A 72,089-nucleotide genomic window follows, 5' to 3' on the forward strand; every position below is an offset into this window, starting at 1 on the left:
CACTTCTCCTTCCATCACCATATATTTGATCCCCCTTATCCTCATCTCCCACCGCCCACCCCCTTTACCCTCTGGTAACCACTAAACTATTGTCTGTGTCTATGAGTTTTTGTTTCTCATTTGTTTGTCTTGTTCTTTTGTTGTTTTTGGTTTACATACCACATATTAGTGAAATCATATGGTTCTCTGCTTTTTCTGTCTGATGTATTTCGCTTAGGATTATAATATCAAGATCCATCCATGTTGTCACAAATGGTCCTATTTCATCTTTTCTTACCACCGAATAGTATTCCGTTGTGTATGTATACCACAACTTCTTTATCCATTCATCTATCGAAGGACATTTTGGTTGTTTCCATGTCTTGGCCACTGTAAATAAATCTGCAATGAGCATTGGAGCACATGTGTCTTTATGGATAAATGTTTTCAGATTTTTTGGGTAGATACCCAGGAGAGGGATTGCTGGGTCATATGGTAATTCTATTCGTAATTTTTTGAGGAACCTCCACACTGCCTTCCATAGCGGCTGCACCAATCTGCATTCCTACCAACAGTGTATGAGGGTTCTTTTTTCTCCACAGCTTCTCCAACACTTGTTACTATTTGTCTTGTTGATGATAGCCATTCTGACTGAGGTGAGGTGATAGCTCATTGTGGTTTTTATTTGCATTTCTCTGATGATTAGTGATGTTGAGCAATTTTTCATATGTCTTTGCATTTGTATGTCCTCTTTGGAGAAATGTCTCTTCAGGTCCTCTGCCCATTTTTCAATTGGGTTGTTTGTTTTTTTGTTGTTGAATGTCCTTCTTTTCTGTTGCCCATGAGTTCAGTGTAAGCCTGTTTATTTTATTGTAAAATTAAATTAAATTCTTTCTTTTTTTCAAGAGATGATCAGTTCCAAATGTGGCTTCTCATTTAAAGAATTCATTTTTACTATCGCCAAAAACAAAATCCTTTATTTCACTCAAGTGAATCAGTTCCTCCAGTTGGCAGAGAATAATCTGAAACTGATTAACTAAAAGATCTGAGTTGTTATCAAATTGCCTTAGGCAATGTGTTAAGTAAGAAGATGGGGTGACAAAATCACTTTACTGACCAGTCATTTCAGGAAAGGGGAAGAGTACAGAGTACAGAGATCCTATGGGAAAGCATAGGATCTGGGATGAAAAGCACAATTTTTTCTATTTATTAATCATGTGTCCTGAAGAAAGTAACTCAATGTCTTAGGCCCTCAGTTTTGAAATGGAGGTAGCAACCTCTATACCACTTCAAAAGTTGGTTCTTGGAGCAAATGGAATAGTGGATATGAAAATGTGTTGTAGGGCAGACGGGTGGCTCAGTTGGTTAGAGCATAAGCTCTGGGCAACAGGGTTGCTGTTGGCTCATTCCCACATGAGCCAGCGAGCTGCGCCCTCCACAACTAGAATGAAGACAACGAGCTGCCTCTGAGCTGCCACTGAGCTCCTAGGTGGCCGGATGGCTCAGTTGGTTGGAGCATGTGCTCTCAACAGCAAGGTTGCTGGTTCAACTCCCTCAAAGGATGGTGGGCTGCACCCCCTGCAACTAAGATTGAACAACGGCAACTGGACTTGGAGCTGAGCTGCGCCCTCCACAACTAAGACTGAAAGGACAACAACTTGACTTGGAGCTGACGGATCTTGGGAAACTCACACTGTTCCTCAGTAAAGGCCTGGATATACACATTGGTCCCCAATAAAGTCCTGTTCCTCTTCCCCAATAAAAAAAGAAAGAAAGAAAATGTGTTGTAAATGCCAAAGGACTATACAGCTGCAGACTACTGCAATTATTCACCAGCAGGTGAGTGGCTCTGGGGACAAAAGAAGTCCCTGTATTTTGTATTCAGCCCTCAGACCACGTAATGCTGCTGAGGGACCCCCTCTTCCATCCTAGTAGACCTCATAAAGGGCTCCACATGGCCACTGACTTTAGGCCTAGATGATTTCACAGCATTTCCTCTTTTCCCCACAATGTCTGCCCCAGTAATTCTCCTGGACTGTGATAATCAGATCAAACTCCTTCTCGCGAAGTTATACTTGAACCTAGAAGGCTGTGTGTTTCAGTTAAAAACAGACTTGGAAGCGAATAAAAAGTTGCCTTAAACAATTTTACTATGATTCCAGCAGAGGGAGACAGGGCTGCACCCACTGTCCCACAAGAACTGCAGTTTAATTTGAAGGTTTACGACACTAAGAGCTTTTCTTTTTCCCTCCTTTCCTTTCTAAACAGATGATTATCGTCATCATTTTAATGTCTCTTGGTGAAGAAAATACATCGCTAAAGACCATTATGAATTCAACTGCACTTCCAAAACACTTTCAAACTGCGTTTGCATTTTATTGATCACTGGAGCCACAAGGGCATTTGGAAACAACAGCAAAAGACACATTACGAATTCAGTCTCCAGATGCTTCACACTTGTGGTGGGCACCTGACCAGCATGCACCCTGGTTTCCTCCTTCCTGAATCAGACTCCTGGTTTTGTTCAAGCGCCTGTCCTAGTCCCAGTCCAGAGAGGCTCCTGGTTAGTCTAAGCCAATCCAAGCACGTTTTTCCCTGGTGAACTTTGCTAGTCCAGGGTGGACTTACAACTCTCCTTAGCCCAGCCAGACGGAAGGGAAGGGCTTATCCCCCATGCTCTGAGAAGAGGTTTCCCCACTCTCTCTCTCACAGTGAATATGAATGAGGAAGCTTGCCGCTATTGGCAACCATATAGCAACCTTGAGTAAGGTGGCCAGAGGAAAAAGGACACAAAGGAATGGAGAGAAGGAAAGAACGTAGCTTTTTGATGAAACCACTAAATCGAACAACCCTGTAGCCTCGACTTCTTGGTTTGTGAGGTAATACATTTTTGTTTAAGTCAGTTTGAGCCAAGCCTCTACTTTTTTTTACAGATGCAATACTAATAGGGATTGATGGACTCCCCAAGGCCACCCAGTGGTCTTCAGTTCGTTGTTCAGACATCATGGTTGAGAACCACTACTTTTGATTACTTTTCACTTTAAACTATCAATTGGTTTTTCATGGGTCACTTATTGAGGATACTCTTGTCTATTATTTCTGTGCTATTATTCCGTTTTACTGACACAGCACTTTACAAATATTTATTCCTAGTGCTAGATGCAGCTGTAATTTAGAGGGATTATCTTAAAGTGATTGCAATACAGCAAGTCAAAACATGTCCACAACACTGCAAAAAAAAGTAAACAAAGAAAAGTCCAAAGTCACCAAAATGTCCATGACTTTGCTGAAAATACCTTATACTTCATAAGTGCTCCTCTCATGTCTAGACTAATGGAAGGAAAATTCAAGTTATCTAAAATAGCAAACCATGGTGGTTTTAAAAATTAGAAATCTTTGGTGCTGCCTTCCTTTATTCTCTTTTTCTAGGGTGGGGGAATATATATGTGTTTTTCCTTACTGATTCATCATTGCTAGTTCATGCTCATAACCTCTAATTAAATTTAAACTAAAAACCACATTTGAAAAACCAATTGTGGCTCTTGGGAGAAAGAGCTTGCAGAGCAGGAACAGGTGTTGCCTCACAGGAAGGAGACCAAGGTGCTCAACTTCCCAAGGATTTGGGCCAAATATGAAAGTTTATTCAGAAAATCACCAGGTAATTGGTCTAAGCATTCATGAAACATTAATTATTTGACCATAATTATGAAATATAAAGAATTAAAAATGAATTTAATTTTTCAACCTAGAGTATACAAGATCTTGCGTTGGGTGCTGGTGTGATAAAAGAATGAATAAGATGAAGTGATGACATTTATATTGTCCTTGGAAAAAGAAGACTAATAAAGTACATATGAAACAAGGAGTCAACTGTGTTAGACAACAGGTAATTAAATGCTGAACAACAGGTAATTATGTGGAACAGAATAAGCACTATCAGTACAAGGAGAAAGACTGCTCAAGGTGAGTTATTGTGGTCAGGAGTGGTTATTTTATGGAGGAGATGAGCTAAACAGAATGGTTTGGATTTGGGTAAACTTTCAAAGTGAGAAAATTAGGGCAATTATGGTATTGTGCTTAAAAATTAAATCACGCTCATTAAAAATAATTTTTATTTTAAACATTGTTAAATTTTTCATTAAATGTATTAATCTGAAATTGTTACCTATATTTTGGAATATTTCAAAATTAAACAAAGAAATTTAAATGTATTTATATATTTTTTCCTTAGGAAATAAAATCATTGGGCATTTAATAGTTTTATTTATTCATTCACTAAATATTTATTGAGTACCTACTGTGAGCTAGCTAAGGTTCTAAGTGGTGAGCAAAATAGTTATGCCTCACTGATGATTAAGATCTTAGTTGGGGAAATCAATAATAAACAAATAGAAATGCTTTTTTTTAAAAAAGAACAGACACAAAATCTACTTAAGTAGGGTGGTCAGGGAGAGCTTCTCTGAAAAGGCAATGTTCAGTTGAGACTTTAAAAATGAGAGAAGCCAGACTTGCAAAGTGGGGGCCAGAGCTTCATGCACGCTCCCAGGCTGAGTTTGGAGTACCCAGGGGTATCAGGCAGGGCCTTCCAAAAACAGAACCAGTAGGATACAGATCTATCTATCTATCTATCTATCTATCTATCTATCTATCTATCTATCTATCAATCTATCATCTATCAAGCCATCTCCTACTTTATTTCAAGGAATTGGCTTTATTTCAAGGAATCATGTATCCCATGATTGTGGGAGCTGGCAAGCCCCAAATCTGTAGGGAAGGCTGCTAGGACAGAACTCTCAGATAGGAGCTCATGCTGTAATCTTAAGGCAAAATGTTTTCTCCTTCTAGGAAACCTCAGTTTTGCCCTTAGGCCTTTCAACTGATTGGATGAGGTCTACCCACGTGATCAAGGGCATCTCTTTTACATAAAGAGAGCTGGCTATAGAAGTGAACCCCATCTACAAAATACCTTCCCAGCAAGATCTAGATTAGTGTTTGATTAAATAAATGGGTAATATGGCCTTGCCATGATGACACATAAAACTGACCATCACAGCACGAAACCATAACATCTACGTAACACAGTGTCTGGAGTATAGTGAGATGAGGGAAAGAAACTAGATAAACTAGGGAAGCTAGGCAGGGGTCTCAAGGCCAGGATAGAGTATAGCTTTTATTCAAACTCATTGGGAAACTCTAGAAGTGTACTAGCAGGATTGGAGGGTTCATTCACCTTATAATAAAAAAATCTGTATTTTATTCTGTTTGTTGTTGTTTTTTTTAAACATTCAGTAGGATCCAAAATTTAAAAGTAAATTACTCTGGCTGCTGTCTGGAGAATAACATAGGGAATGTATCAGTCAGGTTCTAGTTGAGAGGAAGAAACCACATCAACAATATGAACAGTGAATATTTAACATGAGGAGTTTTTAACTAGGTACAAGGTGGTTAACTATTTAAAAGGATAAAAGGCTCTAAGGTGTGTACACCGGTAGCAGCTGCAGAGAGCAGTTTCTGGGCTGAGGGAAAGGTAAGCAAGGAAGGATCGTAGAAACTTAGAGGAGGCCCTGCGAGGTCTAAGATTCAGACTCTGATGAGAAGACGTAGCTGCTGCAGGCACAAGCTGCCTGCCATTGAAGGGAAGAATAAACTTGCTGCCAGCTGCTCCCTGAAACCATGAGAACCTCAGCTGCTTTGGGGAACACTACAGGGAGCAGCTGCACACCACACCCCTTGCTGCCACCTTAAAAAACAAACAGACAAAAAAACAAGAAGAAATTCTCTTTCCCCTCCTCTATTCTTCTAGACTCTGTGCAGCACTCTCTTTTGGTAGAGCCTAGATTATATTGACTAGCAAAGGAAACATGGGGTTTGCAGAGCCCACCTCTAGCATCACAAGGAGGGCAAAGCAAGGTGAGCTTGAAGCTGAGAGGCAATAAATTGATAATTGACAGGAAGACATAAGGGGCTAGTTAGGAAGCTATTGCAATGGTCCAGGGAAGACTGGTGAGGCCTGGATGAGGGTGTTGGCAGTGTAGTTAGAGAAACGGACTCATTCAAGTTATCTATTGGACATAGCTGCTCAAAAAATGTTAGTTTGCCTCCTTAATCATTCATAAGAAGAGAATATTGACAATAAGAAAATTCCTCAATATGATTCAGGTTCTTGTCCTTACAAAAATAATTCCAAACATGAAGACTTAGTGGCAGTATTTATTAATTCACTTATTGTGTAGTGAAAGAAATGAAAAAGACGTAATAAACGGAGAACTATTCCACGTTCATGAATGGGATGACTCAATGTTTTTAAGATGTCTGTTCTTCCCAAATTGATCTATAAATTCAATGCAATCTCAATCAAAATCCAAGCATGTTACTTTATGGGTACTGACAAACTGATTCTAAAGTTTATATGGAAAGGCAAAAGACCCACAATAGTCAACACAATATTGAAGAAGAATAAAGTTGGAGGACTGACACTACCTGACTCTAAGACTTACTATAAAGCCACAGTAATCAAGACAGTGTAGTATTGTTGAAAGAGTAGACAATAAATCAATGGAACAGAATAGAGAGCTGAGAGATATAGACCCACATAAATATAATGGACAGATTTTTTTTTTTTTTACAAAGGGACAAAGGCCATTCAATGAAGTAAGGATAGTCTTTTCAACAAATGATACCAGGACAATAGGACATCCACATGCAAAAAACAACAACAACCCCACCATGTAGACACAGACATCTATTCATGTAGCAAACATTTATGGATGTCTACTACTTGATAAGTACAGCCAACTATTGTTCTTTAAAAGGGCTTCTTACACTTTGTTAAATGAGCATCATTCTCAACTGTAACAATCTAGGAAGGCCTTGATTGCATCACTGACTCTTTCAACTGAATGGGAACAGAATATGCCATCCCCAAATAAGCCACTTTGGCATATTGATTATTTTGAATTAATGTTGCCATATTGATTATTTTGAGTAACAGCCAGGGCAAGAAGGACACTCTGACCCTCCTTTCCCCCCTGAAAGCAAGAAATGAATCTCCCATGTGAAAGGTACCCTCCCTGTACCATGAGGGTAGAAGGCATCTGCATCCCCAGAGAGAGAATTTAGGACTGAGAAGGCTGTATAAACAAACCTTGTTACTTCTTCATAATTTACTACTCTAAGCCCAAATCTCTTGGTCGTGTTAATTTTTTACAAATTTATTTATTTATTTATTTATTTATTTATTTATTTATTTATTTATTTATGTATGTATGTCTAAAAGGTATAAAAGCTTCCTGCTTTGGTCACTTCTTTGAGTCTCATCTTTTTATGGGGCTCCTGTACACATGAAATTAATTTTTTTCTCCTGTTAATGTGTCCTGTGTGAATTTAATTATTAAATCAGCCAAAGAACCTAGAAGAGAAGAAAGAAAACAAATTCCCTCTTTATACACAGGGGTCTATCAGGCCGATTGCCCAACTGCGGATCAGGTGACTCCTGACTGCCTGGTTTAAGATTCCATTTCTGGGAGAACTAAAACGAATTAAGTCTTGGTTTGGTGAAGTGGGGCTTTGCATGAGTGACTCCATATGGAGCCTGTTGTCCTGTTTTTAACAATAGGTAACAAACAGTCTTCAGGGCTATTGTTAATCATTACTGGTATTTTTCAAACATGTAAAGTCTGATGAAGTTCATAATAGGGATAATATAACTGATAAGAGAATTTAGTTCTTTCTGTGTAAAGACAAAAAAGAAAAAGCCTCTTCCCCCTGGCCCTCCCAACATCAGTCATACAGAAAACGTGCCCAGGTATGGAGCCCTGCGATTCCATGGATTCAGCCACAGGAAGGAGTGGGGGTGGGGAGCTGTCCAAATCCAGTCCTCGGCTAAAGCAAATAATAATGGCAGGAAGCTTAAAATAGATGCAGGGAGGAGTACATTCACATGCATATGGAGCAGTTCAGCACCTCTAACATTCCTCAGTTTAGAAATTGCTTTGGTCCACTTTTACTTACTTCTATTCATTGGACCAGAAAATCAGATCTTTACTAACCTATTCACCACATCTGATGATGAACTAATTTAGACCGCCAAAATACCTTGTTTCCCCGAAAATAAGACCTAGCCGGACTATGAGCTCTAATGCATCTTTTGGAGCAAAAATTAATATAAGACCCAGTCTTATTTTAATATAATATAAGACCGGATCTTCAATATAATATAATATAATATAATATAATATAATATAATATAATATAATATAATATAATATAATTAATATAATATAATACCAGGTCTTATATTAATTTTTGTTCCAAAAGACACATTAGAACTGATGGTCCAGGTAGGTCTTATTTTCAGGGAAACACGGTAATTGACAAGGACGCAGGATTTCAGCCTCAGTTCAGAAAATCCCTGGCATCTGACGTAGGAGGATTTATAGGTTTAGTGGAAATTGCTTTCTCCAGCTCTCCAGATTACATACTGTGGGTTGTTTGTTTGTTTGTTTGTTTTTTGCATGAGTAAACATCCTTCTAATAATGAACAGACCAGTGATGTCTTAAGAGAGAAAAAGAACAGCCTTTTCCTTTTTGCTGTTTCTTGAGAGAACTGTTTGGATTTGGAAACTCATGTTGGCTGTCCAGAATATGAGAGTTGGCATCTTCCTTTTGTGGTGGGGATGGGTTTGGGCCACTGAAAGCAGAGTGCACTGGAGAGGAAGAGAAATCCACGAGATGTCTAAGAAAGGCAGGTGAGTGGACATTGAGGTGTAGAGGATTTAGGGAAGAAGGTGTGCAAAGCAAGCTTACGGTGGGTTGTTCTAGAATCATTTCCAGCTTATGTTTATGTGGATGCCTTTTTCCTCCTTTTCCCTTTGTTCTCCTGCTTCTTCCCTTTTAGGAAGTTAGAATTATGTTCTTTTTAAATGATGCTAGATCAGACACAGTGCTATTATTGCATATTCTTAAATCTTTTACGAATTGTCCTAGGTGAAGAATAGATTTTTGAAAAAAGAATACAGTATATGCATGTTTTATAAAAAAATTGAAGGCAATTATTTGATGTCTACATCCCAGGTTGAAATAAATCTGCAAATTCGCAAATAACCAGTGGGACCTCTAATTAGTGAGAATGATTCTTTAGTTCTAATTATTTCTGCTATATTTGTGGGTCCTTAATTAAAAATATTTTAAAAGAAAACAAAGCAGCTTTCTTTGAGCTACATGCTAGAATTACGATTAGATTGTCCCCTACTAGTAAATTGGGAGGATGCAGGGAAGGACCTGCCAGCAGACCAACTGCTTGTCTGTTGCCAACACCATACGTGCTGCTCTGACCGTAGCAGTGGGTGAGCAAGGAGCGTAGACAGAGCCAGACTGGCGCTTCGGCAATCGGACTCACTCAGGCGGCTGTGATGACAACACTGGAAATGTAAGTGAACACCTGCACACTTGCTTACCCAATATTCATCAATAAAATAGGACACTTGGAGAGAACCTAATCCATCATTCTTTCTTTACTGATGAGGAAATGGAGGCAGTAAGGGCATTCTTGACTTGCCATTCTTTATAAGCCTTAGGTCCAAATTGAGCTCCAGCTTTCTTTATTTCTGGATGTAAATATGGATAGAGGTTGGAAATATCAATGACTATGAAAGGAAATCCAGCTTTCTGGAGTTTGGGGCTAGTGGAAGTCCTGGGTGCCCCACTCCGGGGTCTAAGAGAGCCCTCCACACATGGGCCAGCGATGGTTCACAGCGCTTGTTTGGGGAGCCTGTAGCAACATCACAAAACTAGGGGCTGAAACATCTAGTGGTTGTGGTGAGTCCCAGACACAGAGAGAGGAGGCTGTGCACAGACCACATGCCCTGTTTCTGTCACAGTCAGAAGTTGCTTGGGAAAAGTGGAATTTGTGGAGCAGTGTAGCCATAGAGATTATTTAAACCAACTGTGCTCATGAGGATTAAAAACAACAGCAACAACCTCTATTGGTTGTCATCAAAACTTTCTCAGTCTCTCTCCTAAGCCAGAGTTAGAGAGGCCACCTATTGGTAAATACCAATGATGGAGAAAAGGCCCGAAAGTGAAACAGATTTTCTGTAAAAAATGACTTAAAGGAACTTTCACTTTTTATATAATCATTATTTACATTTTTTAAAAATTGGGAGTTTCAAAAACATGTAAAAAAAATCACGCATAATCCCCAAACTTAGAAATTATCTTAACATTTTTTGTATATCTTCTTCTAGTCTTTTTTCCCCTAAGCATATGTTGAATATTAATTAGCTTGGGATTATCCTGTGCATATAGTTTCATAAACTTATTGTATTTAATATGGTTTTTTAACACATTTACTTAATTAAAGTCTATATAATTATTATTCGAATGGCTGCATATAATGTATAATATGCATAATAATGAGCAGTGTATTTAAGCATTTCCTTTATTTTATGGACATTTAGTTTCTTCCTTTCTTGTTAAAAATATTCAGTATGAATATCTTTGTACAGGAGAATATTTGTCTACATACACACTTATTTAACTAGGATAAACTCTGGGAGGTGTACACAAATGGCACAAGAATGCTTAAAGCTCTCGGTATATTTGGCAGATTGCTTTCCAGAACGGTGGACTCAACTTATGCCCCCACTAGACAGGTTAAGTTTTATTTTTAGGTAGCCTAAACTTTTCAAGGGCTCATTTAATTTTATCCAGACTCTGAATTCATCAGCTGCTGATAATTTGTATCCAAGCTCCTTTTCATGGTTAATACTAATAAAATGGGAAGCAAGGTGAACACAGGGACATAACCGGGAGGAGGCGAGTGAGGTGCCTACAGTGTAAAATTTAAGGTTCTTGCAGAACCTGAGAGTGCGTATGTACTTAAATTTTGCACCTCTCTTGCCTCATTCTAGTCTCTGCTCTGGCAAATAATTTGTTTTTCCCGAGATCTCCATGGGAGGAACACTGAGGTGGGACCCCCTGCACAAATCATACTGGGTACAGATCATAATGCCAGGGCATTGGGCAGTGTTTCTAGAATGAATCAATACTTCAGGTCTCTCTCTCCCTCCTCCCTGAAAGAATAGAGACATAACCTGTCTATACAAAAAGCTCCTGGACAAATGCCAGTTCATCCTTTAGGAGAGCACACTGATCCTACCAGAAGCTGGAAGTACCATTATCATACCTGCTTTACCATGCTAAAGAATTCAAATTTATTCTGAAGATAGAGAAGATCTAAATAGTTTCAGCTCATTTCCATTGTGGAGAGATCACACTGGTGGCAGTATGGTGGAAGGGTGGGAAAGGTGCTAGAGGGGAGACAGAGAAAGTAATCCAGAGTCTATGCCTTAGACCAGAGCAGAGATGGTAGAAGCGTGAACTAGGACATTAGTGGGGTGAACAGGAATGAAGGAGTTAGAATTATAGAATGAGATGGCATGACAGTCCAATAGGTTTTGGGGTTGTATGACTGGGGAGAGGGAGGTGTCAGGGAAAAAAGAGCAGAAGGAAGAGCAGGTTTGGGGAAAAGATGATGGCTGAGTATGAGCTTGAAAGCTACCAAGAGAGAGTTGTCCAGTTAGCTGGAAGGCCTATAGGTCTGTAGCTCTGCAGGGAAATCAGGCCTGGAGATACAAAGGGAGTCCTCATAGATGGAGGTGGGTGAGGTGACCAAAAGACAGCATGTAGCATGGAATAAGAGCAAGATCAAGGACAGAACCTTGGGGAAGAACAACATTTAAAGAGAAGCTAAGGGAAGAGGACTCAGTGAAGGAAGCTGGAAATGAGAGACCAGAGAAATACGTGTACACCTGGAACAGTGAGGTATCAAAGATGCTAAGAGAGCCATTTATTTGACAGTTATCAAATTTTTCTTATAAGGCCAGCTCGACGGTGGGCAATGGGTCTTTCATAAATGATGAAATCAGATATGCCTTTGCCCTCAAGTGGCTTACAGACTGGAGAGGCATTCCAGTGAGGTGTCAAAGGTTTCCAGATGGAGGGAGTGATCCACAGGGTCAGACCACACAAAGGTAAAAATCATTTAGGTAGCGGGATGAGAAGTGAGCCCTACATACACCAGCTAAGAGCCATTGAAGACCTCAGAGTGAAGAGACAAGTGGCAGTGGATTGAAAAGAGGAGAGGAGAAAATCGAGTGAATGTAGATAACTCATGCAAGAAATTTGGCTGCGATTGAAAGACCGGATGAAGGTGAGGGAGAGACAGGCAAGAACTTTTAGGCTAGAAGAGACTTCAGTGGGTTCAAGTGATGAAGCGCAGAAGCCAGGCAACAGGCAAGAATGATGCACGAGATATTGCTTTCAAATCTCTTTCCTGACAAAGTGAAAGACATTGGATTGTGATCGCCCTAAACACCTTGGAATTTGTTTTTCTCTTAAGTTAGTAGTGTTCTCCCCTCATCTTGTCCCTTCATTTTCCACATAGTTTGCTTGAACTTTGAATCTCCACTTTGTGCTTCTTGTTCTTGTCTAAGTATGACCTACCACTCATCCTTACAGTTTCCTGAGTCTCTGCCTGTGCTGTTCCCTATGCTTATAACACTCTTCTCTTGCCTCTTTCTCTGGTTCATTTCTTTTCCTCCTCTAATACATAGAAGATATGTCACCTTCTCTGAGGAGCCTTCGTTGGCCCTCTTCCACCCTTTGCATCTCAAGTCTTAATTAGGTAACTTTTTCTCAGCTGCCACAGCACACACTCACACACAGCCCGTGCTGGTGGGTCTGTGTGGAAACTGACACTGTATTTGTGGGGCTCTGTGAGCCGACTGACCCTTTCTACCTTGCCATCTGCTGACAGGACTAGAGCTATAAAGTACCTCTAGCATCTCAGGGATGCTGCCTTCTGGAGCAGACTTGAAAAGTCTCAAAGCTGCCCCATGGCCCAATCCCTTATTTCACAGGAGAAAAAACATACTTGAAGAGAAGAGAAATGTGCCATGGTCTCTCATCATCGGTCAGAAAAGCTGGGGCTTAAGGCAGCCTGCCAGGTGTCCTGGCCACACTAGGTCACTGCCTCAAAGAACAGTACAGAAGAGCAGAGTGTACAAATGTCACAGCAGCAGTAATGTCTCCACATTAGTCATGCTGGAGAAACTCGAGAAGAGCCCCATGTTCAACCTTAGGTAAGCAGCAGAGCAAATTCAGCTGGTGTGGCCCAAGCCTCTTGTCGGACCTCCCAGCTTCCACACTGGCCTCCTTGCTGTTCCTCCACCATACCAGCAAGTCCCATCTCACAGGCTTTGTCCTCGCTGTGCCTCTGCCTGCAGTACTCGTTTCCCATCAGCCGGTCATTCTCTCACTTTCTTCAGGCCTCTGCTTGATTGCCAGTCTCTCAGAGAAGTGTTCCCTGGCCACCTATATAAAATAAATGCCTTGGGACCCATTCCCCAACCCCTTACCCGCTTATCACATAGTCCTGAATTTATGTTCCCATAAGGTAAGATGGAGCCCTGGGTATGTGTCTGTGAGGATTTCCTTTGGAGTTTTGGCGTGGGCATAAACAGTTACAGGCAACCCCAAGAATCTGTTATCAAAGCTCCCTTGGCAGAGGGGATGGTGGGGGAAAGACGGGCTCCAGACCGCAAGAAGGCCTGGCTTTGGGACGTGGCACTGCTGCCTTTCACCATGTCACTGGACATCTTCAAGTCTGTTTCTTCTGTAGAGAGGAGTCAATCATGTCTGTCAGCTCAGGGTTATTGTAAGGATTGTGTGAGCCGATGTATGTGCTAAGTGCTTTGACTATTGTAAACCATTCAGTTGCCGGGCCTGCCTCACTTACGCCATCACAGGACAGGCACAGATAGGAAATGGCCGTGCAGACTCTCATCCACCAGGACCCCCTAGGGCTTGCCTCTTCTTTGGGGACAGTTATACTAGGCACACCAGCCGGTGACCCCCCTGGTCTGCCAAGCGGGATGCCCCACACGGATGGCTTGCTCTGTCGGGACTCACGCTGGTTTAATGCTTTTGATATGAACACAGTAAGGTTCCTCAGCTGTCTTTGTAATTCTAGAACATGGTCAGAACATGAAAGTTCTAGAACATGGTCAGAAATCAATCTGGAGCTGAGCTTCAGCAGTTTCCATGATACTCTTTTCTTCTTTGTATCAAGAAAGCATTGTCCCATCTCCAGTTTTCTAGCCTTTCCCCTATATCCAGGGTTTCTCTGCTGCAGGATCCTGAAATTTCTTGATCTGTAATTCATCTTGGTCTGTAGACTTTAGTTCCATTAAAACAACAACAACAACAACAAAACCTTAGAACCGCGGTTCTTGATGTTTGCTGAGAAGGTCTGAAAGCTGGGTGGGCTCCCACCATTGGTCTAGGGTGTGGCCTGGGAGTTTGTAAGCTCCTCAGCTGATCTCAATGTAAAATCAAGGCTGAGAAATACTGAGTGAGATTATCTCGTGCTATCATTTTTACTACGCTGGGCAGCGACTAATTCTTTTCACCCCTTGCTTCCCAATTTGAAGACCGTTCTCTCCGATGGAGAATATAAAAATAAAATTGGATTCTGCAAGCAGAATCTCAGCCTTATTATACTTGTTTGTTAGCATTGCCCCATCTTCTCCAGGCAGTGTATTTCCTTCTACTGACTCTCCTGGCTCAGAACACAACTTTGAAGAATTCTGCTTGTCTTTAGCACTTTTCTGGAGTCTTGCCTCATTTAGGTTGGCCTCCTTGGCACATTTCTTATGGGTCCATTAAACTTTTGGAATACACTTTTGGGTTTGTCCTTCTCCTTCCATATTTTGTACACACCTCTGTAAAATCTGAGCTCTGCATAATTCTAGAAGCTGGGGCTACAGAAATGCAGAAGATGGAGTCCCTCCTTCAAGGAGCTCACAGTGAAGTGAGTGAGATGGTCAGAAAGCCCTGGCCACACAGACTGGTGCACGTTCTAATGATGGCGAGTGACAAACAAGAGTGTTGACTTTATTGGGAAGTAGGGAAGCACTGGAATTCTTCCAGGAGAACGTAATTATCAATCTGGGAGTGCAAAGCATTGTCTGGGTAAGAAAGGATATGAAGAATGGTGGACAGGACCTTCCAGACAGATGGGAAAGCAGAGAAAAGGCACAGAAGTGTAACTAGCAACTGTAAGTGGGAGGCAGAGTGGGGGCTGAGGCGGCAGGGAAGGTAGGAGCCTTAGTATGTGCCTTTATTTGCCCAGCTTCTATGGGTTTTACTTTGAGGGTGAAGGGTTTTAAGAGGGGAAGTGGCATGATTGTGCTTTTTATTCCATCATGTTGGTGTGATGGTTGGATGATTAGAGTGAGACCAGAGGTGAAGAAGCCTGCTCCCTCCCATGTGAGAAATAATGCTGCATAAGGCAGAGGGGGTGGGAATGGAGAGGCCAGGATGCAGAGAACGATTTTGGGGAGGACGTTCAGCCAGGATTGGCTGACTGACTGGTGTGGGCAGGTCCCAAGGGGTCTGTTCAGGGTCTTTGTGCACATTAGGAAAGGGCTCCCCTGTGAATAGATACACCTCCAAGCAGTGGGAGTGGGGCTGGACATGGCCACCTGTCCTCGGTGGGCCTGGATGAGGGTATGAGAGGGAGGAGTCGAGAATGACATTGGCGTTTTAGACTATATACACGGATTTCTCTCCTTGGCTATTACACATGCCAAGAAAGCAAGATCATTTCATTAGCTAGTTCTGGCTTCCTTGTCAAATTCAGTTCTCTTCTCAGAGATGAAATAATCAGCAAAGTAAAGTATAACTTATCAGGTGCTCTGCTGTTAGCTGAATGAGCTTTCTGGCAGACCCCTGGCTCATCACAGGCCCACATCCGCACTCTATCTAACCTCTGACAAAATTCTGAAAGGCTTTGGGAAAACATCGTCCACATACAAACTGACTAGGAATTACAAAAAGGAAACATCAAGAAGTACCACAGGTCAGAACTTTTCATTCTCTCCAAGAGGACAGAATGAAAATGCATGTTCAAAAAATGTACACCCTCTGTTCAGTCCACAAAGCTGTCTCAAATGTCATCTTATATCGTCATAGCTTGGGATATGTCTATATCTTTTTCAATAACTTTCCAGGGACTCATTCAATATATGAACTATTTAATAAGTGAGTGGACACCAATTTTGTGCAAGGGCCGTGATAGCTTCTATGTGAGGGGAAAGGTAAGCTTAGACCTTCCACAGCTAATGCACATTCCAGGCTATGGGAGCCAAATTTTCCAAAAAGACACAGTGGCCAGTCTTGCTTGCAACACTTAGAGCCAGACCCTTCGAGGTTGACTCCTGGCTCCAGCCATTTTCCAGGTTATTCAAACCCTTTGCGTCTTAGTTTGCTTGTGTATAAAATGGGGATAATGGTAAGGCCTACCTCAAGGGGTTGTTATGAGTACTAACCCTAGTTAATACATTTAATATTAGTTAGCACGGTACCTGGCAAATAGTAAGTACTCGGGCAGTGTTAGTTGTTCCAATTATTTATTGTGTGCTATGCTTCATTTCAAGATTAATAATTATATCCCTAGCTAGTAAAAAGATTCTAATGACACGAAAAATATTTCATGATACATTGTAACTTGAGTTTAAAAGCAAGTTACAATGGCATTTCACTCTCGCGCTCTCTCTCTCGCTCTCTCCCTCTCTCTCTCTCTTTCTCCAGTAACAATAAATACAGGACGGCACAGGTTATTTCTGAATGGTCTTCATTCTCTCTTTTATGCTTAGATCTATTTTCCAAAATTTTTAAGTTATTTTAAAATACTAAGCAACAATAATGACAAAGATTTTATGTGACTTGTTTATCAGTCTTTTCTCGGCTCGATTCTAAGGTTCATGAAGCCAAAAGTAGTGGTATCTCAGAATCTGACAAACCCCCCTTTAGTCAGTGCGCAGGTCTGTTTCAGGCTGGCCCCAAACCACAGTAAGAACTGGGCCAAGCTCGGTTTCCATTCCAACCCCCTCTTTCAGTCCCTCCTGCTTCCCTATTCAGGCACCCATTCATTCCTTCATTCATTCAACAAATATGTTGATTCCTTCCTTCATTCAACTAATACATGTTGAGAGTCCTCGGGGGTGTAGCACTGTGCAAGGTGCTGAAGATGAAGAGGACTCTGTCCTCCGTGATTTGTGGCCTCATCCTGCCCTGCTGACCATCAATTGTGATGGCTCGTAGCCCCAAGAGCAGCCCTCCCTTTCATCTTAGCTCTTCCCCTTTCCTGGACCCACTCCTGCAGAACCCACACTTGCTCCTGCTCCTCTTTGCTACAGATAATGTAATCCCTGTGCATCAGTCAAGTCTTGGCAGAAACCAGCATTGCACGCCAAGGGGCTTAAGCAATAATTGAATAAAGAGACTACTCACAGAGCTAGGCAGGATTCAGGGAACCAACCAGGTGTGCCAGTGCCCTCAAGGACCGGGAACAGCAGGAAGTCATGACTACCCATAGGCCTGAAGGGGAAATAGTGTTATTGGAACTTATTTTGAAGTACGACCAGTATGATATCTGTAATGACAGAGCAACATAGACATTGCTATCCCCTGGCACTGAAGCAAGGAGAGAAGAAGAAATAAACCCTCTGCCCTCTCATCTCCTGCCAGTGCCCATTTGGCTGCATACATAAGCCACAGGGCAAGGATATCCAGGTGATATAGTCCCCCTGGCAATATGTTACTCTCCATACTAACAGTTTCATGATAGATCCAGGTGAAGAATGGCATCAATTTCAGGCCTGAGTAGACCAACGGGGGAGATATTTTAGGTCAGACCTCTAAGCCTAAGTTATTAATCCTCCAATCCCTGCTGCTGTGGGTACTGGGGAAACGCTCATCAAAAGGCTAAATGAATGCCTTGCTGCTTCATAGATTTTTTTTTCCTTGCACATTTTATTCTGGTTAGATTTGAAGCAAATCTGAAGGGTGAGGGGTGCTTGGTTGATTTGAGTACCTAGACTATCTCTAGCATGCCTTTATTTTTAATTTTCATAGTAAGCCCCAAAGACAGAGACCAAGAAGCTCCCCAAGTTGCCCACAGTGAGCAGACATGGCCATGGGCACTCGCATACCATGCTGAAGATGTCTCTTCCCCGTGTCTCAGCTCCGGTGATTTTCAGCAGTGCCCCGACTCCTGACCAAGAAGCAGGAAGCAGAGGGTAGGGCGAGCCTAAAAGGAGAACACGGGAGGGGACTCCTGGCTTCAGCTGGGAGAGAGAGAGAAAATGTGGGGGGCAATGGGGACTGGCTTTCCTCCCCTTGAAGTCCCTACCTTCTTCCTTCCTTACATCGGTAAGCCTGTAGTAGCTTGTCCAGATTCCCTAACTCAGATTCTTTCCCTGGGCCACTTCCTGTGCTGTGAGCACAGTAATTTCCTTACTTTAGAAGGAAACTTCCTGGTCGGCTCAGTAATGACCGTGGTTCCTTCCGTTTGTTACCACTTCAGAGTTTAAAAAGTACTGCCACACTCTCTCATTTACTCCTCGCATCCCTTGTCCTGTCACAGAGCTTTACCTTTTATCAGTTGAAGTAGTAGGAGTCTTAAGTCTCGGGAACACAAATTGCCTAAAAAGGCATAGAGCAGGCAGTGTCACGTGGAAGTCGCAGCCTTGTTTTTCTGTCTCTCAGTCACATTTTTCTCCCACAATGATGAAGGGTTTCTTCAGAAAAAAAGATGGCAAAGGATTTACAGGTGGACTGAGCTAGTTATAAGGGAGGAAACCGTGTGTATTGAGGATAAAATGCATCAGGTAAATGGTTTTCAAAGTGTTGTCTCCCAACCAGCAGCATCAGAGGCATCTGGGAACTTATTAGAGATGCAAATTCTGAATCAGCATCAGACCACCTGAAATCAGCAACTTCCGGGGGATGGGGGTAAGGGAAGTTTAGGATTCTAGGGCTGAACAAAGCCACCAGGTGAGGCTGATGGAGGCCAAAGTCTGGGCACTGTTGTATCTAGGGGAAAGGAAGTGTGTGTGTGTGTGTGTGTGTGTGTGTGTGTGTGTGTGTGTGTAGTGGCGGCGGCAGTGGCGGGGGTACCCTGGAGAGAACACACACCTGGTGTGAGCATAAGGAGAAGCTGGGAAGGTTAATGGTTTCTGTGGATTCTACAGCTGGTGCTGATGGGTAAATGAAGAGTGTTCAGGGCCTCGGCAGCATTGTTGGTAATAGCAAAAGAGTGGAGGCAACTCAAATGTCCACCAATAGAGAACTGGTCACGTGAGTTACAATGCATCCATGTGATGGAACACTATATAGTGTAAAAAAGAATAAGAGGCTCGCAATACTTTGACGTGATAAAAAAATCCAAGGTATAATTAAATAAAGAGAAAAAGAGTTTATATAGTATATTAACTTTGTGTATAAAAATAGGAGACCTTTTGTGACAACATGGATGTAAAACACAGTATAATCTCACTTACGTGTGGAATCTAAAAATAAATGAACTCTGATACAGAGAAGAGATTGGTTAATGCCAGAGGCAGGGGTTAGGGAGAAGGTGAAATGGGTGAAGGGGATCAAAAGGTACAAACCTTCAGTTATAAGATAAATAAATACTGGGAATATAACGTACAGCATGGTGACTATATTTAATAATACAGTATTGTACATTTGAAAGCTGCTAAGAGGGTAGTTCTTAAAAGTTCTCATCACAAGAAAAAAATTGTAACCCTGTGAGGTGATGGGTGCTAACTAAACTTATTGTGGTAATAATTTTGCAGTATATACACATACCAAATTACCATGTTGTATACCTAAAACTAATACAATGTTATCTATCAACTATCTCTCAATAAAACTGGGAAAAAATAGAAGAACTAAATATATGTTTGTACTTAAACTTGTACATACAAGAACTCTGGACAGACAGACAAGAAACCAGTAAGAGAGGTGCCTGTGGATGGGGGATTGGAGTATACAGAGGCAGAGGTGGGAGGCCAACGTTTCACTGCATTTCATTTTCTAAAAATTGTCAAACCTTGCAAATATATTACCTATTTAGAAACAGTGAAAATAAATTAAAATGTCCCTAAGTGCAATTCAGAAGCAGAAGCACAAAAGCTGCCTCCCACGGAGCCAAGATGGTTGGCATTTGACCTAAGGGTAAGAGTTCATCCTCCCTCTGCAGGATGGGCCAACAGAGGTCAACGGTACCAGGCTCAGCCCACACTCACTGCCCCTCTCCCAGCTAAAATCCTCTCAAAATGGCCAAGGAGCTTTGGGGGAGCTTGGAGTTACTAATAACGACCAGCAATTCTCAGCCTTGGTTACACATTAAAATCATCTAGGAAGCTTTAAAAAATACAAATGTCCAAGCCTCAGTCCCAGACTGCTCAAATCAGCAAGTCTGAGGAGGGGCCTAGAAACCTGTATTTTTAAAGCTCCTCAGACATGGTTCTAAACCACTGTCTTAGATGTTCTGGGTCAGTTCATTTAGCCAGAAAGCTGGAGAAAGTAAAAGAGGATATCCAGTAGCTTAAAAGAAGAAATAACACGTTCCATCAAATCTGTCAAGATCAAGTCTGAATGCAAATGTTTTTTTTAAATCTCACTTTATTAGAATATGTAATCAACCAATTTTTCCCCCTGGGCAGCCCAATTCTGAAACGAAGCCCTGACATCACCAAATCGCCACTGACAAAGTCAGAGCAGCTTCTGCGGATAGATGACCATGATTTCAGCATGAGGCCTGGCTTTGGAGGTATGAAATGAGAACTCGCGGGAGTTGTCTTCTTTCTTCAGGTCTGTCTGTCTGTCTTTGAGCAGAAACCAACTAGCTTTGCTCTCCCCTGTTCAGGTTTGCCTCAGTTGTCCTGGGTGAACAAGCCATCGAGCCCACAGCATCTTCTGAGCATCTGCCGTGCCCAGCCCTGCCGGGGCTCTCAGGAGGTGCCTGCTGGTCAGTGGCCAGGCCAGACCAGCTGAGTTATCTTCAGGCCATTGCTCCTGACAAAGATGGCGCAGGATCAGTGAGGCCAGCAGCTGGCTATCATAGGGGCAAGGGGAAGATAGGGCAGCTGCAGCCCAAAGCTGCCTCCTGAAAATGTTCTGAAATAACAACCTTGAACTAAATTAGTTCTCATCTGGGAGCTGGTATACAGAACCCTGGGTACATATCTGAGGACAGAGTGTGGTCTGCTGGGTTTCATTAAATGAAAATAGCCTGAGAAAATAATCATTTAGCACAGAGGAATGCCAATGCCCTTTGAAGCTGAGCTGGCAGCTGCCAGATCTCAGCCCTCTTACTGTCAAGTAGGGTTTTCGTCCTTATGTTTTTTCTTTTTTCTGGGGAAAGATATTTATTTTAGAAATCATTCTCATGTCTTTTATTCCTTCCAGTCACCTTCACCCAAAGAATAAACAGATTGTAGAAGGGAGACTCTATCCAGCCCATAATCTGCTGCCGTTGGATCCAAGCCCACTTTTTCACTCCACGATGATCTAAGTCTGCTTCCTGCCTTCCCTACGTGCCTGAAAGCAGGGAGGAAAAGGGGCAGCAATTTATTCCCCTTAGGATGTTTTGTTTTTTCACCTTTTATGAATATTAAGTTTTTGAGGCCTAGAAATGCCAAAAAAATGTAATGGTTTTAAGGCCACCCTGCTGTTTCATGTCCCTCCTGGAAACTACTCTGCTGTGGGGCAAAGATGCAGCTTTGTGGGCTTGGCAAATAATCTAAGTATGACTTTGGTTATGGGTATCAAGCAATGTTTTTCTCATGGCCAGACAGACACATTGGCTTTCATAGTGAAAGAGGGTGTAAAACCAGGAGGAAAATATAAAAAGTAAAGTGGAGGATCTCATGCTAAGGAGTAACTCCTTAGATCACATTGAGTTCTGATCAACTTCGACCTCGGTCTTTATTGTACTTTTAAATGAGCATGTATAACCAAAGAGGAATGCTATATATTAACCTCACTTGTGTGATTCTGACAAAGTTTCTTTTTTTTTTTTTTTACCTCTACTGGAATATTCCAAGGAGCCAACCTACCTTGTTTCCCCAAAAATAAGACCTAGTTGGACAATCAGCTCTAATGCATCTTTTGGAAAAAAAGTTAATATAAGACCCAGTATCTTATTTTATTATATTATATTATATTATATTATATCATATCATATCATATTATATCATATTATATTATAAAGACCGGGTCTTATAGTAAAATAAGACGGGTCTTATATTAATTTTTGTTCCAAAAGACGCATTAGAGCCGATTGTCTGGATAGATCTTATTTTCAGGGAAACACGATATGATTCCACCCTTTTATCTGTCTGGTTTGACTTCATCTTGGCATGTAGGAACACCAAACCTTCAAATCTGACATAACACTGAGGTTCCAGGGGAAATGCTTCTTATGTCTCTCTCTTCCATAGTAAAAGTTCAAGTAAAATGAATAAATGTTCTTGCCGTGCCCTGTCCGCAGGCCCAGCCATTCCTGTTGGTGTGGACGTGCAGGTGGAGAGCTTGGACAGTATCTCAGAGGTCGACATGGTAAATACTTCTCTTGCCAGGGCTGTGGGCAAGGGAATCTACACAGGGCCTGGCTGGACCAGAGCTCTGCACACCAGAATTTACTGGGTCTCATACCTCTCTGGGCAATGGGCTGTCCCACACTCATGTCACAGATGACTCAAGGAAGTGAAGACACTTGCCAAAAGCCACCCAATTGGTATGAGACAGAGCCAGAGGACAAAGTTGATCTTCCCTCTTCAGCGACCAGGCTCTTGGCATAAGGATGAGTTCTCTGGCAAAGGCTCTCAAACATAAACAGCAGGGTCCAAGTAACCAGGCACATTCTACTACTGCAGATTTTGTGTGGCTGGGGAAATGCAAATGAAGCAGAAGTGTTTCCCCACCACCACCACCACCACACTTTGTTTTTCCTTTTTAGAGGGTTTAGATTAAAAAATGAAACATTCTAGAACTGCTTGTCTTTTAGCACTTTTTAGGGCCTTATCTTAATTTGGTTTCTCCAGGAAACAGACCTGAGACAGCATTCTAGCATGGGTAGTTTATTTGGGAGGTGAGGCCAGGAAACACAAGAAGAGAGTGGGGAGGTGAAAGAGGGAAGGGAAGGGAGCAAAAAGTGCTATGCCATCAAACCAGTTACTACTGGGGTATGAGACACTGTCCCATTGGGCTATTCTGGGAGACAGTGCAGAACACACCACCGGATTATCCCAATCAAGGAGCCAGGGAGCTGCGGCACTTAGCCATCTACCTCACTCCCCAATTCCACTCTCTGGGTGAGGGCTGCTTCAAGAGGCATTAACTCTCGGGCACCTCCAGCTTGCCCTGTGTGTGGATGTAACCCAGGAGCTCGACTCTTGGCAGCTTCTTGGATTAGGTGAGGCCAAAAAAAAAGACAATGGAGCCATAGGTAAGGGGTTTGTATCACAGGCATATTCTCGAGGGCGGTGGGTCGAGACACAGGAACAGCACCTATGCCTGCTGGGGCAGCCCTGACTGTTAAATAGCATGCAGAACAAAGGTGGCTTACAGCCAGCTGGTTGGGGGTGGGGGTGGCAGATGGTCTGAATGGGCATGGGAATAAGCCGAGCCAGTAGCTTCTCACAGGAACCTATTCCCATGTGAGGCCAAGTGCCTGGCTCTACCACTCTCCTAGCACTTTTCCAACAGTGGGCCTGGGAGCTGTCAGGCAGAGGGTCACAGTGCTGGCAGTAGCAGCCTTCTCAGTGCAGAGATGAATGCCAGGGGATGAGGAGGGGCTCCGAGACACCTTTCTGTAGAAACCTCGTGCTGAGTTCTTCCCCTGCAGTGTCCTCTTCCTTCTGCTGCAGCAAACCCCAGGGAGCAAGACCTCACAGGGCTCAGTTTCGTTTCCCAGCCAGGCTATGGCACCACGAGAATAGAGAATGTCTTGATGACACCCGGGGGGCTCAGTGTGTGAGGTTTCTCTCTTCCTCTCTGTCCCTAGGACTTCACGATGACCCTCTACCTGAGGCACTACTGGAAGGATGACAGGCTGTCCTTCCCTAGCACCAACAACCTCAGCATGACGTTTGACGGCCGGCTGGTGAAGAAGATCTGGGTCCCTGACATGTTTTTTGTGCACTCCAAGCGCTCCTTCATCCACGACACTACCACGGATAACGTCATGCTGAGGGTCCAGCCCGATGGGAAAGTGCTCTACAGCCTGAGGTTAGACTCTTCTTAGCTCTCCCTCTCGGCCTTTTTTACCTGCAGTGTTCTTTGACACCTGAAGCCTGGGAATAAAGGAAAGTCACTCGTCTTAACCAAGAAAAGTACTGGCTCCACAACAGTTATTTTCCTTTTTAGCTTTGAATAGCTAGCTTCTAACTTTTCAACACCGAGGAAAACAAACTATATACATAAGTAAAAATTATAAAGAATTATTCTATCTTGAAAATACACTTGGGGAAATTTCTCAAGCTGATAGGATTTATGCCCTATCCCGTATGTTATATTTCAATTGAAAAACTTTACAATAATAAAAGTTATTTCTCTAGTAGAAGTCAGAGAAATAGATAAAACATTCTTCCCAAAACTTCCCTCTTTGGGTATCTTTGACTCCCATTTTTTGGGTAGCTTTTAGAACTTTTACATGTAATGGCAATAGACAACACACTTTCAGGTTTTATCTGCTTTCTTACGTCTAGACCATCAGCAAAACGATCAAGCCCTGATTTGTAGCATTTGCCAGTTTCTGTAGTGTAAATACACCACAGCATGGCTGATTTCCAGCTACCAACCTGATGTCTCTAAATGCAGAGTTGGGAAGAAATGGGTGGCAGTTCGCACACCACTAGACAGTATTTCCACCATATAAATGTAGTAGATATAGGTAGCTTCAGGAGTATAGATAATAGTAAAATAATTAGCAAATGGTTTTGAGTAGTTACTACTTTTATTTTTAAGGTAACATTTAATTTTTAGTTTATATAATTTAATTTTTAATAATGGCTATATTTAACAACCAGCTTGCAAACTTCCTGAGAGTCTGTCAGTCAGTTCTGATGAGCCGGTGGATGTGTCATCCAGCACACCACTGGATGTGACCGCGAGGGGAAGAACCTCCTCGGTCAAAAGTCATCAGTGAATCTCCTTGTGCCTAAAAACAGATGACAGATTTTTCATTGCAAATAAAATCATGGGTTTGTTTGATTTAACAGGACAAAAAACAAGGCCTAAGTTACTGAGGACTACCACTTTGACATTTAGTTTGGGGAAAACATGGATTAGCTGGATATCATCAACTCTGTCAGCAACAGGTTAACTCTTAAAGTACATGCTAATGTACTATCCTCTTACCTCATCCACTCATTGATTCATTCAGCAGAATACATTTTTATTCAGACCATTCTGGGTGCCAGGGTGGCCCCCAGTGTTGTGTAAATGAAAGCCCTGCCAGGTCCTGTCTTTAGCTCTGGGGACATGGGATGAAATGATGTGTCACTGCCCTTAGTGTGACTTCAGGCAGGAGACAGAGATGGAACCGAATGATGAGAATGCAAATAGCGATATGGACCCCCTGAAGCGGGTGGGGGGGCAGGGAGGGACAGGTAACAGGATGGCTATTGAAGTTTCCTGGGCACCGAGATACAATAAGTGAATTCATAAATGAGATACTCCACCACACTAGGCAGATTTTATTAAGGAAATGTTGAAAAACTAGTTCCATGGCTCTTGAACTCCTACTCAACTTCAAGATATGAAAAGTCAATGTTTGTGGAAGGAAGAAAAGATTTGTGAGATTTTCTTGGGAGAGAGCTATGGGGAAGCCATGAGTGGGCCTGCACTGGGACCACTCAGAGAGCTTGCAACATGTGTGCCTACCCCTGTGGGACACTGCATAGTTAGAGGGCTAGAGAAGAACTGTCTGACTACCCAGGGGCAGTGTCGTGCGGAGTGTCAGGCGGGGTCTCTGGTCCCGCTCCCCACATAAGAACACAGGACGTGGTGAGGCCAAAAAGGAACACCCACAGAGCCATAAGTAGGGGAGTCATATCACTATATTCTCACCGATGGCATCCGCCTCTCTGCAATCCGCTCTTGCTAGCCCCCACTTTTTCTGCTAGCGTAGCCACAGCAGTTATATTAGTGGCCAATGGCTTACGGGTTACAGCTGACGGCCAACTAGCCACAGCTGATGGTCATCTGATCACAGTTGATGGCCATTTACTACCCGAGCCAGCACCTTTCTATGTGAGGCCGAGAGCCTGGAAACTGCTTTCTGGGGCTCTGTCCTCACAGGCAGAGCTAGGAGAAGTTTTTGCTGCAGTAGGGTCAGTCTGCACTCCCAGTGTTATTGGGAACGGTTAAGTGTGTGTGGAATGGAATGTGGATGGGACAACCAAGAGCTGGGGTGGGGAATAGCTGCTCGAAAATGAAGCTGCCCAGCAGTGGGAATAAAGAACTCGGGAAAGAAAATATCAGCTTCAACCACGTGGCAGGTTTAGAGATTGTGAAGTCACTGAGCCAAAGAGCAATCCTGCCCCTACCTCCTTCTCTCTTCTCACTTTTACCCACGTGGAAAGTGATCAGAGATGGGCAAAAACTGACTACTTGAATGCCAACTCTGTGCCTCAGTTGGGAGGAACAGCAGAAATCTTCATTTGAATGAAGCTTGATGTGTTGATTAACACCTGGTACATGAGAGTAAGCAGAAAAATCACAGAACCTGCCAAGTTTCCATGGAAGATAAGGGAGGATCCCCCAATGAATCAATTTAAAGGGAACTGGGACAACAAAAACAGACATGGGTTAGACTACACCACAAACTGTGCACATTCAATGTGTGGGTTACAAGTGGAAAAGCATCAAATCAGGGTAAAGAACTAGTCTGATGACCCTCCACCCCCAACACAACCTGCTTCTCAGGATTTCCCGGGGAGATAAGACTACCTATCTGCTAGCAAAATGAAATCTCTCCCAGAACACAAGCACTTCACACCAAATGGAATGGGGAAAATAAGACAAATATTTGGATAATTCGATTCCAAAGAAAGCTCTTTTACTTGAAATTTCCATTCAAATTAAAATTTTGAGATTTTTTTTTTTGTCATGAATTACCCATATAATTTCCACAACTTATACATAGCCATATTTTTTTTGTATGGTGAAAGAAAAAATAGTATGTTCAATATCAGCCAGTGACTGTTAGTCGTGCCTTGCCATGAGATTCCCCACTGGATGGGAGAACTTTCTTCTATGACTGATGATCTGTATTCATTTATTCTTTGAGGCAGAAGCCTATTTTTCTGTGTCGACTCTGAAACAAAACTATTAGATGCCGGCTACTTCTTACATGTTGGTGCAATAAGATCTTTTTCCGTGACTATGATCTCCATGGAATTATCTACTAAAAACACCTATGTCCACTAACATATTATTAACAATATAAAAATATCAACATTATTTTAAAAGGGCTGAATTTGGCAACTGGCATTAAGTGCTTCATTAATACTATTTCTGAAGCATTGTACAAATATGGAATATCAATAAAATCAATAAAAGAACAGAAGAACTTGAATTTATCTAAAACAGGAGAACAACACAGGTATACCTAGGAGATAATTGCAAGTTCGGTTCCAGACCACCACAATAAAGCTAGTTGTAATCTTTTTGCCAATGGAAGATCTTGCCTTCAATTCATAAAAAACACATCTGTGGAGCGCAATAAATTGAAGCACAATAAAATGAGATATGTCTATATGGTCTTATGGTTTCTTTAAAGAAATGATACCATATGAGGTTTTATTTCACATTGTTATTATATATTGACTGAAACCATTGCTTCTTTAAAATGCGCAAACGTGATGGGAATTAGTAGAGGCATTCTATTTGCTTCACACCGACCCAGGTTAAACATAAATACTTAAGAGTACTCCAAGAAGGGTATCACTCATAAACTACTCATCTAAATCCTAACACATTGCTTATGTTATAAGAAGGACGTACTTGTATTGGAAGGAAGCAGAGGCCTTTTCTGTTTGTTTCCGCATTTTGCGTGTGTGTTTTGCATCCTCTGAAAACTTGGATTTTGTCTTTGGGTTTCTAGGGTTACAGTGACAGCAATGTGCAACATGGACTTCAGCCGATTTCCCCTGGACACACAAACGTGCTCGCTTGAAATTGAAAGCTGTGAGTAGACTCATGCCAAACAACAACACACAGCTCCTAAGTAATTCTGAACACCTGTCACTCTCAGCAGCAGGAGCAGTGCGTGCTCCTTACTCACGATGATGCTTTAAAAGTGATGTCTTAGATTGAAGCTAAAAGTCAAAGGTAAATGTTTTTAATCAGGAACAAATTTTGGACTGAAACCTTCTATTCCCATAATTGACCCTTTTAATGCCCTGTGGCAATGGTTTTAAATTTACTTCTTTGGAACCTGGGGGTTTTGAAGAGTTTTCCAGGGTCGTTGCTCAGGGAGGGATATACAGGGCTCTGCAAATGCAGGTCTCCCTCCAAGTACCCAGCCTAACACTAATATGTATACACAGTCCACCCAGAGAGCTTGGTTTTGATCTGTTTTGTTGCTCTTCTGAATATGATTTTGTTGAAGAGAGGATTTTCTGGTAAAAACCAGTTTGGCAACAATCACCCAGGGAGCTGCCCAGTGAGTTCAGGTGGTGGTAGAGACACTCAGGAACAACTGAGGGACCCCAGGAAATTTGCACACACAGAAGGCCAGGGAAAGCTAAAATCCAGGCCCCAATAAGAGCAAGGCAAAGGTAAAGCCAGGGCTTCGTGTTTCATGTTCACATCTCAAACTCTCCACGCACCTGCTCCATTCTCTAATCTCTGCCAAAATACCTCCTGTAATGGACAGTCTGGACTCCCAACTCCAACTCGGACACTCCTCCCAAACCAGCACACCCACTGGCCCTTCCCGGCCATGTCACAGTCCTAATGAGCAATCTCATTGGCACCTTTGCCAGTCCGCCTGGGCTTTATGTCGGTGGATCAGGGGTCTCCTGGCTCCAATCATGTAGGGCCGAGCAGTGCAGGGGTGTTGACCCTTTACGTAGCAGGGCCAAATGGACAGCTCTGCAGGGCACTGGATGTGGGAAAAGGGCGTCATAAAACCCAGGACTGGGGAGGCCGGGTGGCTCAGTTCATTAGAGCGCGAGCTCTTAACAACAGCGTTGCCAGTTCGATTCCCACATGGACCAGTGAGTTGCGCCCTCCACAACTAGGTTGAAGGACAATGACTTGGAGCTGATGGGCCCTGGAAAAACACTGTGCTCCAATATTCCCCAATAAAAAATATATATGTATTTTAAAAATTCCAAAAAGCAAAAACCTCAGGACTAAGGGAGTGACTACCTGCTGCAACTGCACAGGATTTACCTGCTCTGTCATCTAATCCTCAAAGGATCCTTGCGAGAGGGTTATTGCTATCTCCATATATAGAAGAGGGACGTAACTTGCCTGAGAACACAGTGCTAAGAAGGACTAAGCTTGTTGGCTCCCACAGCTTGTTTTCCTCAGTACACCCAGGCAGCTCCATCCAGAATGTGGCTTCTTCCTGCTTGTATCAGTAGTCCGGATTCCACCAGAGAAGCAGAACCATGGGAGATACATAGTCAGAGATTTAGTGCAAGGAATTGGCTTATGTGAGCATGGGGGCTGGTGAGGCAAGTCCAACATCTGCAGGATAGGCCGTGAAGAAGGGTAGGCTGGGAGCTCTGGGCAGGAGCTGACCCTGCAGTTCACAGGTGGAACTTCTTCCTTGGGGACCACCAGGTCTGCTGTTAAGGCCTTTCAACTGGACCAGGCCCACCCAGGTTTTCCTGGACCATCTCCTTTACTTACAGTGAACTGGTTGTAGATGTCACCTCTACAAAGCATCTTCTCAGCAACACCTGGATTAGTGCTTAATTGAATAACTGGGTACTATAGCCTAGCCCACATGAACACACAAAACCAACCATCACACAGATCAAGGGTCAGAAATAGAATAAAGAGGAATATAACAAAGCAGGAGGAGGCCCGGAAAAGAGCAGTTTACACATGCACAGACTGGACTGGCATCTCTGTTAGGTTTTGCCTCAGTTCTGCCCAAGCAGCAGGTAGGTTTGTCCGGCTGGAATCAGCAGTATGCTCACCTAAAGTGCCGGGGGCGGGGTGGGGGAGTGGTAGCACCAGAGAGAGTGATCCTCATGGGGGAATCACTTTGATTTTTCCCTGGGGAAGAGCAACTGGAGGCCCACAGAGAAGGGACTTGTTCTGCCCCTACCTCTTTCTAGGTCCTTTCTTGCTAAAATGCAGCCCTTGTTACCTAAGAGTCTTGGAAGGTATTCACCAACAGTGGTCATCACTATGCTTTGCAATAAGAAAAGGGCTAAATTACCCTGGTTCAGAAGACTAAACCATATACAGTTTTGCCACTTTTTAACCATTTCTGATCTACAAAAAGAGCAATTTCACTTGGTTTAACCTAATAAATGACAGACTGAATTACAGGGTGAGCCCTTTTGCAGGAATTATGAGTATTGAGGCTTGGGAGCTTTGCTCTGATGACTTCTGGAAGACTGGGGAGAAGTAGATTTGTCGTTTTGGATTTTGTTTTGCTTTGTTTAGACTATGATTTGTTTATTCAAATAATCTATTACAATCCCAGTAGTTTGTGTGGGAGATTGGAGGCAGCTTCCACAGAGCTGCAGAGACAAGCCTGGCTCTCCACTGCCACATGCCTGATGCTATCTCCCCTCTTTTCAGATGCCTATACAGAAGATGACCTCATGCTGTACTGGAAAAAGGGCAACGACTCCTTAAAGACTGACGAGCGGATCTCACTCTCCCAGTTCCTCATTCAAGAATTCCACACCACCACTAAACTGGCCTTCTACAGCAGTACAGGTGGGCATGGGCCGGTGCTAGCCTGGCTGTGGTGAGTCATCCTGTTTTAGGAAAGGTGTGAATTGGTTGTCAAGTGAGCAGAGCCTGTGCTGCTCCAGTAGACACCAAAGCTGAGAATCCTGAATCTGGTCTAGAGGATTATGTGGAGGTGGTTTCTTGGTCCCAAAGTATCAGAAGTGATGACCTAGAATATATCAGTAAGGACTGAAACATAAGCCACGCGAGGAGGTTTGTCGGAGACCATCACATTGCCAGTTTAGCAGCAGGCATCTTACCTTTGATGTGATTAGCAGAGCCCCCTCCCCTACAGGTAAGAAACAACCCAATTTAAGGTCTGTCTGTTTCCATTCGCATTCTCTCTGCTTCAGCCAGCCCCTCTGGGGGTGCTCCACTCTTAAGCCTTCCCCTCTTACTACACTGCTCGCACAGGCTCTCCTTATGACCTTCTCGTGAGCCTTGGTACGGGAACTACTTGTCATTTTCCTATGGGCAGTGCCATTGCTTTTTGAACCAAGAGTCTGGACAGGCTGGCCGCCTGCTGAGGGCATGCTCTGTGTCTTCCTCCTGGCAGCTGAGGTTAACAGCTGAGGTTCTCTCTTTCCAACCCTTGCCTGTTTCTTGACTAATCACTTTTCAAGGTGATTTTGCTCAAATCCTTATGCAATCTCTATCGCTAAAACACTGTTTGATTGACTGCACAGGAAGTGCAACCTTTTAAGTCTTTCTAATATAGAACAGAGGGCACTTTTTTCTTCCAGCACATCATGACAATCCAGCACATCTTATCTTCTGTGTATACTATCTATGAGTCTTGGTTTTTTGGGGGACACCTATTCCTTTGACCCTTAGCATTCTGATATTCATTTCCTCTTGTCTTAGTCTGTTTGGGGTGCTATAACCAAACACCATAGACTGGGTGACTTCTAAACAACAGAAATGTATTTCTCATGGTTCTGGAGGCTGGGAAGTCCAAGATCAAGGTTCTGGCAGATTCGGTGTCTGATGAGAACCTACTTCCTCGTTCATAGACACCACCTTCTGGCTGTGCCCTCACATGGTGGAAGGGATGAGGGAGCTCCCTGGGCCTCTTTTATATGGATGCTAATCCCATTCCTGCAGGGCTCCACTTTCATGACCCAATCACCTCCCAAAGGCCCCGCATCCTAACATCTTAGGGATTAGTTTCAACATATGGATACTGGGGGGATACAAACATTCAGTCTATAGGACCTATCGTCTATAGCAATCACGTTCTGGAACTGTTATAATTATAACCATTACATTATAATTGGCCAGGATGCCAAGTTTTCAAGTTAATGTTGCCAAGTCCCCATTTCATTTTCAGTCCTCCTTAGCTCAAGCTTATCCTGCCTTTTCCTTTTCCTTTCATTGTTCTCCCATTTCAACTCCTCCGTGAATATTTTTCCCTTGTAAAGAACACAAAGGCCAAGCTGAAGCATAGCTGGACCTGTGATCATTGACTCCGTTCCTAAACGCAACGTTGTAGTTAGCTTGATATTTTAACTTAAAACTCCTTTTCCTCCATAAAGAAATCCAAAGGGGATTGTTTGAATCCGTGCCTTTCAAACTTGAATATGAATCATGTGAGGACTGTTGTTAAAAGGAGATTCTGATTCAGTAGGTCTGGGGCGAGGACCAAGAGTCTGCATTTCTAAGCTCCTAGGTGATGATGACACCGCTGGGTCCTATCCCATAGTTTTAGTCATAAGAGTCTTAAGTGACCTTCTCAAGGGGTCCCCTTTTTGTACAGGAAAGGGGTCAAAAATTTCTTGAGATGGATTCACCCATGTGGTGTAGGTATCATGTAACCACTTTGTTCCGTGGTTTTTCTTACCTTTACTTTGTAAAAATATCATAAGATTCCGGTGAAGTGTCTAAGGCATTTTTTTTCTTTTTTTTAATTTATTGGGGTGATAATTGTTAATGAAATTACATAGATTTCAGGTGTACAATTCTGTATTACATCATCTATAAATCCCATTGTGTGTTCACCACCCAGAGTCAGTTCTCCTTCCATCACCATATGTTTGATCCCCCTTACCCTCATCTTCGACCCCCCACCGCCCCCTACCCTCTGGTAAGCACTAAACTATTGTCTGTGTCTATGAGTTCTTGGTTCTCATTTGTGTGTCTTGTTGTCTAAGGCATGTCTGATCCCTTGAATTACATTTACTTTATGAAGGAACTGAGTAGCTATGGAGTGTACTGTCTTTTCTTCCTGTGCCCCCCAGGCTGGTACAACCGTCTGTACATTAACTTCACATTACGTCGCCATATCTTCTTCTTCTTGCTCCAAACCTATTTCCCTGCCACCCTGATGGTCATGCTGTCCTGGGTGTCCTTCTGGATAGACCGCAGAGCTGTGCCCGCCAGAGTCCCCTTAGGTAAGGAACATTGTAAGCGCACATTCCAGGCATATGAAAATACAAGTAATTCCTTCCTTAAAAAAAACACTCATTTCAGATTGGTCCTAACCTCCTGTTGGCATCATAGCTTGGAAATACTTCAAGTTATTCATTCACAGTTAAAATGCCATTATTAAAAAATCTAGGTAGAAAAAAAGTGTACCCAGGTCCCCACAGGTGCCCATGCAAACAGCCCACGTTTAGTCTTGTTGGAGCTGCTTCTGGGGTGGGTGATCCTGGTTTGTGGGGGCTCTTTCTGCCCACTTACATAAGGAAATTACAGTGTACAAACAGGGTTTCTCAAAAGGTTGCCCAAGGGATCTTTGTGACAGATCTCCAATGGAAATTTTAAAAAATGAAGAATCCTGGGTCCCATCTACATGCATAGAATCAGAATCCTGAGAGAGGACCAAGAACCTGCATTTTGAACAAACTCTCTCATTAATTTGTATATGTATTCAAGTCTGAGAAGCCCTATTCTGAGCATTCCACCAATAGCTATTCACCATCAACTTTATTCCACACTTTAAATATTGCACCCACTCAATCACAAACCACCACTGTGGTTCAGGGGCTTCAAGGGAGAGGGTGACCCACCAGGTTTTAGTGAAACTAGATTGGAGCTGGCCCTTAAGATGACCCCAATCCCCTGTGATTTGGTGTTTGCCAAGCAAATGTTCTAAGCTTAATTTGAAATCCTGACCATATTTCCACTGACAGATGCCCTGTCCTATAACAGTTGTTCCGTAGCTTAGTTACTGTGCTAAACAAATATGCATTCTAGTTTTAAATATCTGTTTCCTATAAATGAGGTTACACGGTCACCTTTGCTAAAATGGGCATTGCTGAATAGGCAGGCAGGTCCACCATGGGGGTGGTGGAAGGTGGTGCCCTGATAGCTGATGATACAGGCTCAGGGCTGCAGGACTAGACAAGCGCAATAAGGACATAAATGTTCAAGTAAACCTTATGAACTTTTTTTCTTTTGTAAAGAAGAAAACTACCTGCTCATATAGATAATCTTTGTTTTAAACTGAATGGAAATAAATGTTTTACTGTCAAAATGTCTGGGGCTCTCTGTAGAAGGAGAAAGCGATACCGGTGCTATGGTGAATATGCAGGTGTATGGAGAGGGAAAGAGTGAGCTTGAGGTGGAAGAACAGGAGCGGCTTCATAAAAGCTAAATCTTAAAAGATGAGTAGGTATTTGCTAGACAGAGGATGGGATGGAGACATTTTAGGCCAAAGAGCAGGAAAGACAAAGAATGGAGGCATGAAGCCATCCAATGCTTGGTGAAAGACAAATGCGTGCTTATTTCTCACTCTGTTTGTTTGCAGGTATCACCACGGTGCTGACCATGTCCACCATCATCACAGGCGTGAACGCCTCCATGCCCCGCGTCTCCTACATCAAGGCCGTGGACATCTACCTCTGGGTCAGCTTCGTGTTTGTGTTCCTCTCGGTGCTGGAGTACGCAGCTGTCAACTACCTGACCACGGTGCAGGAGTGGAAGGAACGGAAGCTGCAGGAGAAGGTGAGTTTACTATGAACTAAAGCATTCACTCAGGGATACAGCCAGATCGAGCTCTGGATCTTAGGCAGGTCATACCTCCTTGGTAAAATGGGGTAAGAGTGCCCCTCCTCCACCTACTTTATGGGGTTGGTGTGAAGAGCAAATAAAATAGTATGTTAAAGCAGTGTTAAATGTACTCTGGGCTACACTCTTTCATTAATTCAAATATTTACTTAACACCCACCATATACCAGGAAGTGTTAAGGCAAGTTAACTGATACATAATCCCTTTAATCTTGGTGGTGTTCATAGTTTAGTCATAAAAAGAAATGACAATTCAACATGGTAGGACAAATTGTTTATGAACATAGAGGTGTAATAAAAGAAGCTTCCAGGGAAGCACATCCTTCATTCTAGGCCATTTTTCTTCATGTGTGACCCCAAGCATCTCCCATCAGTTTCCAGACTATTTCCCCTTCCACCTGACTTTCCTTTCTTCTTCCTGTCTGCAGCTCAATGGTTATCTCCTGCAGAAAACTCTGACTATGTAGTAGTGAACTATCCCCACAATGCCACACCTTTCAAAGTCCCCACCCACTCTCCTGCCTCTCAATAATGTTATCTGTAAACATTTTTATCAGGGCTCATATCAGTTAATGAGCTCGTGGAGAACAGGTCAATTCTCTGATCATGAACACACTTGTTGGTCTCTGGTAGGACATGAAGTTTCCTAAGAGTCATATGTATACTTGAAACAAAAACGAGACCTGCCATTCTAGAGTGTTTACAGTGCCACTACCATAATTTTCCCATCTCCCACCCCTAACTGGGAGTGAAAGAAACTAGAAAAAGGCCATCCCTTCCATCATGCAGTTTCTTTTGAAGGGCTTCTGAGGGATGAAGCTGAGCTCACATCCCAACGTGTGTTTGCTGTGTTCTCAGCTTCCCTCCACCTGTGGGTTACCTCAGCAGCGTGCTGTCATGCTGGATGGCAGCTACAGTGACGTGGACGCTAATGACCTGGGCAACTACATGCCAGAGAGTGGAGAGAAGCCTGACAGAATGATGGTGCAGCTGACCTTGGCCTCGGAGAGGAACTCCCCCCAGAGAAAGAGTCAGAGGGGCAGCTACGTGAGCATAAGGATTGACACCCACGCCATTGATAAATACTCCAGGATCATTTTCCCAGCGGCATACATTTTATTCAATTTAATATACTGGTCGATTTTCTCATAGATGTTTGTAATTCTATAAATTTCACTTTCTTTTGTGTGTACTACAGAAACACCTGTATGATGAAAAGATTACAATGAAACAAAATTCTAGTACCCACCCTTGTCCAGCTTTCCAAAACTACATTGACAAGACACTTCCTGGTTTAATTTGCATTTATTAACCATCTATTGTATACACAGTATTATACTATGTCCTGCAGGAATACACTATCAGCAACTGATAGTTGTTTCCAGCATCTCCTGGAAAACCACCCTGCCATGGTTGTGGGCACAGGTTGTGGGTCTAAAGAGGTAGTTCAACCTCTTTTAGACCGTAGCTGCTTATTCACATGATTTCCTTTGTATTACATTCTTTGAGCTACGTGGTATTGGGTCGCACTTAAAGTTCATTTGCATGGAACATACATGCACCTAAAAATACCCACTTTGACCAAAATTCATGCTTCAGTTTAGGGCCTATTACCTATTTTTGATGTATTGCCTGTTTATTTTAATACAAGGCAATACTAATATTCCTATATTTATTTACATCTTATATAGTTTACGAGGTTTCACCTCTTCACAAGAAAATGTCTTTGGATTGGTGTAATTGCTTCTGATTTGGGTAGGAATTCCCCTGGTAAGGAAACTTTGCAGATAAGGGTATATGCATGCATTTTGTCAGTTTTGTCATTGCGATAACTAGACTAGAAAACTTGTTTAAGTGTTTCCTGTTTTATAATCATTGCTACTTTGATGCATGTCCTAGTTCAAAGTGAAGACCTTTCTCAGTAGTGAGATATCTTTACTGAGGAATTTAGACTGATTTTTTTCCCTGTATAAACATTTCAAAAAAATGCATAATTGGGGACTACCTATAACTCATTAGGATGAGAAATACATGGTTTCTGAAGAGAAAAAAGAAATGACTGGACATCTGTATTTATATGCAGTGAAGACCAGCATTTTCTATGAACCAGAAAACAACGGCCACTATTGTCAGGGCATGGGATAAAGGAGAGGGTTTTAATTTGATATATTACTTTAAACAAATAGTTCCTTATACTATATATGGGTATGTATAGGATCAATCCCCATCAAACTTATCCAAACAGAATTTGTTTGAAACTCACTTTAATAAAGTGAATTCTATAACGTAATAACATCATTTTCATTCCAAAGTTAATCTGACTGATCACATATACTAAATATTTCTTCATATGCAGGGCTATACTTTATTCTCATCTAGAAAAAGAAACCACATTTGTACAAATCCTAATTACAAGGCCATCTCCCATTTCCCCCAATAAAAGCTCATCAAAAGAAAGTTTTCTGACACTCAAGTAAATAACCTTAAAGGGATATAGAAGAAATAAACATTAACTTTAATTTTTTAATATTAAAAAATTATTTTAAAAATATTATTTTCTTCATGCTTATTTTTTTAAACAATTTCATGATGTCTTCATAGACACCCTTGCCAGGGGCTTCTTCATGACCAGGGCCATTCTGAGTCATCTAGCAGGTTTCCAAGGCATATCATCTGAACTTCCATCTACTTCGTTTGAGAACTCCACCATTTGAACCAGCATATAGGATGCTGTATTAGTCTGCTTGGGCCGCCATAGCAAAGTACCATAGATCGGGTGGCTTAAAACAACAGAAATCTATTTTCTCATAGTTCTGGAGGCTAGAAGTCCAAGATCAAGGTGTCGGTAGGTTTGGCTTTTTCTGAGGCCTCTCTCCTTGGCTTTCGGTTGGCCATCCTCTTGCTATGTCCTCCCATAGCCTTTTTCTCTGAGTGCACATATCTCTGGTTTGTCTTCCTTTCTTATAAGGACACCAGTCATATTGGATTAGAGCCCTACCTTTATCATCACATTTAACCTTAATTAACCTTAACCTCTTCCAAGGCCCCATCTCCACATATACTCACATTTTAGGGGTAAAGTCTTCAATATGTGAATTTGGTGGGGGGGCACAATTCAGTCCATAAGATGTCTATGAGAATTATTCATTTGCATAATAGTTCATCTAATGCATTTACAGGTATTTATTCTTGATCTTTCCACAACATAATCACATACAGTATTTTTTTTAAGGTGATTTTTAAAATTGATATCCATCCTAGTGATTATGAAGAATAAGTGATTACATTCATACTAAATTTGTCATCTTTTCTAGGGAATCTTTTAGGTGATCTCATTTAAAGCTAGCATTAATTGAAATCATTTCCATGCTAGTATTTCCTCAAGGCAGTTCTCTACTGTCCAAGGTGTGTGATGAAGAGAGAGCTCTGTAATGTGACTTTGTAAAGACCCAAATATAGAGCAACTCCATCTTTTCTGATGAATAATTTTGGAGAAAACCTCACCATATAAGTGGGCATCCAGAGTACTTTAACTTTTGCTTCCTACTGGAGAGTAGGAAGATTTGGTTAATGATATTGTCAGGTTAATGGGCAGGTACCATATGGCCATATTGAATACTTTATTTGAAGAGTTAAAATATTATAAAATACACGTGAAAACAATATCAAACATGTTTTCTGCCTGGTAGTTCAGTAGGCATTTCAAGGTTTTGAGGATTCCTTAACATTGTTGTAAATGTGGACATCGTGAAGATGTTCAGAGAGCCAGCCAGGACAGACTGGGGTTAGTCAGAGCAGCTTTTCATTAACGGCAATATTCTCTTCCTGTGTTATACATTCCTAACCAATATTTAGTTTTTTCATAATTCATATTTTATGGAGAGGAGTCGTGATGCTAGAATTGAGAGAATAAAAAATGTTTTGTTGGTAACAATGAAACCTCACTTTTGTCAAACCCAGCTTTACAAAAAAGTACTTTCACATTCACTGTTTCATTTGAACCTGAATGAGGCAACTTTAAAGGCCGAGAAAGGCTGACTGACTGGCATGCAGATAACATGGTTAATAAGTGAAGAATCCTAACCCAATTTTCCTTCACCTTATTACAGATAATAAATACTGAACAAGTAAACAAACTGTCTCACACTTAATACATGAACTGTAATATGAGGACTTTTTTTTTTTTACCCATCAAGGACACCTTTTTATTCATTCATTTGTTCAACATGTAATATTGAGCACCTATTACGGAATCTGCAATGTTCGAGACCCGTGCTTCTCAAACCGTCTGTGGTGAAAGACCAGTTTGTTTTATTACTTTAAATTTCCAATCCATAAGCTTTTTGTATGATGTGTTTTTTAAATGGAGAATCCCTCACAAAACCGAGGCTTGCACCTGCAATCCATTGTCTAGGAACATGGACTTGGAAGTCTGACCATGGAGCCTGGCACCATGTAGGGGAGTAATCACAACACATGCCCAGAAGGAACAATTTCATTTGGATGTTGGTATCAAGAACTGTGTTACAACAACTGAATTTCAGCGATTGTTACATATGGGAAATTTAGTAACTACAGTAATAAAAAAGTACATTATCCAATGCCGACATCAATAATTTTAGAGTAACACCATTTAGCTCACCTCAGTATTATCACAACTCTCAAAATAAATGTATGCTTTAACTTTTCAATTCCATATTCTGAATTTAATCTACTTTCTTTCAATTATTTTAGTATTAGTGCTTTTGTGTGGAAAGAGATGTATTTTATAAATTCTCTCTGGTTTGCTTCAAAAACAATTTACATATTGAAAAGCCACATGACAATTGTTATTAAAAATATTTATTAACATTCTAGATTTTTCATACATACTTTAATATGTATGAAAAGATTTTTTTAACACTACTATAATCTGATAGTAGTAGACAGAGATCCTTACTTGAAAATATAAACTTCATACATATCAAAAGGCACCATCCTCAACTATATAATTACAAAATACTTTCTGGAGTGTGTAAAAAAATAAAATAAGTAGTTTATCATACCTTGTAGCCTTATGAAGAGTTGCTAGCTAGCACAAAGATAATCGATTTCTTTTACAATTAAAATTTATTTTTATAGTTTGAAGGACATTTTCCAAAAGACTAAAAGGGATGCTTCAGGTAAAACGTTAGAAATGTATAAAACACAAAAACTATCAGAGGTTTTTTAAAAAAGAGCATATAAAATCAGACAATCATTCTTTAAAACAAAAAAACTTTTTTTATATCAATTTCTCCTGGTCAAACAGATGGACATGACTCAGGTATTTTAAAATTATTTTATAAACACTTCCTCAAAAATTTCCAAGACAGCAGCTTTCAAATGTTCTTTCAATCCCAGTGTTGCTCAGATGAAGTAAATCTTATGAAAATCCACCACCAACCTCAACCTTTTGGGGGCACAGGCCATGTCTTACTCTTTATCCACCAGTGCTTAGAAGTAGGCAGTCCTCAATAAATGTTCACTGAACTCAACTGTTAAAAGTAACAGTTAAAATATCAATACAGTAAATATATTAATAAATAAACAGTCCTTGGAGGATTGGGGAAATCAAAAACTTTCAGTTTATACAGGTATTCATAAATACCTGAAAATGTTGTAGTTTATCCTAAATGCCCCAGCTCTTATGAGTATTATAGGGAGAAGCAATTAAAAGGGAAACATTTCATACATGAAGTTTGGTAAAGCTGAAAGCAGTCTGAAAATTGTAAGAGGCAAGCTAAATATTAGCTATAATCAATCTTATTATATGACATATAGCAACTTAGTTATTAATAGTGCCACATGATTATTTTATATATGCCCCATATTCGGACATGCTTTAAAAATTAAGTCACTAAAGAGACAAATGGCCAACAGATATATGAAAAGATGCTCAACTTCACTATTAGAGAAATGCAAATCAAAACCACAATGAGATACCACCTCATACCTGTTAGATGGCTATTATCAAGAAGACAATAACAAGTGTTGGAGAGGTTGTGGGGGAAAAGGAACCCTCATATACTGCTGGTGGGAATGTAAATTGGTACAGACACTATGGAAAACAGTATGGAGATTCCTCAAAAAATTACGAATAGAATTACCATATGACCCAGCAATCCCTCTTCTGGATATCTACCCCAAAAATCTGAAAACATTTATCCATAAAGATGTATGTACTCCTATGTTCATCGCAGTATTATTCATGGTGAAGACATGGAAACAACCAAAGTGTCCTTCAATAGATGACAGAATAAAGAAGATGTGGTGTATATATACATGTATATATACAATGGAATATTACTCAGCCATAAGAAAAGATGAAACAATGCCATTTGTGATAACATGGGTGGACCTTGAGATTATCATGCATGCTAAATGAAATAAGTCTGACACAAAAAGTCGAGAACCATATGACTTCACTCATATGTGGGATATAAAACTGAAAGCAACAAAAGAACAGGACAAACGAACAAAAAATCACAGACAGACAACAGTTTAGTGGTTACCAGAGGTTAAGGGGGGGTGGTAGAGTAGTATAAGAGGGTAAAGGGGGTCAAATATATGGTGATGGAAGAAGAACTGACTCTGGGTGGTGAACATACAATGCAATATATATATGATGTATTATAGAATTGTACACTTGAAACCTATATAATTTTACTAACCAATGTCACCCCAATAAATTTAATAACATTTTTTAAAAAATTAAGTCACTTAAAACATTTTCAATCTGTAATGAAATTTAAATCACTAATTTGAATTATACCTTTAGTTTATTAATTTAACACACATAGCCAAAAATTGATATTTGAGGAAAAGGCTTTCAGTTAAGGGTATGAACAATAAAAGACTGCAAAAGGTATGTAATAAAAAGCATTTTCCTTAGAAACATAGACACCTTAAGCAGGTGCACCTGTACCTGTAGTTTAAGTCAGAAATTAATTCAATATTTCAAAAATCACTTAATTTTAAACTTTGCTCTAAGTCAGCTTGGCCTTTTTTCCCAACTGTGTTAGGTTTACCAAAACAGATAAAGCAAATTGAAAAGACACTGGCTTCAAAAAAATATATAATCTAGTGGGGGAATAACATAATATCTGTATCAATCACAGAATTTAAATGATAATAGTGTCGTCACTTAGCCTAATTCTGGGAGAAAAACTGAGTCGTCCCCTTCCTCAAGAACAAGATACAAAACTACAAACGTTAAAAAGTACTATTCATTTGTCAACCTCCTAAAAATAAGCATTCACCTCCTAAGTATAAAGAGCTAAATATAACCCTTCTAAAAGTGACGCTGTTCATCTATAATCTAACGCTGCTCTCTTTAACTTTCAAAATCTTTGGAATTGAATCCAAAGTGTGAGGACCAACTAACCAACCAACAATTATAATTTAAGACAAGTATAAACATTCATGAAAATTTAGCACAATTACTTAGAAAACATGCCGCTGCAACATGAGTTCCAAAAAGGAAAAACTATCACTAGAAAGGAAGCGCTCTCCTCAATTCAAACGGCATAATGAAGATGAGCTACAGTTGCTTGCTCTGGACATGAGAATTTGACTCCCGCGTTTATTTATTAGGTTGGTGCAAAAGTAACTGTGGTTTCTGCAATTGTTTTTAAACTTTTAAACCACAATTACTTTTGCACCAAGCTAATATATATTTATTTACAGTTTCTAGTGTAACATGGCTCAATGAACTCACTGGTATATAAAAGTAAAAAGGTATTTTTAAATCTGAACTATATTAAAAAACTGTTAAAATAATGTGAAACATCAAGGTAAGACCTGAAAAAACCTCAGACTTCTAGATAGACGCTAGAAGTATCAGTTCTCAAGCCTTTTTCTGGCGTGAGAAACCAATGACATACTCCAACGGGTAAACCCTTATTTTGACCAAATTTTTCAAAAATGGATAAAGAAATATTACAGAAACTCCACATCTTAGTGGTGCATCAGTATTAGTCCTCACTATGGGCTGTCAGACGGCATCGATCGCACCTGCCCCCCGCATGCCAGCGGCAACTGCACGACTTGCTCCCCCACACAAGAATATTTATCACAAGAATACTTATGCAAGTGAAGCCACAGAACGCTAATACTCAATTTTTTTTACTAATTTGTTTTTAAAAAGGAAGTTAATCACAAGAAAAGATACAAACACTTTGTATGAGTAACAATTAACTTGTGACAGACACTTTCCCAAAGACGGGAGAATATTAGTGTGTTGGGATACCAGTTAACAATCACTGTTCTAGAATGGTATCAAGGCTTCAGAAAATAAAATCACATTCCTGAGTGCAGGAATTTAACACTTATAGTTGAGAAACTTATAAGATGGGTAATTAGGAAACTAATTGTTTATAGAAACCAGAGTTCTCGGACATACCCAGTTCTCAGCCTTTGCCTTTGTTGATCCCTCCCCTGTATATAAACTACATACCGATCACAACTATCTGAGATTATAAATAATCAGACAAAGGGTGACATGGAGGATCAAACTCTAAAAGCTGATATGAAAAGTTATGATTGGCTTGGATAGGGGAAAGTCTTAAGGCAGCAGGGTAGCTGCACTCCAGAGTGAATCAAAGGTTAAAAGAAAACAAACGTCCAGAACTCCCAATGAGGACACACTGCTGATGCATTATAATGGTGAGGTCTGAGCACTGCCACCTAAATCCCTGTTCTCACTGTTTTCAATTTAGAGGTGTGAAGTTTTATCCTAGGAGAATATCTGATTATATGATGTACATCAAAGAGAAACAGGTTTTATTTTACTGTTATACACGACAGCAGCTGGCAAATTTTTTGTGATGGACCAGATAATAAATATTTTAGGTATTGCAAATTACATCATCTGGTGTCTGTTGCTTTTCCCCCCCCTACAACCATGCAAAACTGTAAAAATAATTTTTAGCGTGCTAGCCATATAAAACCACGCTGCTTGCCAAATTGGGCTGTAGTTTGGGAGACCCCCATATAAAAGATAAGCAATTCTCAAGTACTAACTCTCCCCCAAACTATTAGGAATTAGAGGTTCAAAGGACTGTAAGTATAAATGATTTAATCTAACTTTCCAAATGGAGATCTAAAGGCTCAGAGGGGACTAAATGACTTGCTTACAGCAAAGGCCAAATACTCACTTTTCTCTCTTTCTCCTTCCATTTTGGAATGTTTACCCTCCAATTTGAGGATTCCCTTTAAGATAAAGTATACTGAAGGTTTACTACATTCACAGCTTAAAACATTTGTTTTACCAGATACTTTCTTCACATTCTTTTATCTGTTCAAGAAATTCACACTAAAATATGAAACAGGAAAAACGTATAATGTGTTTAATATTGGGCTAGCACGGGGTTTAAGGAGGCTAGAATACTATCCCCTAAACTCAGTAAACTACAATATTGTCCAGCCAGGCTGTCTTCTGAAGAGAAGCCTGACTAGGGCTGCTAGGGAGATGGGAACAGTTACATGATGTTCATTCAAGATAAGTAGATAGCACTCTTCTTTCATTAACTCCTTTTAGAACACACTGGGCTATCAAGTAAACACCTTACAGGAAAAGTCCAATCCTATCCATCTATAATTTTTCCTATTACAGTAACATGGAATTAGGAATAGCATTTTAATGCCACTTCTCAGTTAATTATATGTGTGTGTGTATACACACACACACATATATATATATAAAGAACATTTTCATTTTTCTTCAAATGGTAAAACTAAAGCTTATTCTTTGTACCTGAGTTTCTGCTTGTTTCCCACAGCATGTCTGATTAAAAACCTGAGTTTGTTATCAATGAAGAGATTCTCTAAACCAAAACAAATGTAGTCAGATATCACAATGAACTTACCCTAAATTTAGAACCTGAATTTTAAAACTACTTTATAAAACAATTTTACTACCATGTACAAAAAAAAAACCCACAAAACTTTCATGCATCAATTCTGAATATAAGAAATCTCTTGGATCTTTTAAAATACACTTATACAACATATACAATAATTTATAAAATATTATCACTGATAAACCATAGAGCATCCAGGTTATTTAAGAAATGCTACCACATGCCATCTCCTGAAAGATCACAATTCCATCAGATATAGATTTGTGAAAATTTTAATTTTAGATATTTGGTAATGTGTTTTCTCCACAATGTCTTCACTTTTCGGGTAAGAAGAATTTGACTCCTTAAAGATTGAAAAACAAGCATGCCCACCTCCTTCATCAAAAAGATTAAGGAAAAAAATCATCACATCTTCTTAACGATCCATAAGTGGCTTTTAAATCTTCCTTTTATTCTACTCTATTTAAAAACTCTTCTTCTTGAAGTTTCAATTTAAAGTCCTCTCTGATTCTTTCCAGCAACTCTGGTTTAAAAATAACATCCAACGCTGTCATTGCCAGAGCTTTGGCTGTACGCAAAGTGTAGAACTGAGCTTCTTGTGATCCTAAAAGTTGAAGAAAAATAAAGATACCTCCATATTTGTTATAAATTAACATATTAGTTTTCAGGTTAGCTCTCAATATCTAAATTGCCTCCCCACTGCCCGCCACAATACAGTGTGTTCTGAGGTGACATTAGGCAATGTAATAATAATAGGCTAAACTTAAACAGAATGGCAGCCACTACTACAAACAGAGCACATGCCAAAACATTCACTTCTAACATACCTGCAGCTTCAGTATATTGTTCTGTATGATTCAAGGCATCAGATCCAATGTAAAAATATGGATGAATCCCAGGAACCACAAAACTAACATTTCCAAAATCAGTAGACCCTTGGAAAGGGAAAACAATCCATGAATTTCTAATTGCTAGTTCAATGGATACTAGATCACACTGATACTATTCAGTCCCCTTGCACCTGTCATGATTTACTGCTCCTCCTCTTCTAGAAATTCTCTGCTCCTTTGGCTTCCATGACTCCACTCTCTCCTGACTATCTGGCTTCCTCTCTGACTGCTGTCTCTTTCCCTCCATCGCTTCCTTTGCTTGTCTCCCTCCTAAGTGCTGGTGATCCCTAGGGTTCATCTTTGTGCTTCTTCTTCTCCCTGTGTACTTGGGCAAACTCATCAACTGCTATGTTTTCAATTACCTTTCAGATATTGATAACTCCTAAATTTCCAACATAGACATTTTTGGGGGGTTCCAGTCAACAAGCTACTGGACAGCTCCCTGTAGAAATCCTATAAGCGACTCACATTTAACATACTAATCATTTATACCAACCCACCACACCCCAACCTGCTCATTCTCTTGAACTCCTTATCTTAATGAGTGCCATCAACACTCCTTTTTAATCACCAAGTCTTTCTGAGTTTACTTCATCAACATCTATTATTTTATTTTAGGAGATACATCTCTAACATGCAAACATATCAGTAATACTTTCAAAAGGAAAAAATCTAAAATACCCCCAATACGCTTATGATTATTTAAATTCTAATAGTTGTTACTCCTCAGAAATTGAAAATGAGCTCATATAATTAAGTACCCAGTAGCCTGCATGTTGGTAACTGAGAATGAATTAAAATTCCATTTGCCCTTAAGTAGCTTATTTAAAACTTAGCACTAAGCAAAGTTAAACACTAGAAATATTTAGACTATAAAGTATGTTGGCTATTTCTAAAAGCAAATCTGCTCATTTGACACTCAGCATTTATTGAAGAGTTTATTAGTTTCTTTCCCCTAACCATTAAGTTTGTGAAAATTATCATTAAAAACATCAGCATACCTCCCTATCTCCAAAGCTGTTAAACAAAAACATTTAATCAAAGACCATATATCCCATTCTCAAATAACAAAATAAATGAAAGAATTTAATTACCTGAAGAGCCATTCAAAACTGCATCATCTTCTGAAATGAATTCTATTCCTAGCTTTTCCCCGTTTTCAACATAAGCTTTCCTTAGGCTCTTATTGGGAAGGACATTGTAATAATCATGTGCTCCACCTTTAATTTCTACCTAATAAAAAATTAAAAAAGAAAATTTGGAAATGAAAAACTCAAGTTCATTATCTAAATTAATTAAATTAAATTAATTTCTAACGAGCAATACTTTTTTTTAAAAGAAAGGTTTAAAAGAGGGTACTTTTCCTTCTGGATATAAACACTCTCAAATCTCTTACATTAAAAAACATATATATTTTCTATACCTATAGTTCCTAGGACCCTACCTCCTTTCTTATACATGCATCAAAACATGATGTCACCAGGCTCTACTAGCCAGTAGGTCTCAACTTCAGTCACCTAAGTAGGATGTGGAGGGGAGCCAGGAATCTCCATTTTAACCAGCAGCCCCAAGTAATTCTGATGCAGGTGGTCCAAAGTGTTCCACTTTGAGGAACACTGCTCTAGGCTGTGGCCTCTAAAAGAAAAAAATTAATCTTTACTAATATTCAATATACAAACTGACACTGACACCAGGAGAAAGATAGAAGATTCACAATTTATAGATTTAGTTTTGATTAAATCGGAATGAGTACTACACACTCACACTAAAGGGAAAACCTATAACAGTAGCAAAAGCCAATTATAAAATGGCAGAGATGACATTTCCTCTATTCTTAGCAACATCTAGGTTAGAAACAATGACACCTTAATCAGATATTACAAGTCAGCCAAAATATAAAAAGTTATTAAAAGACGCTTTAAAATACAGATTTAAATCCAATAACAATGAACCTTATCCTAAGGGAATATTATATTATAACTCACGATAATAGTTCATATATTTAATTTATAATATTTAAAATACTTATAATTATAATTATAAATAAACAAGGGATAAATGCTTGATTTTTTAAGTCTTTGGACACTTAACATATCCTGTCTGATAATTATCATTACTATCTGAATAAATCATACATCTCCAGTCTAATTGAGGGTAGAAAAAAGATAAGGTACTATGTATGAGGGTTAGACCCTAACTCTTCAGAAACACTGTTTCATTTAATTCTTACAAGAACCCTAAAATAGATTATATTATTATTCCATTTTTAGAGAGAAAAATGGAGGTCCAGAGATATGAAATAACCTTTCCAAAAGTTACAGAATCAGTGAGGCTGAGGGGCCAGATCCAGATCTCATCTCCCCAGTTAGACTCCAGGCTCCCCCAGGGGCAAGATTTCTGTATCCTGTAACTTCTCACCCTACTGTACGCCCCACATGATTGGCCCAAAATGTCATTGACTTTATGTTTCAAATGAACAAAACCTCTTGACTAACTTCTGTGTCTATTTAACGTTCACTCCAGCAAGTCATAAGTATTTATAGCACTACTACGCATAGCTGTAACTTCTCCAATAATAGCTTTTGCTGATTTTGCTGATTTATAAAGGTCCCTTTATAGAAACTATAGAGTAATTCTAAAAGCATAACTACCAGTAAGAAAGGATATAACTTGCAAAAAGGCAAGAATTCCAGCTCAGCGGTATCAGTTATTCTAATTACTGTGTAATAAGACAACTGTAGTCTTCCTTATCCAGACACCGAGTAAAATAAATAAGAATTAAAGACTTTCACATCAACTATTCAGTCAACTGATTTTACATATTCAAGACATCACCATATGAAAAAGAAGCAAGTAAGGTTCTAACCTAAGTTAATATAAACAACTCCAGCCCTCTGATTATAACTTAAGATTAACTCTTAAATATTCTTACTGTGCACCCAGTAGCCAAAGCTGCAGCTCTGAAGCAATCTTCTGCCTTTTTGGTCAAAACTGGAAGTTCTCTCATTGAAGGTGCACGGAAGTAATAGATTAATTCAGAATAAGAAGGAATGATATTGGGTTTTACACCACCATTTTTTATTATACCTATAAAAAGAATCAAATTATTGGAATTGAGCTTGGAGACCATTTCTTTAAGCTTAAATATACCAACAAAGTTTTTCAATACGTACATAAAGAAAAATAAATTTAGTTGCTTCACAAATATACCAATCAAAGATTTTAATATGTTATACAACAAAAGCTTCTATACATGGGGTGATACTTTCTGACTAATAGGAAAAGAAATAATTATTTATATGTGCTTTATTCTAAGGAATTTATATAATAAGAAATTATGATTCCTCACTACAAAAAAAGTGTTAGAAATTTTTATAACCATATTAAGCCTTCTGGAAAATAATTTTATTTCAGTAGGCTTTATTTCAATTGTACATATTGACAAACTTTTGACATAAGAAAAGAAAAAACCCAATGGCATGAAGTTCTGTAATTACCCTCATACCTCAAGAATTCCATGAATATTTTATTTATTTTTATTTATTGTTTTGTATTTTTTTGTTTTGTTTTTTTACCATGGCTTTGGCAACTAGGTGCTTAGAAAATGTGTTTGGGGAAAAAAAAAAATATATATATATATATCTTGATAAAACCAGATAAGGGGGCCTTTGACTGCTGGTGCCTGCCAGCTCCCAGCTTGAACGGGCTGAAGGCTAAGTTTCAAATCAAGACCAGAGGCCTTTTCCTTGCAGCTGAGTGGGCTTCTTCAGACCTCCTACCCAAACCTGGAGATTACTCCAGGTCTGTGACTCATCCAGTTGACAATGACTTCATGCCACTTCATGTCCCAATGCTTAATTAACTTGGCACAATAGGGGAAAAAGCCCTTTGGGAAAGCCCATGGAGGGGGGGTGACTTTCTCTCTGCCACACTCATCAGAGAGCACGAGTTGAATCAAAGAAACCAGGCAGGTGGTTATTCCTTTGTCTCCAAACACCAGGGGGGTTGCCCGCTGCAACCTTTGGTGAGCTCCAGGCCACACCAATACATTGAGAAAGGGGACAGTATCATTTGCAAGTTTCACCTCACTGGGCACAGGGCCTTTTTGCCCTGATGAGAAATGCCCCCACCCCCACCCCACAGGACTGAGTCACTAATGGAAAGGAGCCCTCCCATTCCCCGCCTCCTGAGGAAAAAAGTGGGTTTTTTTGTTTGTTTGTTTTTAAAGAGGTGCTTTTGCTGAGAATTTCCCTGAAAAGCAAGCCAACAGTTTGGTTTCCCATCCTCCTGGCCAAAAAAGAGAGCAACCTTTTAATGAAACTGTTTGTTTGTTTTTAAAGGCAAGAAAATTTAAGCCAGAGCAGACACAAAAAAATGAATTATTTGGGGAACTCTAAACCCAGTTGCAGCCTAAGAAGCAATCTAAAACTCCATTTTTGAGGTTTGTGTGGGTTTCTTTTTTTGTTTTTGAGTTGAGACCCTATTCCTGAGCATTTATATTAAATACTATTTTCCAGCCCTCACGCTAACCTAGAGTGAAAAAGAACAGAAACTCCCCCAAGTGAGCTCAGGAAAGCTCTTGGGACAGGATTCACAGAGACACCAAAGTTCCTCGAAATATGGATCCCAGCGATGCCACTCGGACAGCAAAACTGCACACAGCAAAACCTTAAAAACACCCTGAAACTGAAAGAGAAATTAAGTCCTGGGGGAAGGGGCAAAAGTGACTTTTTAAAACTTGTGTCCTCATTTACTTATTTACATTTATTTTTAGGTGCACAGGGAAGTGTGTCTTCTCCAATGTCAAGAAGTGGCCTTTCCCAAGAGTTGAGCTACTGAGCTAAAATGGCTGCCACCGGGAAAACAAAAAGCAAAAGACTCGGCTTTCCAGTTCCAGTCCAGTCCCAGGTGACTTTTGAAAAGTGCAGTTGTTCTCAGCAGCCAATAGTCCCTCATTAGTCCCTCATTAATTCATTATTTTGGGGAAGGGGACACATACCCAAAGAAATGCCAAAAAGGGAAAAGAAAGAGAAAGAAAGTGAAGTTCTGTTTTTTCTCCATGAATATTTTAAATGGCATTTGGCTCTGTGAAAATAATTTTCATGCCAACAAGAAACCAATGCAGGTCAAAGATCACTAAATACTATTAACTGTCAAAACAAATGCATTTATTTAGAACTATACACAGAAGGAAGATTTATCCATTCAATTATAACTAAAATAGGTATTTTTAGTTATAATAGGCAAAATCTAATTTTATATGACCTGATTTTAAAAATATATAGTTTTTACATATTCCTGCTTATTCCTTTAAAAAAAAACTGAGGTAGGGAATTGGTAAAAGTGTAATTACAAACTGATTTCAGGCTACAGCAAAATCAGGTAAAGAATGGATATTAAAGTATAATAAGTTCGCAAAGCATAAGGAAATAAACTAAAAAATAAATTTGTACCTTCAAGATAGTTCTTTATTACTATAGTTATATTAAGGGATACAGCTAGTTTTAAAAGATGTTACTCAGGATTAACAGCACTTGAATAAAAAAAAACAGTAAACATAATTTTTTTTTTAAATCGAGGAAATGACAAAATTTTGTTATCATTATGGGCCAGTTAGGATACTGGAAAATCAAGTTCGAACTTTCAAATGACCAGAGAAAGAACACAGATCCTTATACAAACCATCATCTCTAAAACTCAAAATGACCATTCCATTTATGTATAAATAATCTTAACTGTCTTCTTACCCACATGTAGACAAACGTCCTAGTATCCTGTCACATAACTTCTGAAAACGTTTACAAACTTTGGAACATTCATATGGAGTACATAAAATGTTTCCTTTTTTTTAAATGACCAAATTATTAAGTAATTATATCGCATTGAACTATATTAAGCACTATCTATCACACAAAGTATTTGACATTCATACCATGAGCTCTCCAGGTTGGTTTCATTTGCTGTCTTAACACGGACAGATTGGTGTAGGCAAGAACAGCAGCGTCTAATGCATTGACTCCCTCCCAAGGATAAGCAGCAGCATGAGATGCTTTTCCATAGTACTTCACAGTCATACTAGGAAATAAAACATCATTTGGAATTATTTTCTTCAATATCACTAAAGTAATAAAATCCAAGTAGTCAGAATTACCCACCTATTAGTCAAAATTAAGTTACAGCTATAATTTTTATTTGCAAATCATTTGTAGCAATAAAAGAAATTTACGTAGCTTAGTTGTAGTTTATTAATACAGTGATTGACACAAAGAAGGCAGGCCAAAAAAAGAGAAAAAGAGAACTCTGATCAATCAACCTCCTGTACAAATTAAATCTGTATATGATTCAATTCAAACAAATATGCAATACTGTATTAAGTGCTGGCATGACAAAAAAGCTGACTCTTGTCTCCTTTTAAACTTCATTGTGATATTTTTATACCAAAGGTCTGCCAAAACTCAGATAATTCTGTCTTAATGGTAGGGGAAGGTCAAGGAAAGAAAAAGGAGGTGACATTTGAAATGGGTTAGGACAACCTCTAAAACTCAGATTATACACACATTATAAGATACTGTAGTATTAAGGCAGTTGTTCCTGACCAATATTTCATTAATGTTCCAAAATACCTGTATCACTAATACCTTAATATTTTATAAATTATTGTTATTCTACTATAAATAGTTCCCATACCAGTCTAACTACTCAGATACAATAAAAAAAAATAAGGTGTAGAGAAAGAATTGCATATTAAAGAGTTATTTATAAAGATGACTTGCTTAGATAACATTTTTAAGCCAACTGATTAATAGTACCCACATTTAAATTATTAAAAAGCCACTCTAGTCTTTTTTAAAAAACAGGCTAGATTCTGAAGCCCTTAGAATGCTTATGATATCTCTTGACTGCTTCCAAACATTCTGTTAGGAAAACAAGTAAAAGCATCCAAATACATTTTTAAGATTTTTAGGACACTTGTTATTTCTTTGATATATATATCTTATCGCCATCACCCTGAAGCTGGAATTTTAACAAAACTATGATAAATTTATAAAATGGAAAATGATGTCCTTTATGAAAATGGCTCTAGCACCATTTCTTCAATGGTTCAGACCTACGTACATTTAAAGCACAATAAACTACAGGAAAAGAATGTTAATGGTTGTTTTGTATCAGCATAGTACTTTAGGCTTAAAAAAACGTATTTTAAACAAAATGATATGGAATGATTTTCAAGACATATTGTTTAATTTTAAAAAGCAACAGCCACACCAACTATATATTTAGCAGAATACTTCAGGGAGAAAATCCTCCTTTAAAATTTAATTTATACATGTACTTATTTACGCCTATAGATATACCCCCAAAGACCTGGAAGGATACATAACTTTAGAGAAAGGGCTACATGTAAGAAAGGTAGTCATTAGGGACATAGTGATTTATCTTACTTATTGTTAGAGATCTTTAAGATTAACAAGTTAGCAATTTTTTTAATTTAATTTTTGTTCTTGTTCTCTTTTTCTTCTTAAAAGGGCCAATGAAAAAAATCTAAGCCAGACAGACACTTAGAAAAGGCCTGAGGCCAACTGAGCTGACTTTAAGATCAAGGCCAAGAAACCTACCCTAAGTGCTAGAAGGATGATGGGTTGGGAAGCCTGCATGCAGCTTCAAGTCGCCTTTAGCCAGAGGCAGTGGCAGAGACTTCTAAGAGCAAAGGTTTTCCGGAGTTGTACTAGCGTACACTACCCGTGAAACGGAAGTTGAAAGATTCTTCCTACTGTCACAGCACTAATTCTTGGTGATAAGAACAAAGATACCAGGACAGTTGTAACAGTCACCCTCTAAAAACAAAGCCTGCTGGGATGCTGAGAGTTATAAAATAACTGAACATAATCTAGAAGCACTGCTGGGGTGTTCTGCTATTACTCCCTCAAGGAGAACATGTGTTTTTCCTAAAGCAGTTGAGCAGTAGCTTTTTGGGACCGGAAAACTAACTGGATCATCAACTACGATGGTTGAAATTTATGGGGTACAAAAAGCACTCCAATGATGCATGCTCTTTGGAACCCCCACCCTCAAAAGAAGCTCTTCAACAGAGAAAGAGAAATAAAAGGATTTAGCACCAGACACATCAGAAAAGCACAGATTGGCAAATTCCTTTAAAATCCACAGGTAGTTTCTGTATTCTCACTCAGGAATTTATCCTCTTTGCAAAGAACTCAAATTAAAATAAGTGAACTAGAGACGTGTGTTTTCTTCCCAAATCTAATAAAGCTGTTTCTCGCAAATCTATTCAGTTGCAAAGTCAGTTAGCATATTAAAGGCTATGTTATTTTCCAGAAACCAGATTACTCTCAGATAGTTCAAAATAGAACATAAGTATCAACATGTTGTTTGCTGTTCTTATGCTTTCAGCCATTATTTTAATAGTCCAATCATGAACACCATATTAAATCTCAATTAGAAGAGGCTTACCAAATGGGATTCACTGGAAATCAAGCAAGACATCACATCGTTATCTTTCAATTTACTTTCTAAATGTATAAATATGGAGTTTTAGTCTCCAGTTCAGATATAAAAGTATCCTGATAATCTGTTTTCCACTAAGGAATTTATTTCAACTTTATTACTTACTCATGTTCAGCCACATCAGGTAGATAAGCAGCATTCTCTTGGGATGGATGGGCCATAAAAACAACATCAAGATTTTTAAAAGCCCCTGCTTCAATTAAATCAATTTTGCCACCACCATCTTCTTCTGCAGGAGTTCCCAGGACAATTACCTAGAAGGAAATACGTGTATCAGAGCAAAACAACAAAAAAAAATCCTAGTAGGAAAATGTCAAACAAGTTCCTTTGCATATGTATTCACAATTTACATTAAAGTCCTCAAACTATGGAGAGATGTTTTTGTTCCGACACTTAAATAACGCAGTGGGCATCACTCTATGGCGCTAAATTGATCACAAGTTTTAACTTATATTATTATACCAATTTGGTGTAAAGTATGTACTAAAGCTACTACAGGAAATTTTTCCTAATTTTGTAACTCAACTTTTTTTTGACATTCAATATTATTTCATATTAGTTTCAGATGTACAGCATAGTGGTTACACATTTACATAATTTATGAAGTGATTCCCCCAGATTAGTGATTTCCCCAGATTCCCACTAGATTAGTCTAGTACCCACCTGGCACTATGCACAGTTATTGCCATATTATTGACTACATTCCCTATGCTTTACTTTATATCCCGGTGACTATTTTGTAACAACCAATTTGTACTTTACCTTTTTCAGCCAGCCCCGCAACCCCCCTCCCATCTGGTACCATCAGTTTGTTCTCTGTATCTATGACTCTGTTTCTGTTTTGTGTTTTTTTTTGTTGTTTGTAACTCAACTTTATATAGTGACAAAGATGAAAAAAGATAAATACTATATGCTAAGTTCCTCCAAATTCTTTAAGACTTATTTCTTAAAGCTTCTTCTTGTATATGCATATAATTATTCACAAGCACTTTACTGGTAAGGAACTTTCCAGTTATTTATTAGTTCTCCTCACGACAACGCTGTTGATAGGTAAATGATCTGTATCATCATTTTAGGGAGGGTGGTTTGGAAGCACAGGATGACATATCGTGTCCCAGGTCATAGAGCAAGTCTTCAGGCAGAGCTGGGACTAGATGTTCAGGCTTGAACTTACTGAGCTACCTCGTTAAAAGGTCTTAACTCATCACTCGTTTAGGAAGAACATTAAATAAATCATAAGACCACAGTTAGAAATGGCCAACTATTACACGAACTTACTAATTCGATTCCACCAGTTCAACCAGGCAGATTTATTGGTCACCAAACACCTAATTAAACAAAAGAGAACTTTACAGAATAAACATTTTACTTTGATATTTAAGCTCAATTTCTTCAAACAATTTTTTTAAAGCAAAGAAAAATTATCTATAAACAACAAATATACTTTCAAGATCATGTGTAAGAACACAATACAGCAAGTTGGAAAAAGTCTTGGCTTGCAAGGGGAATCGACATTAATTCCATTTTCACATAGGAAAAATAACCTTGCTAAAAACTCAGCATTACTAATGGAAATTAGGAGTATGTACAATTCCCAAAGTCTAGCTTTGGTTAGAAGTTACAAAACACCCAAACTCCTAAATTAAGCTGCTTTATACTCTTAACCCTTGACCTATTAAATCTGATGACTTCTCAAATTAAATCTTGCTGACTTCTCTGAACTTTTCATAAACCTAGTTAAAGCTAAATCTTCTCCAGTGTTTCATGCAATGGCAAAGGACTCCTGCCCCCTCCCCCAGACAAAATAAAAACCTAACCAGATACAAAAACAAGCCCCAGAGGCAGAAAAGAGAAGGCAGGTAAAGAGAAAAAGCCACATAAGATGGAACTGTTAGGATAAAAAGAGAAAGGTTACTGACACTGGAAAAAATAGGCTGAAGAATACAGCAAAACAGTCTTCCCCCTAACCTGAATGATGATGATTGAATCTTAGCTCACAGAATGAAGAATATACCATCTGGAAAAACAGAGTAACACACGATTAAACTTGTCCCAAGAAACTTAAACCACATTTCCCCATTTAAAGAATTGAGATATCTCTTAGAATCACGAAATAAACATTAAAACTCAAGGATCAATTCATCTATGTGGTAAATGTTCATTCACTTCCCCATTTTTTGTATACTTCTAGAACTTTGGTGGTTCTAACGATTGAAAATTTCCTATCCAAATACCAATGATTCGAGTCACAACAGCACCAATGAGTGCCACAAAGATTTCTGGACGGTGCCTAATGAAGAGAGGCTGTAGGTTTCCCTACATCACACCTCCTCCAGATTGCCCAACCTCTTCCGCAGACTGCGGTCTCCTGTTACCAAAACTAAGCCCTAACGAAAACCAGGCTTGGTTCTAAATTCTTTCCAAAGGGAGAGTCCACTCAATTGTTTACAATTACATAAGAGGAAACAAAAATCTGCAACATGTCGCTAGGTCCTTAACTCATGGATTTTTATCCAGGGGTTCTAACTTCTGGCAAAGGCCAGGCTGGGACGTCTAGTGCCGTCCCTTACACCTGCCCCGGGGCGGGAGGGGACAGGTGCGCACGGAACGCGCCGGGCCCTGCCATTCCCGGGTCGGTACCGGCCCCATCTCACCTTCACGGGCGGAGGAGGCCCCGGGAGGCCCTCCAGCGCCCCCTTCACGCCCAGCGCCGCCGCCGCCCCGACCTCGGCGATCAGGTTGTGGCCGCAGGCGTGCCCGATGCCGGGCAGCGCGTCGTACTCGCAGAGGAAGCCGAGCTGCAGCGGGCGCGGCGCCCCCGGGGCCGCAGGCGGCTCCCACTCCGCACGGAAGGCCGTGGGCAGCTGGTAGTGCGGCTGCACCGTCCACGAGGCGGCCGGCGGCTCGCCCTCGAAGAAGCGCGTCAGCACGCCGTGGGCACGGTGCTCCTGGTAGGCCAGCTCGGGCTCGCTCCAGATGGCGCGGCTCAGGGTCCCCAGGCGCTCGGCCGCCTCGTCGATGCGCTCCGCGGCGCGCAGCTTCAGCAGCTCCAGCTCCGAGACGCCGTCGCAGGCGCCCTGCACCACAGGCTGCTCCTCTCCGGGTCTCATCGCGCGCAGAGCCGGTGACCGGTCGGCACTCCGCTCCAAGGCCACTGAGGTCGCTCACTCCTAGCGCACCCCGCGCCTGCGCACGCGCCCAGCATCCGCAAGAATAGTGCGGCGTGCGCAGGGCGGCTCCACATCTCCCGGAGACCAGTCCCCCGTCCCCGGGACCCCGCCCCCAGCGCCTCTCCGGAAGCCAGGTCCGCCCGTGCTTGCAGCCCGCAGAGGCGGAGAGCGCTGGGAAGAGCAAGGGGTTCGGGGACTCGCCATCTCCCTCCTCCTGAGTTGTCCTTACCACTGAATTAAGCTCTAAAGCTATCCTTACTTTCCCGTGGTTGCTTCGTTCCCACAGCAGCGGAATAAGAACGGTTTTATTGGTTAATGTCCATCAGAGATAGACCACGTGGAACATAGACCCCTGAAAAATGCCACTCACCTTTTCAGAACAGTAATTAATTATACAAGGTTTTTAGTTAAAACTAGGTGTCAATATAAATGCTATACAAAGAACACTGGTCTATAAACTCTATATATATACTTAATTTTTCGGTTCTGCTCTCACTTTCTTCTCCTTGAGGTTGCTGTACTATTTAAAAGCTGCAACTACTCTGTAAAACTGTTTTCTCCTTAGAGTCAAAACTTTCTAGTGTCTAGAACAGCACCTGGAATATAGTAAGCACAGGGTACATATTCGCTAGTGCAATCTATTGGAGTAGAGTAGAACTAGAATTTTAAATGAGGGTTTTTTTTAAAGCCGAAACCACAGAGTTAATAAAAAGATTTATGGTCATAGTTATTCATACTGTTTTGTTGACTTGGATGTTTGTTTTGAATAGTAATCACTTTGAAAGAACATATGACTAGTATCATTTATATAACTTTGTAAGTAACATGATATGTGCAGCTGGTGTTCACGTAACTGGGTTTTAAGTTACCCAGAGAAGAAATTCAAGATGCAATTCTCTTGTTTTTCTCCAGAATGAAGCGCGAAATCTGAAAAACTGTCGTTGATACCATGCCTATTAATAGCACTGTGGAAAGTTATATTCAAGGTGTTCCACATTGTGAAGGAGAGACTTTTCCATGACATCACTGCTGTCTGACCCATGAGCTGGACCCCGACCAGAACCGAGATTGCCTACCACAAACTCCCCTTGCAGCTAGTATGTAGCAGACCCAGTACAGAACAGAATCCAGGCTCCAGTGGCCTACTTTTAGCCACCATACTCTATTGCTTATGTAAGCAGGCATCCAAATCTATAAATGCACCTACAGCTCGTCTGTTTACGTCAGAACCCGTAACAATCACGCTTTTTGAATAAATTTTCTGCAGCAACTCTACCTGTTGACATCAGTGGAAGCCATGTTTGCTTGCTCTTATCAGACAGCTAAAACAATGATACAAAGGATATACATAAATTCCATATAGAAGCTACTATTTATATTGCTTGTCATGAATTAGCAAAGCTGTCACGTGGTAAAAAGATTCACTTCAAGTTCTGTTCCATTTGTGCACACACGCATGCATGTATGTGTTGAGTTTCCATATTTGGCACACAATTTTTTTGCACCCTTGAATTAATTTATTTACTAAATTGTGATAATCTGTTGAATGTATATCTTTCCTTCAGTCTTTAAACTCTTGTTTTCCCACTGTGTTCCTCAGCACCTAACGTGGTATGGTAGTGATACAGTCCTTCCTCCTTGTCAATAAATATTTGTTGGCTAACTATTCTTGAATCAAATAAGCTAACTGAGTAATAGAAGCAATGAACTACTCAGCTACACTAACTACCTACAGACACTGTGTGTGTCAATGTTATGCTTCTCCTTAGACTTCTTGATTTTTTTACCTGTGGCAGTTGAGGGGCAGGAAGAGTGGCTTCTGGAAGCTGCTGGAGTTGGACATAAGATTTTTGAATCTAGTCAGCTCAGTATTTCTTACTATCACTTTCATTTCTACCCATATTATTCATACAACTGTCTAACTCTATGTGCTGCTGTTAAGGGGCCTGTGATATATATTTTTTTTACTAGAAACAAAAAATATTTAGAATACCTCCCTTCCTTTAGCTGCTGAAAAAACTACACAATACCCAGAATTTAGTGTTAAGATGTAAATTTTGACCTTTGTTTAGAAGGGGAGGTGGGTAGAGATAGTTCTCATGAGAGAACTGATTTTAAAATATTAAGATACCTTTTCTCTCACTGCTCAAAAAACCAGCTGCCATCACAACTGACTTGATAACTTCCAGAATAGAAAAGTCATGATAAATGAATGCTTTGATGGGAAGACATAATCAAAGATTTCCTTTACCCTAGAAAAGCAACTTATGACTGAAATACTAGCCAAATTTACCAGACTACACTGGATATTATTTTGGATTTCAGATTTAGAACTCCTTGTGGCAAGACAGCAGACTCTGATGTGGTTTGTATTATTTTAATTAGGCTAAAATAAGTAATAAAATAAAACGCCCAACACATACTTGCAAAGCATGACCTAAATGAGAAGAAAAAATATTTTGAGAATGAATACAGAAAAATAAATGGCATAAAAAATAAAATGAACAAAATAAGGTAGAGCAAAGGCAAATAGAAGATGCCAGGGGGGAGAGGGGAGAAATAAAAAGTGTCTAAATGATTTCATCTGTAAAGAGAATGCAGATGTTTCACCAGAAAATACAGAAAAATTATATTAAAACATTAAAAAGAATTGTAGATTAAAGAACATCCAGCCTAAGTAAAAGTCTCATGAGAGTTTATATGAGTCACACTGACAACAATGGCCAGGAAGCAAAATCTCAACAGAGTGAGAAAATGCCCCAGAGAACAGCAGTTTTACAGTTTATTTTATACATTAGAATCAAAGGAGATGTGGGGGGATGGGGGTACATGAAATTAATTGTCGGTACATTAGTGAGGTGGGAGAAAGCAAAGCTGGGAAATTTCTGAGATTGAATGAAAAGTTAAATGGAGAGATACATTTACATTGGTGGGCACAGGATAGTTAACATTTACAGCATGAGGAGATGGTATGGGGGGGACACTAGATAACAATGAGGGTTTCTTTGGTCTCATGCTCTGTGGGAGGTTGTGTCCTGAAGGGTCTGGGAAAAAGGGATTACTCTGACATTTCCAAGATATATTATCTTAGATACAAAAAGCCAATAGATAGGCTTACTTAAAGGTAAAGATTGGCTTTCGTCAAGGAAGTTACAGACTTAGGACATGACTATCTATCATGACTCACTTTTAGTAAGGAATTTTTAGGTTCAGACCTTCCTATGTGGTTACTTTCAGTCTCTGAGTTTGTAAGGTCTGTCTTGCAGGCCTCCCTTGAGCTTGTCTGATTTAGTGTGTGGCCCTTTTTTCATCCATAGAATAAAGGAAATATTTCCAAAAGTACACACGAATCTTGCTTACTATCTTTTCATTTTAACAGTATTTGGAACGTGAACAATTTTCTCCAGAATCATACCTTGGTATTGCATGATTTGGGGCTGCCACTGCCAGTATTCAGAATAAGCAAAACACAGTGCCACTTTGGGATATTGGCTGTTCACCACATCCCCCCAAGACCCTCCCAAACTTAGAGTTATCTCCAGAGATATATCTCTCTAGCTGATATAAACACACACTTGAACTAAATAACACATTAAGAAATCAGTTCTGGGCTAAAATGTTGGAAAAGCTGCCTGTCGTTTGGCAGAAAGCAGCAAACTAAGAGAGTAGGTTAGCACAAAGGTGAGTTTTGATTGGGGGTGAAAGGACATAGCGGAATTGTGTACACATTAAGAAACTAAAACTTTAGTCAAACAATGGGTAACTATCAGGTGTTATTAAGACAGGGAGAGGTTGATAGGTCGACTGGTAAAGGACCTTGCACAGTCCGGCAAGTTAAGGAAATTTTTATTGTAAGAGGGAAAGTCTATGGAACTGAGCCAAGACGGCTACAGCCAGGGTTGAATCTAGAGGAGATTGCAGTTCCGAGGGAGGAGGTGAGGAGGGTTTTATAGTGGCTGTGCTGACAGGATTGTTTGAACAGAAAATGCTGACTGCCTGCATGCCAGTAGCTGTTTTGTGGTGTTTTCTGTTATCTCAAGTTTGGCTCTGTCTGCAGGTGCAGGCCAACAGACATTTTGTTGTTTTCTTGCAGACACAGCTCTGTCTGTATGTCAAGGTCTCTGAGACCTAACATTCAGAGACCTAACAGAGGTAAACCCAGATTTTTGTTCTGGAAGAATAATTGATGACCGCATGGAGGACGAATTGGAAACAGAGAGACTTTGGTCTGAGGCAAACTAGAAGTTACCTGCAAAGTCCCAGGATTCCAGAAACATTCCACAGGCAGAAGTGACCAGACTTGATGCCTGATTAAGTATGTTTGAGGGAGGGGGATGCGATGGAGAACAGGAAAAAAGGTAACTGAGGTTATTAGTGTGAACAGCTGGGTAGATGGTAAAGTCAATAAACAAAATGGGGGCAATGGGAGCATGTAGGGTAAGTTGATGGATGTGGCATTCACCATCCAAGAGACTAGAGGTGGTGCTAAGGAAGGTGGATAATGCATGATGGTTATATCTAGAGGAGAATTAAACCACCCAGGGAGTGAGTGACTAGGGAGGAAAAACTTTAAGTTGAGGTAGAAACTCTGGAAAACAAAAACAAAGGGATTGATTTCATATTATTTTTTGGCTGAGTAATGATATATATGTATGTATATATGTATATCACATCTTCTTTATGCATTCATCTATCGATGGACACTTTGGTTGCTTTCATATCTTGGCTATTGTAAATAAGTCAGACGACAAATGCAAGTACCATATGATCGCACTTATATGTAGAATCTAAAAAATAAAATAAATGAACAAACTAAACAGAAACAAACTCATAGATGCAGAGAACAAATGGATGGTCACCAGGTCAGAGGGAGGTTGGGGGATCAGTGAAAAAATGGAAGGGATTAAGGCACACAAATTGCCAATTATAAAAATAGTCATGGGGATGTAAAGTATAGCATAGGGAGTATAGTCAATAATATTGTAATAACTATGTATGGTGTCAGATGGGTACTAGACTTATTGGGGTGATCACTTCCTAAGTTATATACATGTCTAATCACTATGTTGTACACCTGAAATTAATATAATATTGTATGTCAACTGTAATTGAAAAATAAATGTAAAAACAAAAACAAAGAGATGGAGCAAAAATGGCAGAAACTTGCTTATTTGGGGTAAGTTTCTATGAGACACTTGTTTTCAAGTTCTGTAAAGATATCTTCAAATGGTCCACAAGATGAAGGCAGCTGTTTTAAAGCGTGGAATGTCCTGGTACTTAGTTACTTGAGGCTCCCTTTGGCTCCTCTCCCTCTTGGCAGTGAGATTAGCTGCTCTGCTGAGCATAGACATGCCTGAAAATGAGGATAGTGAGGTTCCTGCAGAGGAGAGGCTTTTCCTTTGTCCTGATCCATCCCCTTGGGCTTGTATATTACAACATTGTGAAGATACAGCGCTGCTCGTGCTGGATGAGGTTATGGTTATGGTTCGGGAAAATGGAGAGAACTTTTATTGCTCCTTTACCCTCGTTGATACAACATTTAGATCTTGGAACCAATCCTGTGTTTGTGGGTCTTTCAAAAGATTCCTCTCTCAAGCAATGTACGACAGGTCAGACAATTAAGTTCGCGAACTTTCCTCTGTGCACTTACATGGTAGAAAGTTCACGAACTTAATTGTCCACCCTTTTATGTATATATACCTTGACCATGGGCACAGCATGGTTAAAAATGACCTTTACTAAAGATTTACTTCTCAAACTTTTTGGTCATTTTGGTGCTACCTATTTTAAAGTCAAGAGTATGAATGGATGGTGTAGATGATCACAGGGTGCTGAAAACACTCAAGATGCTTTATAAAAGATGTAGCAATGAAGAGTCATTAATAAATAAATAAAGTGTGGTCTAAAATTAAACATCTAATAATTAGAGGCATGATGGAAGATGAAACAGGAAGCAAACTAGAAATTTCTAATAAAACTGATTAGGAAAATACAATTACTGTGATGCAGGGTGTCATGCAGGGTCTCTGGTCCCGCTCCCCACATAAGAACGCAGGATATGGTGAGGCCAAAAAGGAACACCCACGGAGTCATAAGTAGGGGAGTCATACCACTATATTCTCGCTGGCGGCTGGGTTGGAGACACAGGAAGCAGGAGCCACACTATCTGCAACGTGCCGTCCACTTCTCTCTGCCAACCAACCTCACTTGCTAACTGTAATCCACTCTTGCTAGCTCAGCCACCATCTTCTTGCTAGCCCTGCCCCCGCCCCCATTTTTTGCTAGCTTAGCCATGGCAGTTATATTAGTGGCCAATGGCTCACTGGTTACAGCTGACGGCCAACTAGCCACAGCTGATGGTCATCCAATCACAATTGATGGCCATTTACTACCTGAGCCAGCATCTTTCCACGTGAGGGCCAGAGCCTAGAAACTGCACTCCTGGCTCTGTCCCCACAATTACAATGTTCCAGAAGATCTTACGCATAAACTGCCTTTTCCCTCCTGTTTTGCTACAAGGTGTGAGACCAAAATAAGGAAGAAAAGAGACACTGGAGGACATTCTGGCTGACCAAAAATGATAGGAAAGCCAAGTTAAGTCCTTCTTACTAGTTAACATGGAAAAAAATATGTACTCTTTGGTAATATGACACAAAATAAACTTCTGACAATGGGTTATGTTGAAAATGGAGCAATGCTAGAAGATTCAATGGCTGGAGAGTAGTGGTTAATGGGTACACATTTTCAGTTATGCAAGATGAATAACCCCTAGAGACCTCCTGTGCAGCATATACTGCCTATAGTTGACAACATTCAAAGTTTGCTAAGGGAGTAGATCTTATGTTAAGTGTTCTCATCACACACACACAAATAATAAAGAGGGCAGGAGGAATCTTTTTGAGGTGATGGATATGTTTACAGCATAGATTGTGTTGATGGTTTCACAAGTATCTTCTATACTTATATCAAAAATCATCAAGTTGCATACATGAAAATGTATAGTTTTTTTGTATATCAAGCATACTTCAATAGTTTATTTTTAAAAAGGAAGAAGAGTAAGAACCTTGAAGCTTTCAAAGTGTTGTACATATTTCTCCTGTAGCATGGTGAGTTCCATGTTGAAAGGTTTAGAGGGTCTCTGAAAACTCTAAGAATAGTTCCTCTCTTAGCTTAAGTAATGGCTGAGGACATTTAAATATTAGTGTTCTTGGTAATAAATTACAGGTGAGTTTGCATCTTTAAAAATGTGCGTCTAAATTGCATATCTTGTGCTAATGTAGAGACGACAGACAGGGGTCTCATCCCAGTTCGGTCACTTTACCTGTGATTCAGGTGATTCAGGTTCACACCTATAAAAGGAGGAGAGTAGACTCAGTTATGCGTAAGACATATTCGAGGATAAAGATACTCCCCTAGTTTCCCATACTTTAATCATCTTGCTTATCTGCTTCAATAAAATATTGTCTTCTTTAAAGTATAATTTAGTAGTAAGATATGCTTTACTCTTTGATTTAATTAATGGGGAGAAAAAGGACCTAGTACACTCCAGATTCTGGTTGCTTCCTCCTGTGCCCATTCTCTTTTTGTCTCTTTTATTTTCTTATTAAATGTCATTTTCCTTATTTCTGACTTTTAAATATAATATATCGTAAAAGTTTCCTCATCTGTAAAATAGAAATAATGGGTTGTGAGAATTAATGTAGTCAGTATATGTAAACAGCTGGAACACTGCCTGGCCGATAATCATATAAGCACTCAAAAATGTTAGCTGTTATTATTAGGATTATCAACAGTTTTTTAATGTTCACCAGAAAAGTCAGTAAAATACAAAAATAATAAAAATTATCTGTGGTTTATGACCCCATCCAAATGTTTATTGCTATGGAGTGGTAACTATTACCATTTTGGTGCACGTGGTTCCAGATTTTCTCTCTCTTTCTCCCTATATCTATGCACATATGTTCATGTGTGTGTTACAAATGTAATCTGTTTGCAGCTAGGCCCCTTTTATAGTTCCTGTGTTTGCCCCATTTTCATATTTAGGTCAGACTTGATGCACTAAATGGAAGTCTAAATCTCTCATGATTATTACAGATTTATTACTGAATGCTTTGGAGGGAGATAAAGAGAGCATTACATTATAACTTGCACTGAAACTTTTCTTTAAAATGCTGTCAACATTTCTCCTCCAGAGTTCCTCTCCCTCGGGCAGCTGCCTCTTCTTTCCCTTCCTGCCCATCCACCTCCTCCACAGCCAACCCAGCTGCCTTGGCCTCCCACGCTGCACAACAATCTTGAAACATGCAGACTTGGTTCTGCAAAACCCTCATACCAGGGTTCTTTTGGACAAACCTCAACTACCCGTTGACTGCACCAGATGAGTCAGTTCATCTGTGTACATACATATATGTTGACACACACCAGTGGGAAAAGATGACACATTCTCAAGTTTCATAATTATCTTGCAAGTTCAGAGAGATGAAAGAAAAAGAATCTGCTAAATCCAAACAGCTGACTGACTCTTGGGACACTTAAGGGGTCCGCCTGGTCACCACCAGCTCAGCAATGGGTGCTCCAGGAACTCTGGGATGAAGGCCCCGCTGTAACCTTGATGTCACCCTGGTCTCTTCAACATGTCCGGTGGCTACCTTAACCCAGGGAAAGCCTTCTTTCATATCTCTCCATTTACAAAAGTCCAGGCATATGAAGCGCTTTGAAAGAAAATAACAGAAATTGCAAGTCCACAGTCTCTTCTTCAGTTCTTGAAATATTGTTTAGCCTCTGTAATTCAGTGACCAGTGGAATGAAGCAGACGCATCCCCACCATCAAATGACTTAGGTTATAATGTTTCAACTGCAAATATCTCCTCTGTTCAAAAGTGATGTTTGGATGCTTCCCAGAGCGCTGCCATCTACCATGCTGTGCACCACGTCAGACCTTGCCAATCGGCAGACTCAGAATTGTATATAATGTGCAGTCTTTTTATGTCTATGTTGTGCAGACTATATTAGTCTGCTCAGGCTGCCATAACAAAATACCAGAGAGGAGGTAGCTTGAATAACATAAATTTATTTTCTCACAGTTCTGGAGGCTAGAAGTCCAAGATCAAGTTGCCATCAGGATTGGTATTCACTGAGGCCCGTCTTCCTGGCTTGCAGATAGCCATTTTCTCACTGTGTCTTCAAATGCCTTCGCTCTATGCTTGCAGGGATGGGGCAGGTGGGAGGGGAGGGGGGAAGGAGGAGGGGAGAGAGTGTAGGGATATCTCTGGTGTGTTGTCTTCCTCTTCTTATAAGGACACCGATTCTATTAAATTAGGACCCCACCCTTGTGGTCTCATTTAACCTTAGTTACTCCCTAAAGGCCCTATCTCCAAATACAGTCACATTGGGGGTTAGAGCTTCAACCTATGAGTTTTAGAGGGGATACAATTCAGTCCACACCGCCTGCCCAAGATAACTACATATCAGCAAAGCAGAAGACTTGTTTGTGCTGAATAAAGATCTCATTGCATGCTATAATAATAAGTATTTCTAAAAAGCAATACCTATAGTAAATACATATACTGAATTAGACAAATTTTTCATAAAGGCTTTCCAAATATTTTCCTTGAGAAACTGAAAATTCATAATATACACTTATAACAATAGAATTAAGAATGGTCATTTCCTTTTAAGAGATCATTCCTTGAAATTTCATGTTTTTCCTTAGTGATAAATGTGAATCAGATTAAACATCAAAAGTTGCATTCTATAGTCCTATTTGCTCTAATAAGTATTTTATGTCAATGTAATTATTGTAATAGTTATAAGCTACTCAACTTCAATAAAACTAGCTTACTTTGCTATAAATTAATTTGGCTTAAGAGAAAAGTTTGTTCAGGCTGAATGATGAGAGAAAAGATATTTATTATAATTTAATATTTTAAGTTGTTTTAAGGCATATATGATAGCTGGCCAATTTTTTAAAATCTAGAATGTCACTTCTATTATCATTTCAGAAAAGGAAATATTTTTTCATCGTTTAATTCATACCAAATGACAGCAACTGATGCTCTCATTTTTTTCCTGTCTAAAATCAGTTTATAATTTGCCCCAGTGTTGTTACCAAGAGGTCAGTTTCTTTCTCCAGGAACACTTGACCATACAGAGACTGCAAGCATATGGACATGTAATATGGATCTATCATGTTGCTTTGAAAGCTTCAAAGCCCAGATTTCACTATAACGTTCAATATCAGAATTTAGCACAGAACAGTTAATTGTGGAACAGAGTGTACTATTGACTGGAAGTGAACCAAAATTATATTTAAAGTGGGAATGAAAGGTCTTAAGTCAAAGTTATTACACTGAACTGTCCAATGGTTTTGCTCATCATTAATAGAGACAGATACTAGGCCACATAATTTTAGAATACCAGAGAAACTTCAAAAGAAACTAACAATGCATTGTGTATGAAGGAGAGAGAGAATAAAAAGGAGATGAATAAAAAAAAAACAGTATGCAGTTGTGTAATTTTTACATTGCTATAGTCTTATCTAAATATTTTTATTTTATAAAATTAAGCCTACAATAGATATAATAAAATATACAGCAAAAAATACACATTTTTAGCCCAGAGATTACACATTGAAGGTGAAGTTTAAGAAAACAAACTAAGCTAAATAAATAAGCAGAGAGACCAAAATTGTCAATTCATGACCAGCCTATTAGTCTGCTTTCAATTAATGGCGAAATAAGTTCTACTCAAGATCATATAAAACCTGATTTTCTAAGTTGCACATAATCACCCATCATAGCTTCTAATACAAGAGAATTTGATCTTCAAATATCCAGGGCTCTGAAATAAACAAATCTACATACTTTGACCTAGATTCCAGTTTCAAACTCCAAAATTATGAGTGCTAATATTTCTATTTGCTTTATTGTATATTTTTAAATCAATGTAGACACCCAGCAAGGGCTTGTTAGTTAACTCTGGTTGACTTGGTATCTGACACAGCAATTATTAGTAAAGCTTCAGTAGAATTGAGACCCATGTATGCAGGAAAATTATATCGCTCTGTAGAGAATCAGCTTAACCAACCCATGATCTGACAAGACAGCAAGCCTGTTAAAAACGTTGAAAACGTTTTAACAGCAAGCCTGTTAAAAAAGTTAAAAAACGTTGAAAGCTGACAGAACAATCTGAAGACAACATCTTATGAAAAATATCAATTGGCCACGAAGGTGAAAAATACTGTAGTGATGGAGTCTATGTTTAGCTTCCACTACTCATGCCAGAGAAATTGTCCACCATTCCTTTGCGACACCACTTTTTTAAACTTAAGATGAAGTGTAGACTTCATCAAAAGAGAAATCTATTCTGAGGAAATTTTTAAGATTAATAAGTTTATAAAACATGGAACTTTTCCAAGTATAAATATTTATATAATGTATCTAGTTAGAAATCATATAAAGGATTAAAGCATCATGTGGATAGTATATACTTTTGAACAATACTTTGTGCATTTTTCCCCCTTCTTCTGCCTCTCCCCCACCCACGACTCCAGTTAATTTGTGTATTAATATGTTAGAAATAAATTGCACTGAATTAGCAGAGCTAGGTGAACATGACTCATTTGGTAAGGATGTGTCTTGGTCAGCAAGATACTTGGAAATATGTTTAACAAAGAGGATGAGACCTCAGTTTGAAGTTACTGCAACCCCAAGAAAGGGAGAAACAGAAGCGAAACTTGAGAGGAATTTATGCAGAAGCCGACAATTAAAATCAAAGAGAAGAGTTGGATTTGTAGATGAGAAAGATGTTCCTGAGTCTCACTCAACTCAAGAACATTTTGGGCATAGTGGGTGTTATTTCTCCTGGTGCCGTGGTTACAACAGCATAAATAAACTAAGTGTTCCCGTGTAACTGTTATTCCACCTGTCCTACCCAGAGTGGGTAAACTGGGAAGCTGATGGAACTTAAGCTTCAGGGCCCCTCACCTACACAAACAGCTTTCAACACACAAGGAGGGCCTATAAATGGTTTCTCTCAAAACTCATATGTTTGAGTAAAATTTGCAGAAGGTGTTTCAATCACAAGCAGTTAAGACCACTGTCTCTTTCCATGTTGATATTCCATGTCACATTGGAATGGCCGTAAGTATTTTGAGATCTAGTTAATGGGAAGTTGAACAGAACATACATTTGGTTTGGGTTTAGTGGACTATAAGTATGCGTATTGCTGTAACTTCTGTGGAGAGGTAAGTATTGCTAATCATCCAGGTTTGGAAGTTGCTTCCAGGGATATTCCTACTGCCCGCTGAGCCAACTCACCTGGCATCCTGTCATGTGAAGGGGACAGGCCAGAGGTCATATTGTAATGTGATCTTATCCTGTGGTTGACAGTGTCATATGTGGGTAATAGAGAAGAAGCAAAGTTTAAGATAAAAGGACGTAAAAGTCAGTTTATTGGAAACTCTTTGAATGACCAGATATGTAAAACTGTAAGGAGGGAGGAGTCTATTTTCATCCTTGTAGTCAAAATGGAAATTCTGTCCTGTCAGCAGTATATTCAATAATACAACGTATATAATTATAAATGTTTCCTAGTTTCCCCTTTTGATTGAGATTGTCCATAATAGAATGTATCAGAATTACTGTGTTTGTACAAATTTAGCGGCACTACACACAATGAATGCATCTGTCTGTGAAGTCATACATTATACACACGCGCATTGCAAAGTACTGGATTGTCTTAGTGTACCTGATGCAACTGATCTTGGTGAAGTCAAAGGACATATCACTCATTGGGAGATTTAATTTACTCTTGATTTAATGCAAAATAGTGACATCAATAAAGATGATGTAAAACTCATTATACACCATTGTGACAGGATATGGAGAACAAACTAGATGATGGGTGTGGCCAATTCAAAGAAAATTTAAGATTCATCACTGCCCAAGAAAACTTGAAATGTCTTTAAATCTTATAGCTTATATGTGAAAAAAACTTCATAGCAGCTTTATTATGTTTGACAATAATCCTAAAAATAAACATGACCTTCCTAGTCATGAATTGTGAAGCTAAAAGAAACTTTTCCACATTATCAATAATAAAAAACAAATTTCAGTCTAGACGTGCTAGACTGCATTATCTTTCTGTGCTGCTTATAGAAAATATTACAAACCACTGTTATATGAAGAGGAGATCGAAGACTATGGAGTAACACCAAGTAGAAACAGTATTTTGGAGAGGGGTCAAGCGCCTCTATTATACATACATATTGGATTTCATTTCAGTATTTACAATATTTACCAACATTTAAACATTATAATGGACTATTTCCTCTTCTTCACCTCTGTAGCTGTAGTGATAGCTATTGGTCTCCTGCCCTGACTCCTGGGCCAGTGCATCCCGCTGCCAGCTGCTGCAGATGTTGACCGCTAAGGACTCACGTGTCTCTGCTGCAGCAAACTGACTGCACACAGCGTAGGGGAGCCGCTGGGCCTGCAGGTGCCCGGGAGGCTTGACCACCCCCATGACTGACTGACGCTGGGGCACAAAAGCCCTTGCTCCATAGTCTGGTAGTTCATACTCCAGAGCCCCCAGGAGCTCAGGCCGAGGCTAGATACAGTTTGAAACCACCCCTTTGCCTAGCTCCTCCGGCCCTATCAGAGGCCCTGTCAGAGGCCCTATCAGAGGCCCTATCTCACTGCCAACAATTTCCTGAGAGCTTGCCCTCAGTAAATCACTTCCTCAAGAATCCCTACCTCAACCTCTGCTTCCAGGGAACCCCACCTAAGAGAGTATCTAAGTTTGTGTTTGTCATTTGTATTCTTTTTCTTAGATAAATGCCCCAAATGGTAGAAGCATTACGTTCCTCAAATTCTAGATTTATTACTGGCCCTACTTACTGGTATCACCGCACAGAGGACACCCTGAGCTGGAAGATGGGGGTCTCATTCTTGAAGTGGTTTGAGGAGAATGATTAGGTTGCTCACTATTTTGGCAACTTCTATGATTATTCTCTCTGCCTTTTGTCACCACCAATGATTGGGTTAAAGAGATAGGGTAGACGATGAATCGGCTAAGATTAGATTTATCAGTATTTAAGCCAAAATCCAAAATGTGTTGTAACCTACAAAATAGAATTTTATTTCTCTCATATAAAAGAAGTTTGGTGTTAGTCCAGGCAGCTCCACAGGCACCAGAGGTTAAGGCTTCTACATTTCGGCTCTGCTGTCTTCAGTCTGTGACTGAGGAAACCTCAAGGTTTCTTTATGAGTTCAAGGTAATTGCTGCCATTCTAGCTATCACGTCTATATTTCAGGTAGTAGGAAGAAGAGAAGGATTAAAAGGTGTACCCCTCAGCTGAATCGAATCCCTTTAAGGGACCATTCCAGATGTCTTTCATAACATTTCCCCTGGAGTATCTTGGGCCAGAACTTGGTCATGTTGCCACAGTATAAGCAAGGGAGGCCAAGACATGGACTCTTTTCAGACAGGTGATTTGCTGTTAGAATACAACTTGGAAAATGTCAAGCAGGTGGACATGTAGAGACTTAACAAGGCAGAGAAAGCTGAAATTTAAGCACCCATAGTCAGAAAAGCCAAAAAGCAAGACGAGAATGGCTCTGTAATTAGAGGCACCCGTCACTTGGAATGTGGCGTGGACTGAAAACAAGATCCACATAAGGAAAGTCCATATAAGGAGTAGCTAGAGCTCTAGATGCTGGTCTTAACATGGCACAGCCAGGCACCTAAACCTTCCTCATGCCAAGAGAGGAATGCAGGCATTCTCCCTG

The 72,089-nt window shown here is 40.0% G+C and overlaps 2 protein-coding genes across 3 annotated transcripts; one reads left to right on the plus strand and one right to left on the minus strand.

Moving 5' to 3' along the window:
• Positions 1-8,604: 8,604 nt before the first annotated feature.
• On the plus strand, positions 8,605-35,988 carry GABRR1 (gamma-aminobutyric acid type A receptor subunit rho1; the record flags this gene model as incomplete). Its single annotated transcript, XM_081036019.1, has 9 exons — positions 8,605-8,726; positions 20,559-20,665; positions 22,388-22,455; positions 23,903-24,126; positions 28,007-28,089; positions 30,673-30,813; positions 33,066-33,218; positions 34,577-34,773; positions 35,695-35,988. The coding sequence occupies 9 exons, from the start codon at positions 8,605-8,607 to the stop codon at positions 35,986-35,988; spliced, it is 1,389 nt and encodes a 462-aa protein (XP_080892145.1).
• Positions 35,989-44,973: 8,985 nt separating this feature from the next.
• Positions 44,974-57,337, minus strand: PM20D2 (peptidase M20 domain containing 2). 2 transcript variants are annotated; one of them, XR_013992425.1, is made up of 8 exons: positions 56,785-57,316; positions 54,236-54,384; positions 51,540-51,682; positions 48,540-48,694; positions 47,052-47,242; positions 46,702-46,840; positions 45,545-45,652; positions 44,974-45,321 (listed from the first exon to the last, which is right to left on the minus strand). XR_013992425.1 is itself a non-coding variant. In XM_081036032.1 (7 exons), the coding sequence occupies exons 1-7, from the start codon at positions 57,238-57,240 to the stop codon at positions 45,167-45,169; spliced, it is 1,305 nt and encodes a 434-aa protein (XP_080892158.1). In that variant the 5' UTR covers positions 57,241-57,337; the 3' UTR covers positions 44,974-45,166. The 2 variants fall into 2 exon arrangements, 1 of the variants encoding a protein (XP_080892158.1); XM_081036032.1 differs by lacking the exon at positions 47,052-47,242 and having other exon boundaries at positions 56,785-57,337.
• Between the last annotated feature and the right edge of the window lie 14,752 nt (positions 57,338-72,089).

Source organism: Rhinolophus hipposideros, assembly GCF_964194185.1.
Source record: "Rhinolophus hipposideros genome assembly, chromosome: 3".
Taxonomy (NCBI): domain Eukaryota; kingdom Metazoa; phylum Chordata; class Mammalia; order Chiroptera; family Rhinolophidae; genus Rhinolophus; species Rhinolophus hipposideros.

Coding starts and splice junctions, on each gene's coding strand:
- PM20D2 (XM_081036032.1), bottom strand. CDS start 57,240: ATGAGACCCGGAGAGGAGCAGCCTGTGGTGCAGGGCGCCTGCGACGGC. Junction 54,385..56,784: donor GGCCTCCTCCGCCCGTGAAG/GTGAGATGGGGC, acceptor ATTTCCTTCTAG/GTAATTGTCCTGGGAACTCC. Junction 46,841..48,539: donor CTTTGGCTACTGGGTGCACA/GTAAGAATATTT, acceptor ATTTTTTATTAG/GTAGAAATTAAAGGTGGAGC.